This window comes from Sinocyclocheilus grahami, unplaced genomic scaffold (assembly GCF_001515645.1).
Source record: "Sinocyclocheilus grahami isolate Dianchi unplaced genomic scaffold, SAMN03320097.WGS_v1.1 scaffold537.1, whole genome shotgun sequence".
In the NCBI taxonomy this organism is placed as follows: domain Eukaryota; kingdom Metazoa; phylum Chordata; class Actinopteri; order Cypriniformes; family Cyprinidae; genus Sinocyclocheilus; species Sinocyclocheilus grahami.
The window spans coordinates 13,887-78,684 of NW_015505716.1; the positions used below are offsets into that span (position 1 = coordinate 13,887).

General features: G+C 36.0%; 1 protein-coding gene and 1 long non-coding RNA gene across 4 annotated transcripts; one reads left to right on the plus strand and one right to left on the minus strand.

Annotated features, from left to right (window-relative positions):
- Nucleotides 1-4,736: 4,736 nt before the first annotated feature.
- LOC107555547 (nuclear respiratory factor 1) lies at nucleotides 4,737-22,943 on the minus strand. Of its 3 annotated transcripts, none has more exons than XM_016238370.1 (11): nucleotides 22,805-22,943; nucleotides 20,775-21,024; nucleotides 20,437-20,551; nucleotides 18,876-19,002; nucleotides 18,643-18,786; nucleotides 16,282-16,440; nucleotides 15,767-15,967; nucleotides 13,616-13,717; nucleotides 13,316-13,473; nucleotides 11,862-11,986; nucleotides 4,737-6,232 (listed from the first exon to the last, which is right to left on the minus strand). In XM_016238370.1, the coding sequence occupies exons 2-11, from the start codon at nucleotides 20,995-20,997 to the stop codon at nucleotides 6,072-6,074; spliced, it is 1,515 nt and encodes a 504-aa protein (XP_016093856.1). In that variant the 5' UTR covers nucleotides 20,998-21,024; nucleotides 22,805-22,943; the 3' UTR covers nucleotides 4,737-6,071. The 3 variants fall into 3 exon arrangements, with proteins under 3 accessions (XP_016093856.1, XP_016093855.1, XP_016093857.1); XM_016238369.1 differs by having other exon boundaries at nucleotides 13,307-13,473; XM_016238371.1 differs by lacking the exon at nucleotides 4,737-6,232 and having other exon boundaries at nucleotides 11,330-11,986; nucleotides 13,307-13,473.
- A 2,267-nt stretch (nucleotides 22,944-25,210) lies between these two features.
- LOC107555546 (uncharacterized) lies at nucleotides 25,211-40,727 on the plus strand. Its single transcript, XR_001605174.1, has 4 exons — nucleotides 25,211-25,292; nucleotides 31,869-31,948; nucleotides 36,721-36,798; nucleotides 40,687-40,727. It is a non-coding gene; the product is annotated as an uncharacterized lncRNA (long non-coding RNA).
- Nucleotides 40,728-64,798: the final 24,071 nt, after the last annotated feature.

Here is a 64,798-nt window from a genome sequence, read left to right on the forward strand (position 1 = left end):
CCCTCTTCTTTGCCTGTTTTGGCACTAGCACATTTTTGCTTTTTTTATATATACGTTGAGCAATTATGTGTAGTGCCAATATGGGACAAGACAGAAATGCTGCTAAAAGTCATGTGATCACAAAGGACAGACAGCAGACCATTGGCGTGATTGATCCTCTCTTAGGCAGTCATGTTCTATTTTCAGTCCTTCTGCCCAGTGTAACATAAGAAGCGACCTTTGCTGCGGAAAGCCAAAAGTTCAATAATCTCGTATCTTCATGAAGACATTTTCCTTTCGGTCACTGCAGCTGAACCCCAAAAGAAGTAGTTGCAATGGCTTTTGCAGAGAGATGATTTGCACAGATGCATTATGACACTAAAATGGTTTGTCGACATCAGACGCCATGAACGGTCATTACTGGAGGACATACATTCAGATATTCATCTCCTCTTGGAAGCAACTGCGTCTTCATCGATGAATGCAACATTTTTCATAAACAGTTTGCTGTGTTTCTGCTGATTAAAAAGATGTGCAGTTGAGTTTTTTTTTTTACTATTTAGAGGCTATTTTATGCATACATGCTCTCTAAAATAAGTTTTTTTGGTATTTGATATAATTTGGCATTAATGGTTGCACAAAAAACATTTAACCTTTCCATTGCACAAAAGGGTATTTAAAGTGGAAAAACGTTTTTTAGATTATTAAAATATTCTTCACACTAAGAAAAAAATAAGGGTTCTTTGGAGAACCCAAAATGGTTCTTCTATTGCACTGCTATAAAAAAGTTCCTTTTGGAACTTTAAATTTTTTAAGAGTGTATAAGGTAAGAGACATTTTTCTGGCCCAATGAAGACCTTTAATAATTTTTCATTTCTTACCTTTCATTTTAAGTATCTTTAGTATGAAATAAAAGTTAATTTGTATTACTGTATATCTGTTGTGGCAAAGAACAGCCCTTTTCTCCTCTGCTACGGAGTTCAAGGACAAAACTCGAAGGTTCTCCGACGGTATTTGGCAATGGTAGAACTCACACTGGTGAGGAAGTCAGATCCGGTGGTTCTAGACTTGCCAACTACTACCTGAGAACATCTCCACTGTCAAGCATGGATATCAGTCTCCGAAGAATTGAGAGCACAGGTTGGAAACTGCGTTTCAGTGATGTCACAGGCTCCGCCCCCTGAGTGAGTGACTGTGAGTAGTGCTGGTTGGGGTGAAATTCAAATATTCCCCCACTGCACACCACAGTCTCAAAGCTCCTAATGCTTCGGTCATTGATCCAAGCTGTTCGCTGATACTAGACGGCCATGTTTGGTTTTCATTCTAGTGCCATTGTGAATCTCATTGTGTTGGATCGGTCTGGCTTATTTCTTTTTTTTGGGCTGTGTCTGCCAAAATAGAGCATTGTATTATACATATTATAGGTTGCTAATAAAAGTCTCATGTTCAAAATAAATAAAAAAATTACTGTATGAAACACAGCTCTTGGAGAACTCAGTGGTTTGGCATTTGTGTGAAACAGCTTGTGTTTTGTCGCTTGGTAAAGGGAAAGGCCGACCCTGTATCTGGGTCAGGGGCTCCTAATGTAGGTGAGGAGAGGATTGCTGGATTAAGTCCTCTTTATCTCCTTTTGCATAAATCTATTCATACAGAATGAATGAATGACAACATGAAAACATTAGCCAACATTGAAGTGTAACGTTATTTCTAGTGTCAGTCACTCTCTTCGGGTCTCTGGTTGATGGTGAACGGTTCTGTTGAGGAGGTACTGAATTTGAACATTCACTTTAGGACAAATATGGAGAATTTGTTAGACAATTTATGTTCATGCATTGTTTAGGAAATGATATAGCCAGATATTCAATACTGGTCACTGATGAACCCATTTGACCCACTATAGTGGTTGCAGCCCTCACTTTTGAGTACCCTTCCAAATGCATTGCAACATCCCAATAAATGCAGTTTTTTTTTTTTTCAGTATCTTCCCTCTGCTAGTGCTGTTCACCTGTTTACCTGCCTGTGTCAGAAATATGCTTATGCTAGAGAAGAAAGGAACATTGTGTCAGATTCCTGCCGAAACTTCGGCTGCAGTAATTGCTTTGTGGGAAATCTCTGTCCATGTGGGCCTTCTCCAGATGGGCCACTCGGGTCGGGTTACATGGCATGTTTCAGGCCCCCTCCTCTGTACCGACCTCTCCTCTCTCATTCAGTGAATAATCCCTGGTTAGGAGAGAAAGAAAGAGCATGGCTGAGACAGAGCTCGGTCTGTACTCTAATGTAAAGCGAGCATTAGTGGAATGAGATTAGGGTCCATCTCTCTTACGCACTGTCTGGTGCCGAGGTGCGTGTGATGGTGAGAACTTGATGTAAGAAAGTGACGATGATGATGATGATGATGATGATGGTGGTGGTGGTGGGAATAATACATCACCTACCTCAGGAAGCATCTGTGCATTTTTATTCAGTGTTTTGTTTCGAGGAAAGATTTATTTAAAGTGTAAAATGTGTGTGTGTGTGTGTGTGTGTGTGTGTATATATGCATGCGGTTTTAGAAATAGATACTATTACTTACTAATATTCTATCAATAATATTAAATGATACCGTTAATAGATGGATGGACAGATTCTGAATAATATTCAGAGTAACAATCTGAATCAGATTTTTGAATATTCTGAATTAATATAGATGGATTTCTGCACAATGTTCTGAATAACAATATGAATATTTTATGAATATATCAAATAGACAGACAGGTAGGTTAGGTTTTTGAGAGGGGATAATCCATTAGTTCAGAGCTAATGCTAGCATGCGTGCGTGTGTGTGTGTGTGTGTCTGTGTGTGCGCAAGAGAGATGGCCAGAGGGATGTAGTGTGTATTAAGATACGATTAGTAGAGATTAAAGCTCTGCCCCAGAGTTTGTGCAGCTCCAGGCTGGAGGAACAAGCCCCCCGCAGAGACTGGAGCTGTCAGCCCCGTCAGAGCCATATCCTCTCCTTAACACAATCAATACCTCTGCCCCATATTCCCCTGATGACACAATAACACCAGACGGCCATTTAGCATTTGTCTGAGCTAATGGCAACCCTCATAAAAAGATCAAACTAATGTGGATTCCTATACATTTACAGCTCTGAGAGAGTGTTACTGTAACTTTAGGCCTGTTTGTGTTAGCAAAGCTCTTGTAATTTCCAGTTTTCCTCTGTCTGTTTATCTATGGGGAACAAGTGATGCGAACCTATACTCTCAGAATAAATGTTAAAAAAGAGACAAAACCCCCTTCTTAACCTTACATATACATTAATCATTGGCTAACTGAAGTGTGTATACAAGGGTGTTGACTGGATCACAAATTTTCTAAATAAAGGTTAGCATGAGCAATTATGACACTTTTCCGAGTTCTAATCCTATCACCCTGTATATTCTAGTAACTAGTGATTATATGAGGTGCAGAAGTCTTGAGATTACACACAAAATAAAAAATTGGTGTAAAAGAGTTTTCACTCCGAAGTTGCAAATAAATCGCTAGTAAATTTCACAATTACAATGAAAAGCCAAGTAACACACTGACTTAAACATGAAATTTCGAAGTTGGAAAAATTAAATGGTGTTTTCTTGTAAAAGTACAGTAAACTTTGAAATACCCCTTTGGACTCCTTGTATTTAGGTTACATAAGTATCTGGTATGCAAAAATGTGCTCAGTGATTGAACTATACTTGTCAATGGTCTTATGTATGACATCACACTTAAATCAGGTACGTAACGCTCTGATGTTAAAATAGAATTGTGGTTATGTATTAGGATTAGAGCTGAACGCTGTTCTGTGAACACGGCCCCGACTGAGGAACAGATTGGCCCGAGCACTTGGACGGGATGAGGGTGGGGCCAGGGGCGATTCTCAGAAAGCGTGCTAATAAGAGTCCCTTAATCTGCAGCTCACGACTGACGCACGTGTGCACTGAGCAGCTCCTGCCAGCTGCCACCATGACCTGGAAACCACAAACACACAAGCCCTCGCTCTCCCTACACGCTTCCCTTAAGATCTATCTCCCTCTCGATTTGCTCTGTTCAGAACGGATATGGTCGGACAGGGATTAGACAGTCTCTCTCCGATCGTGTTGCTCCGCACTGATAATCTGGAAGTGGAGTGGGATGCTGGGATGTGTGCGGTGCTTGATGGATTAGTGCGCTTCCCTCCTCCTCCCTCGGCAGAAGGACACAGGCCTTAAATCCAGGTTTTAGACAGAAGGGAGGGATCAGGGCTTATGATGCAACAGGAGCCCCATCCATCACAACAAGCTGGAGGTGGTGTGCGGAAGTCACCATGTGATTTTTTTTTTGTAAAGAGGTCTTGGAGTTTTAGTGATGGGATTATTTAACTTAATAAAAACAAGCGGACGATGACTAGTAACCTTGACGTAACATGAGTGACGTCTAAATGCACACAGATTACACACTATTGGTTTAGTAAGGCCCAATACAGTTTTAGTTCTGGATGCTGATTGGTCAATGCAGCATTGCAGCTGAGCTAAAATAAGCAATTTAGCAACATGAACTCAATTATGATGTAAAACCCCTGTTGATCTCCCATTGAAGCCAAATTTGAACTTCTTTGGAATATAATGAACTATAATGGCACTGTGAATGTCCTTAATAAATTGTTCAAACATTGCATTATGTACTTACGTATCTGTATTCTAAAAGCAAAGTACTTTGTCACCCGTGATTATTTTTGTGTAATAATTTTCAAAGGCACAATTTTGAATAGTGGCCATTTTATTTCCACGACTGGATAAAAAGGGAAAGACAAACTTCGCCAATCTCACCGTCATTCATTCACCGGCAACATGGGAGAGTTCGGTTTCATCAAACCTTCTATTTTACAAAATTTACATAAAAAGGATCTTGTATGAGGTTTCAGACGTATATAAAAATTCAACCCGACCAGGAGCAGAAAACTTGATGGGTTATGGGTGGAAGTGGTGCTAAACCGTAACGAAACATCCATATTTGCCACACAAATTTGCATTGTAGAAACAATACGAGAGCTTGAGAAATAAAGAAAGAGATAATGAATTTATGGTTCTTTCACTTTGCAATAAAATCTGAATACGTCCTCTATCATACCTTTACCTCTTTCAATGTGTGATTTTGTGTGTTCTAAAGATATGAGCGCACATCTAAACATTTAGAAAAATAAATAAAAAATAAATAAAAACATTTTCCCCAGCAGTTTCATAACAGAATCAGTTATGCAAAGTTCTGTTCATGTTCAGAAGTATAAAAGTTGAACGATATGGAGTGCTACATCTTCAGCCTCATCACTGGTAAGTCGTCGACATTTATAGTTATCGATTAATAGTACAATTCAGTGAAAGTCTATAGATAGCACTGAGCGACTGTGCTCAAATTTCAGAATAATTCTGTACCGACAGGAAATGGTGGTCTCATTCAATATACCACATAATCATTCAAGGTCATACCATTTTTTTACATTGGGAGTTCACGTGAAATGCATACAAAGAATTCTACATTATACAGACTGACAAAAAGCAAAAAAAAAAATGCATGTCATCTCAGTAGTCAATGGGATCTAACACTAAAATCATAATGCAATTTACACAATATATTAATGAAATGACTCAAATATGGCACAAGATGTTTCGCAATTATATATATATATATATATATATATATAGACACACACACACACAGACGAAAACTGAGAAAATATCAAGAATGACCAACACAATGCTTGCATGGGAAGAAATGAAATTATACCAGTTTTTGAAGGCTGAAAATGTGGTTGATTTCATTTTCTTGCAATGTAATTTCTAAGTATCCTCTGCAATACATTTATCAAACATCAGCTAAAAAAAAACAAAACACAATGACAATAACAAATTTAACACTAGGGAAAAAAAAGAAAAGACAATGAACTGTGTACAATGTAAAAAAGAAAAACAAAAAAACTATCCAGCCCCCTGCAGACATATGTGAACAGCTTCAAATATTATTTTTGCACTATATTCCAGCAGCTATTCACATAGGTGCCGAACGTCCTGTCCCACACACCTGCAGGGGTAGAGTATGTCACTGTTCTAGGGTCACCACTTCCACCGCCTGTCCGTCAAGCGTCATTGTATTGTCGATGCGCGTGGTTATGGGAGCCATGGCCACCTGAACGGGTCGATTTCCCTGGGCCAAACTGGTGACGACAGTCTGATACATGCTGACTGGAATCTGGACAAGACCTGGGATGAGACACAGACCCGTTACAATTTATTCAACACCATTTCTGTTTTAGCTGGCACAACTGTGATGTCATCAGTGTAGGTGGAGGCCTAGTGGTTAGGGACGTTCGTCGTTGTTATTTGAGACAGCTGGAGGGAGGACACTTTAGAAGTGCGGTCGGATGAGGCCACAGAGCATGTGCGCAATCGAGCAGCCATGTTAAGAGTTTGCGTGCTACGTGGACTGGGCCGGGCAGGGCTACTGCATCACACTGCAATGCGGAACAATGGAATAATTGAGGCGACCGCTCCCAGCTTCCGTTTCACTCTCTCTCTCTCTCAGTCTATCTCTCTTTCCATGAACAGCTGTGAGCGGAGCAGCCTGGATTACTGCTGCAGTCACACGGGGCGAGCGGGCAGGAGGGTGGCCAATCTCTCCAGGCCGCAAACTTATATGGGCAAAGCGGAAGGTCAGAACTAAATGTGACTAGTTGACCCATCTAGTAAGTTTTACGGTACCTGTAGGCCACTGTACTTGTGCATTACGTGTTTCTGATATAAGTGTGCCTAAAATAGTCTCATGATGCGCAACCCTGTCCCAGCATCTCAAGGAAGGGCTCATATTTCAGTCAAATTCGCCATTTAGCCTGTCAGTTAGTTTATCTTTTCAAGCCGACACAGTTTCCCCAAGCTAAATGTTGCTTATAATCGCAGCTTAACACAAAAGCTGATCAGTTTTTACCTTAAATGCATCTTAAACAGGCATGAAGAAATTATGATTTTGCCCTTTCATGACCTCTTAAGCCCAATTTATACTTCTGCATCGAACCTACGCATAGACGCACACCATACGCCGTAGCCTGACGTGCACCTCTCCAAAAATCTTACAGCGCGTCAATTCTACGCGGACCGCAAGCGCAGTGATTGGTCTGCTAGAACCCCTCCCTCCGTATGTATTTGAGTTTTGTGTGTTTATGTGCACTTTAATATATTTTAATGTTACACCTTCTTATATAAAATAAAACAAAGCAAAGAACAAGTGTCTTATCATTTATTATACTACATAGCATTATACATCAGTAATTGTCTGCGACAAACAATGTTGATCTGCCATGGTACAAGTCCTTGTGGAATTTGAAAGTATGCCATCTTCTCCTGTTCCACTGTTGTCACCTTTTTGTAGTTTTAAATAATGATTTGATATTTATTTACATGTGTACTGCACGTTGACAACGACGCAGAAGTATAAATGAAAACTGACGCATAGCCTACGGCGTAGGTCCGACGCATAAGTATAAATCAGCCTTTAAGATTAAATTCTCACAAAACCTGTCAAGAAATATTCATCACAAAATACAAATAAATAAAACGATAAATAAATAAAAAAGGTAATAAAATTAGGCTAATTTTTAAGGACAACTTTGACACGACAATTAAGCAACCCACCTAATTTGAATTACTATGGATTCAAATAAATATTATACTAATTTAAATGGTAAAGTTCTTATAATAATGTATAAAAAAATGACAATTAAGTTTCCTAATCATTGTCATAATTAGAACTAATGAAACATAATTCATATTATATTAATAATGTAATAATAATGAATAATATAATAAACATTTATATTATAATAATAATATAATACATGTGTGTGGGTGTAAAAAAAAAGGTGTGCACATATATATATATATATATATAAAATAAAATATAGCACAACTGTACATACAATTTATTTTTAAATGTATTTAGCTATTTTTGTTTATGTTTACATGTGTATGTGTATATATATAATTTTTTTTTACAAAAAAAAAAAAAAGTGTCTCTCTCTCTCTCTCTATACTGATTTTGGAATTAAAAACTCACACATTTCTTTGTGAGATACACCCCTTAAAAAGAACATCAGAAAATCATTTTCCCCACATGGCATATGAGTGACTCAATCCAACTGCTCTGATTTCTCGTAATCACATCGTGTCTCAATAATTGACGGGGAGTTAGGAAGCATTGTTTTTTGAGTGAAGTGCTTACAAACCCTCAATCACTCTGACACTGAGGGTTTCTACGAGGCTTACGAAGCGAAAGAGGGGCACTGGAGCAGGAAACGTAAATCAGTCACGATTACCTTCAAAGCTGCACCCGCACTGCCATTTCACTGATTGAATAAGGTCAATAAACGCTGGCTGTCCGTCAAGTTTCTGTTGTTGACTACGCTCTCTCCCAAGCCTCCCAATGCTGAAGCGTAAATTAGGTTCAATTGCGTAGCTTAAATGTGAGGGCCTCATTTTGGCCAGAAGCGGCTCTCTGGGACTCAGTGCTGGTTCAGAAGAGCAGTCAACATGCTCGGTTACGTATGTGGGAAACGGGACGTACTAGCATTCTCTGTACACAAGGTCAGTACAGTTATATAAAGTGACATCCTCTTATCATGCAACTCTTTCCTTCATTCACAAAAAACTTAAAAGAAGATAAAGGGGAAAAAGAAATCAACAGATGGTCAATTAAGAGATAGAGTCTACAATCCCCCTTTGAAGCAGTGGGACCCAATATGTTAGATAATATATAATATTTCATTGTACAATTCCTAATAAACCTACATTTTTACATTTTGAGTGATCCAATAATATGAAATATTAAAGCAAATAAAATATCACAACCATGGTCAAATATTTATACCAAGAGTGGGGAAAGGCCTGACACCCATGTCTTTAAATGTAGTTTTAATGCCTGCTAATCAGCTTTTATGTTTAAATACACCCCCTGCTCCTGTCTATTCTCTTAATGTCATGTGAGCGTGTGTGTGTGCTTTATAGACTGGGCTTCCCGGTGCTGACAGCTGGCTCTGTGATTAGACTATGCACTGAAAATGGAGAGTATCAAAGCCCTTTAAGAGGGTTCCTGGGGGGTTAGGAGGGGGACGAGGAGGGGCTTCTCGTTGGTCACTGGGGGCAATGGGGTAAGCCAGGACACTAGGTAAGACAGGTCACTGGGAAATAGCCAGGTATGATTGGACCAATCATTTTACCCATTAAAATCAACATTAAATCAAAACGGACCCGGTTTACTTTAAGTCATGTTCCTGGTCATACTGTTAATGAATTCATCTTAATAAATAAACAAAAAATTAAGGATGCACCACATTGTTAATTATTTGTCATAATTATGATGTAAAGTGTAAATGGACAGTCGTAATAAATGATAAAAAGTCAATATGAAAACATCAAATTTTTATAACTGACTATCTAATAATTCACTTTTTTCCTCTTATGACTTAGTAACTGATAATTTCTACTAAATACATATTTATGACTTTTAAGGTCCGATTTTTGATAGTTTTGTAATATTTTGTAAAATTTGATAATTTATCTCATAATTTTGTCATAATTATGACTTTTTAAATCTCATCATGACAATTTCAACTCATGTCATACTCACGACTTTTAATGTCATCATTTTAATTTAACAAATGCATGGTCCTTGTCTTACTGTTAATGAATGAATTATTATAAAAAGAAAAAAATATGGATGCTTGATTGTAGTGCTGGGCGGTATGACCAAAAATTTATATCACGGTATTTTTCAAAATTATACCGGTTTCACGGTACATGACGGTATTTTTTTATTCATGCATGACCTGGTGTTAACCATATTTTCTACTGATTGAGAGAGGAAATACTGCAGTATACTGACTTAGAATGCCCTATTTTACTGTCATGATGAGTGAATATTGTCAAAAAATACCACACTAAATAGTGACTAAACACGACCCCTTTTAATGTTAACCAGGAGTCACTCTCATTTATAATCGCGGCATCATCTGATAAAATCAACATGCATCTACACTAAAGAGCGTCTATGCGATTGTTTTGGCTATATTACTTTTTTGTCTCATGCAGCGCACTGCCTGCGTCTGAGTAACAAACCAAAAAAAACAACAAACACAAAAGTGCATGTGATATTAACAGACGAACTACGCTCATATTTATAATTCCAAACAATCAGTAAGTGACAGGTGCTAGGAAACGCTGTTTTGTACTCATTTATTGAGTCGGGGGCTGCGGTGCGGCCAACTGAATGCGCTGCTTTCTCTGCCGCTCACTGCACAGAACAGACGCCGAGAGAGGTGACACTTCTCCGGGAAAGTCAGACCTCGCGTTCGCGGGACAGCACTGGCGAAATCTTCCAGCTGAACCATAGCTAAGGTTTATCCAAAAAAGTCGCTAGGTTTGTCAGTATGAATATTCTATGGAAAAAAGCAGCTAAAAGGGTCTGAAAGTTGCTAAATCTAGTGCTAAAGTCACGCTCGTGTGTGTGTCAGCAGGAACTGATGGCAGGGGGCGATGGATATTTGTGGCGGTCAATGTGGATATTGTGGATGAGTTCTTCTGTGTCATCACGTTCTATTAGTTCTACAGCTTCAGTTTCGGAACTTTCACGCTTAGTAACACATACAGCTGTTCCCTCACCACAATGCACCAGTGAAAAGTGACCCCTTTCAAACAGTGTCGCGTTCCTAACGTTGTTTAAGTGACATATACCGGTATTGCGGTATTTTCAAAATTCATATCATAACAAAAATAAACACCGGCATTCGGTATGAACCGGTATACCGCCCAGCACTACTTGATTGTTGTCAGTACATATTATATATATATTGGCTGATATTGGATGGTTTTAATTGTTACATTTGAATCCATAATAAGTGGTCATTGTTAGTTCAGGTCCATTAAATAACATTAACATATACAGTTTAAAAAATATATATATTAGTAATGTTGAAATTAATATTAACACACAATTATTACTTAGCATAATTTTTCAGTTAGATCATGCTAAAGGAATGTGTTCAAATGGAACCTTATTGTAAAGTGTTTTTAATTTTGATATTAACCATTCATTGATTATTAGCCATAACATCAAATGATTTATGTGCTTATTGCATTGGCCAGAATTGTAATATTGGTGTATCCCTAAAAAATGTTTGTCTGTGCCATCTTAAATGAAAATCAAACAACTTGCTCTTCCTCTCCAATAATTTTCCATTTCCGTTGACATCGGAAATGTCGCATTACAGAAGTACAATGGGTTGCAATACTTTGACTGGAAGAATGTTATAGCCAGAAGACAAAAATGCATATATTTTTTTATTGATATTGTAATTTCTTTCAACCAAACTTCCAATATATCATAGCTAAAAAAGGAAACATGTTATGTGCCACTTCATTACGCAGTAACGAATGCCTCCAGTAAACATTAGTGCTGCTATTCCATTGTAACATGGCTTCTAATGCATGTGTAAGCACTAGTACTAGAGGCTGCCGTGCATATGCAGAGCGCTTAGTGGTTGAAGCAAAGCGAGGATTAGCGAGAAGTGTAGAGGCTGGAGTCTGTGACACAGGTCACACACGCACCATCTGTCCCACAAACACCCAGATTACAGTAGACCTCCACGAACTTCCTCACGCTCTGACATGCCTTACATGAGACGCATACGTGCCCTCACATAGCTAGACAACTGATGACGAAAGGGATGTTTCTTCATATGTTTGCCCACCCTAAACTTTCCCGTTTAAGCTTCATCCAGTGAGTGTGTAAGGAGACTAAAGAGGGTAAATGTGGCTGCTTGTGATATGGAGAGGAGGTTCGTACCACTGCCATCCGAAACGCCAGTTAAAGCTCCTACTGCAGCCGCCGTTTCTCCTGCTAACACAATTTGTCCTCCTCCCTGAAGAGTCGCTTCTGCTAACGTCGCCACTGCGTGAGCTGCTGCTTCGCTGCAACACACACACACACACACATATATATATAAAATATAGAAATAATCGCACAATAACCCTGCTTCATAAAGGTTTTTTACAAAATGCTTTATACAGGATTTAAGCAGGATTTGAAGTGAACTGAAGGGGACTGGTGTTCACTGCCCCCTAGTGTAGGAAGTCAATCAAAAGGCACCATAAAATAATATAAACACTCTCCCATACAAGTCCATTTCTGTCACTTAAGGAAAACATCATGCTTTAGTACAGTCATCATCATTTAAACTTTCTAAATTATAATTAAGAGAGAAAAATCTGAAATTATGACAAAATGGAAATTGCCATGAATAGCCAAAATTGACAAGCATGTCATAATTTAGACTTTCTCATTTGTAATTATGAAATGTAAAGTTGAAATTGACATACCAAGTCAGAATTGACATAAAAAGCTAAAATTGACGTCATCATTTTGTCAAAGTTTGTCATTATTTTGAGTTGTAATTATGAGATAAGTTGAAATGAGAAAATGTCAAAACTGACATGAAAAGATGAAATTGACCAGTCATAATTATGACACTGTAAAAAAAACAAAAAAATGATATAAGTCAAGATTGTTACATGAAGTCTAAATCGACGCACCAAGTCAAAATTGAAAAAAAAAAAAAAATTCCTTGATAAAATGTCTAAATTATAATAAAAAAAATTTCAGTCATAATTTTGAATTATCTCAGTAAAACTTAGTACCTGATAATTTCGAATAAATTCACACTTTTGACTTTGAACATTAATTTTAATCGTTACTTTGGCTTCTCATAATTTTGTCAATGATCTCAATGATTTTTAAACACTCACTACGACTTAGCATCTTACAAATTTGAATTATGTTATACTTACGACTTTTAATGTCATAATTTTAATTTAACAAAGTACTTTTTTTTTGCATAATGTAAAAGAGTTTCTATACCAAACAGAGTTTAAAGACAGTCTATTATGACTTTCTTTGAGATAATGATAAAAATAAAGCTATTTACACTGCTATGGGGCTTTAGTAGAGGAAGAGACTATGCTCAGCAGACCGATGGTAGATTTACTGCTTTAATGAAGGCCGCTGAGCAGAAAACAATGCCTCCTCAGCCTAATTGCTGTGGGAATGGAGTATGAACCTATTGTTCCTGCTGTACTGTATTTCTGGGCTGTTGCTGCTGCTACCTGCTTGTGATAAACAGGAGAACAGGCTCAGGTAACAAGACCCTGGAGACATAAACCTGCACCTAGGTGCTGCTGCGGTTCAGAATTTCCTTTCTCTCTTTCTCCGACCCCAACTTCACCACTACTAACCATGAGTACCTGTTGAGTGCCATAGTAACAGTTGCCCCTGGCTGCATCTCTTGCGAGGCAGCTACCGCAGCTTCGGCTAAGGAGGCCACAGCCTGCGTGGCTTCCGATGGCTGCGTGGTCTGGATGGTCATCTCGCCTCCCTGCAGTGTGGCCCAATTCTGTTCCACCTTAGAGACAGACAGAAAATAATAGGTGTGAAGAAAGAGATATATCCTAAAAGCACAATATGTGTGTAAGGACAGGACAGAACAAGCAGGAGATGCAAACTCATGGAATATTCAGATATGAAGGTGTGTGTGTTGATGTTACCTCTCCATCTGTCACTGTGGAGTAATTCACCTGGGCCACCGTCATCGTGCCTGGCAATTCTGACGCATCGGCCAGTGTTGCTACCGTGGCTCCAGTTCCAACCTGTGGATTATATGTTAGAATACTGTTGTAATACTATTTAAATACTGTAGTGTGACCATTAGTGATTTTACATTTTTTTCCCCAATTATATATATATATATATATATATATATAGTTTTATTTATTTTTCTAAATTATATAATTATATTAGAAGCATAACAAAAATTACCATTTCAGGTTTGGGGTTGGTAAGAATTATTATTATAATTTTTTTAAAAGAAGTCTCTTATGCTCAAAGGATTGTTTGTACTGTATATCTCAAAAAGACAGTAAAATAGTAAAATAGTTTTACAATTATTTTATTATTACAATATATTTCAACTTTTCTATATTCATTTATTTTATTTATATGCAATTTATTTCTGTGATGGCAAAGCTGAATTTTCAGCATCCATTACTCTAGTCTTCAGTGTCACACGATGCTTCAGAAATCATTGTAATATGCTGATTTGCTGCTCAAAAAACATGTATTATTATTATTATTATTATCAATATTGAAAACAGTTGTGCAGCATAATACTTTTGTGGAAACCATGATATTTTTTTTTCAGGATTGTTTGAGGCATAAAAAGTTCAAAAGAACAACATTTATTTAAACAGATTTTTTGTAACATTGTAAAAGACTTCACTTTTGATCAATAAAAAAAAAAAATTCTTTCTTTCAAAAACAAAAAAAACAACAATCCCAACTGTAAATAGTGAATAAAAATGATACAAGTTACATGTATTAAAGTAAATATATTGTCATGTTAACCTTAATATGACTTATTAGCAGAGGCGGACAGTAACTAAGTACATTTATTTGAGTATTGTACTCAAGTACACTTTAAGTATCTGTACTTTACTTGAGTATTATTTTTTCTGGAAACTTATGACTTTAACTTCACTACATTTGAAAGACAAATATTGTACTTTTCACTCCACTACATTTCTATAAAGATCCTCGAAGTAGAAAGTAGTTAGCAGCTTTGAAAGTCAGTGGGTGATTTTTTTCTTCTCTAAAACGTGACTTTCTTTTTTCAGACAGTTTATCAGTAATCACTCTTGGGGCTACATGAAGTGATTTCCCAGCATTTTTTGAGAACTGACCAGTTCTAAATGTGGTATTTATTTACAACAATTCAATAATAAGTTACTATTGTGGTTTATATTAGACACAATATTGTCTGATTTTTCTAAATTGTGTAAGTGAAAATATCACCTATAAAGCCACAGAAGAACTGTTGTGCGTCTCCTAATAAAAAACAAAAGGTGTTTGACTGAAGCAGCACTGCAGACCATTCTGTGTGTGACATCAAAGTACTGCGAGAGCGATTAGACAGTATTTTTTTTATTATTTTGTTTTGATGTCAAATAAGTCTTGCTGTTTTGCATTTTTGTTAAAGCAGTGTTGATGTTGTAAAGTTATACAGTTACAGTTGTGTTGCTGGGTTTTAAAGAAGGTTTGCTTTTTTATTTTCTTCCTTATCAGTCTGTATTTACAGCAATTTCACTGTCCACTCTGTTCAAATGTGGATGAATGGTTACACATACAGTAGATGTGTCCAGAGCTGTGTGAGATCACTATCATCCTGCTTTTGTGGGGGTGGGTGGGGGGAATATTTTTTGTGTTTATTTTTCCCCCCATAGGTTTTAAAAGCTCTTTATTCCAAAGATACTACAAGCTAGTCAGTGTATTCAGTAGGTGTACTGTATTGTAAGTTGCTTCAGAGGTATTGCAAGTATTACATACAACAATAATAAAACATTGTGCATTGACAAAGGAAATTTACTTTTGGTACTTAAGTACTTTTAAAAGCAAGTACTTCTGTATTTTTAAGTAAAAATCTGTCTTTACAACTTTTACTTGTAATGGAGTAATATTTGTCCATCAGTATCTGTACTTTCACTTAAGTAATGGAGTTGTGTACTTTGTCTGCCTCTGCTTATTAGATATTTTTCTATATTTTGGTCTCCCCCTTATCTAAATGAAGTCCTCCAGTGGAGCTAGTTTATATCATAGTGAAAAACAACCGTGTAGTTGTTCCCACAGCTGGGACCTGAGCTCACCTGTATGAGCGAGACGGTTCCATCAGGATTACTGATCGTCTGCACTACGGTCTGTGATGGCACCAGGTGTGCAATGCTGTGAGTGGTTGTTGTGGCAACATGTGTGGTGATCTGGTCCTCAAAGGCATAGAGTAGGTCCTCTCTCCCATGCTGCTTATAGCAGTTTTTAACGATAGTCCTCAGGGCTTGCGTCCATGACACCTGTTTCCAACAGAAGTAAACCCTCGATAGGTCAAGATGATGCAAGCTTTAGCTCATTTGTTTCAATTCAGATGTAATTTTGAGGAAAGCTGACAAAACTATGGTGTGGCTGATTCAATAACTTGTTTGTGTCATCACTCCAGACATTTTTCGTACAATAAAATGTTTTAGTGTAATGTTTACTGTGTACTGTAATATCAGTGCATATAAAATAAAATGAGAATATTTTAAACCAAATTTATAAAAATAAAAGTAAATATATAAATATATATAATCTTTCAAAGCCCAGTCGCAATATGAGCACCCAACTCTACCCTCTGTTTCTGCTCCTCTGTTCGGACGTCACTGCGTACGTTGGCCCAGGGAATGTCCTCTGGCCACCAGATGGGCTTGCAGCTCTCTTTCCCCCAGCCAGGCTTCCCACGGCCTGTGGAATACTTTAGCATTTCTGGAATGAACGCTCGGAGTTGGGCCTGCAAAGCAACAAAAGGCGCACATAATCACTGTGGGAGTTTTAATACTGGGAGTGGCAGAGCGAAGCATGGCCTCTGGAAAAATAAAATCTGTGTGAAAGAGTTTGGAAACAGCAAGCCATTGATTTTCCTCTTCCTTCAGCAGCTGAGTGCAGACAGTCTGTCCACACATATTGCTTGTGAAAAGCTAAAAGTAGACTATTAGGTTTCTATTTAAAGACTAATCTATGGGTAAGGCTCCAGTGCACACTGACTGCAGGAGATTGAGCGGATGGAACATACACCACTGAACTACAGATTATGTAGAGAGAGGGAGAGGGTCGGTACACTACCATTCAAAAGTCTGAGATTAGCAAGATTTTTTTGTTGTTGAAAGAAATGAATACTTTATTTAGCAGAGATGCATTAAAGTTGAGCAAAAGCGACTGTAAAGACATTTATAAATGTTACAAAATATTTTCATTAAAATTAATGCAGTTCTTTTTCACTTTATATTTATCAAAGAATCCTAAAAAAATAAATGTTTTCAACACTGAAAATAAGAAATGTTTCTTGAGCACCAAATCAGAATAATTTCTGAAGGATCATGTGACACTGAAGATTCAGCTTTGACCTCACAGAAATAAACTAAATTTGAAAATATATTAGAACAGAAAACTGTTATTTCAAACCATAATAAAAGTTCACAGTATTGCTGTTTTTACTGTATTTTTGAATAAATAAATGTAGACATGCTTAACATTTCAAAAACATTACAAAACCAACCCCAAACTTTTGAACAGTACTTTAAAATTCTTCCTGGTTCTAGATTGTACTAATCTCAACGATGTCTGAAACTTGTATGGCAAGCACTTCCTGTGTCTATTTGCCTCCTTATGATGAATGGCTTATTGTATTCCTCAATTTAAGTCGCTTTGGATAAAAGCGTCTGCAAAATGAATAAATGTAAAAAAAAAAAAAAAAAAAAAGTACAATATTGATTGTGTCAATCACAAATCTGCTAATAAATACAAAAAAATAAAAAACAACTGAAATTCTTTACATGGATGCCAACTTGCTTATGTAAGTTAATGCCGTAAAAGTCATACCCTTAAAAAAACAGTGCTAGTGAGGAATTGTTAAGGTATTAACTTGACAATAAAGGAGCTTATTAAGTCTATTGACTTTTTTAAAAATCCACACTGTGCAGTATGGGGCAATCCATTAGCCCAGTGACAGCTCCATCCTGAGGGTGAAGTTGGAGTGTATCCCAGCGCCCTCAGTAATTCCATAGGCAGGCCAGGGATTGTACTGCACAGCGCTCTTGTAGCAACGTCTGTTCACCTCAACATCACAGGCTAAATTTGGCTTGAGAGGAATAAATCAGTTCCCACAAGAGCTTCTCCCTCCCTCCCGCTCTCTCACTGTCACAAACACACTTGCTGTAAGCCTGCCATTGGACGGTGACAGACGACAACATGGCGAAGAGCTAGTGAAGAAGGATTTCAGGCAAAGAGCTAAAAAAGTAGTTCTGATAGAACCAATTAATTCACAATTAATTCAACATAAAAAAAAATCACTACATATTTTTTGGACGAATTAACTTGATTCTTCCAGTCATGATTGTTGGATAATTTAAAAACAAAATCTTTTTCAACACTGTACTGATAAAGATCAAATTCAAGCATAACTAGAAATGATGCACAGAGAGATGATCTCACAGATGGTCTAATTACGTGGCGAAGGAATTAAGAGGAATCTCACGCCCCAAACACACTGATCAGTCGCCCATTCCCTCCCCCAGCTCTGCTTTTAATCCACTTGGGAGCCAATCAGAAACCTCTGTGCTCGGCCACGATGTGCTGGATAATTACTCGCGCGTACAAGCCTCACCTGATGATCCCCGCACAGACCTGCCTCCAACTGCCACAAACCAAGCAAGGTGTGTCTGTCCTGAGGGACATTAGCTATCAGCAGTCCGCCCCCAAACAGCATGCAGGGTAATGAGTAAGGGGCGAGCTGGTAAAAGTAGTGGTTATGTGGTCTTCTATCAGGCCAAAAGGCTTCAAGTAACCTGTGCTAAAGCCCTGTAGTGGATAAAGTGAGACTTATTCTCTCACTTTAACTGCTGCCCCCACAAGCCTAGAAAATGTCAAATTTGCATGTCAAAGCAGAAAACTCAATAACTTGCATTCCTGGCTCATAGTGCCACCTGCTGCCCACCTGTGTCATCTTGTCCACAGACACTGGTATGCCGTCAATAGTCAGTGGAGGCAGTTCAGAGCTGAGTTCTCCACCACCAAGGGGCGCGTGTTCAGCCAGAGCGTTTTCCAAATCCTCCAGAATCATGCTCTTGTATTTTCTCACCTGACCACAAGACATGCCAAAACAGGGATGAAATCTGAAACAAACAGTGCAAATGATATAAAGGCAAAAGGCACAATAAATATACTCACCACATTCTCTAATGGTGCCGCTCCAAATACTCTAAACACAGGGTTGGGTTTAGAGGGAGAGATGCACAACACAATAGCCTGCTGGCCAACTCGTGTTGTGTACTCATCCAGAGTTGCTCTCAGCTTCCTGCAGACATAGTAAGAGACAGGGTTGTCATTGTGAACTATTAAATACATTTAATTGGAATTGGAATTTAACTGGAAAAACAATTTAAATTTTTAAAAAAAACAAATTTTCTCTTTCTTTCTTTAGGTTTTGTTCCCTTGGCAACTAACTGAAAGAAGTACTACAATTACTAAAACAAATAGAAAATAGCTCAAACTTTTTTTTTTTTATATGAAAATAAACAAAAGCAGTTTACTACAATTAAAAATCTGAACTAAAACTGAAATAAACTGAACCAAAATTAAACTACAAATTGAAAATATAATGAAGGCTAATTCAAAATATGAATAAATACACTATACAGTATATAAAAAATAGAAGTACTGAAAGAACATATTATTTCTATTATATATATATATATATATATAGAGAGAGAGAGAGAGAGAGAGAGAGAGTATATAGAAATAACACACTATATATAGTTTTTAAATGAATAATGGTGTATATTGATATATGCGCTCACACACTATACTGTAGGAGGTTAAGGAATAGGGGTCTTAGCCTGAGAAGCGTGCTGTCCCATGAGAGAGCTGTCTGTTGTCTGCAGGGACTCTCAGACAGCCTTGTATCCACTTCACAGCAGAGAGAGCCTGAGGAAACCTCTCCATTACACAGCTAAAAGCTAAACGCTAAGCGCTGCTCCCACACAGTGGGAGGAGAAGATAATACTCTGAAAGTCAGGGGAGGGAAAAAAAACGCTGAAATTAATAAAGCTTTTTAGTCAGCATAATAAGTCATTTTGAACTCAACTGAAGAGAGCAACAAAACAAATAATATTTTGGGGAGAGAATACATGTATTTTAATGCCTTCAAGCAAAACTAATTAAAGACGACACCTCATTTACATAAATAAGCATTATAATTTGCATGGAGTCACCAGGGAATATGTGCAGAAAAGAAAGCAATATTTTGCAGTCTGCTAATTTCATTTTATTTAGGATTTAAGCTTAATAAAGATTCATTTTGGAGGGGAAGGGAATAATCAAAGAGGGGGAATGTGAACTATCTCCAAAGATGCAGCAGCCCCTATTCAAAGGGGCCTTTCAGAGTAAATATTTAACATTTTTAAAAATATTTAAATAATAATTTAAAGTTGAATTACTGAAATTACTTGACCTTAAATAAAAAAGATATATTTTAAAATAAGAAATAAAATGAGAAAAACACATAAAATTACTAAAAGAACAAACTAAAATTAAAAGCAAAACTTAAAATATAAAAATAAAAACCAATTCAAATATTAATACTATAATAGTGTGTTAATAACACTAAAATAAACAACACTTGTAACAGTACATTTTGAATCTATCTATCTCTAAAGTTATTTTACTTTATGTTGTAAAACCACTCATATTAAATTACAAAACAATGAACAATATTGAAAATACTGTTCACCTAAGTAAACGAGTCTGTTGTCTTTTACGGATTGAAGGGTTTGATTCAAAGATGTGCGGTCGTTTCCGTTTCTTCCCTGTTGCCACAGCTGCGGCTGCTGCCATGCCAACAGGCCCTGAAAAAGAATTAGAGGAATAAACTCAATTGTTTTTAGACATTCTATATCATTCAGGATATGCATTGTATCTGTTTGTGTATTCCAAGGGAACTGAACCCATGAGCTTTACAACTGCTCAATCTTGAGCAATAAAGCGGCTGACAATTTATGGCTTAAGTGCGCCATCTAGTGGTTTGCCTTATAACCACACGTCAGAATACAACAATGTGCAAACACCTACCTGCAGCAGCCAGATGTGCGGTGACCTCATCTGTTCCAGTTGAGTTTAGTATATCAGAGTCATCGTAAACGTCATCATCAGGCGAGGATGGCGAATCCTCATCGGCGCTCAGCATGCCATGCTCTGTGTACGTGGCCACGTGCACCTGCCCGACCTGCTGAGTGACGGCGTGGGCCTCGATAGTGGTCATGTGATCCGTCTGATGCATCGTGTGGTCTTCCATCACCCGATACAGTTTCTCTCAAACACACTGAGACACACACAAACAATACATTAGCACAGATTCCTCAAGCAAACTGCATCATTCAGATTCATAGATGAGGTGAGTGTCATGCACCTGTTATTTTGAGGGCGAAGAAGTGCTCAAATACATGTATTTTCATTTGCATATGCATTTAAAACGCATTAAAAAATATGAGGAAGCACATCATATGATATTGTCTTATAATCACCTTTTACTATTAGTACATATGATGCATCGGCGTAACAAGACACTATTAATAGTCTTGGCAGATGTGCTTTTATATAGAAACAGCACGACAAAACATTTAATTTGCCACTGGATGTGATCTCAATGTCAAAAAGTGGCATTAAATAAGCCAAAAATGTTTCAGCAGCTGCTATTTACACTGTGTGTAAATGTATATGCCATTTACTCTAAGTTTATATTTAGGGAGGAGGGAAAAAGGGCCTGTTCCTTTCTATTCACATCTAATAATCACTTTCATAAAGCATTGCATAATTTGCATCTATTATTGTTACTTTAAACATCACTCCACAAGGGGGCACTAATCATCACATATAATCAACATAATTTGTTTTTAAGATTAATATTTATTTTACATTATACATTTTTTGACTGGAAAGTCGAAGTCTAACTGCTTTCGGTATTTATCCAAAAAATATGGGTATAATCAAAATCGATAACAGCATATACATTTGCTATACATAATATTTTGGCAATATGTAATGGTATGAAAATACAGCACTATTCATTTTCAGCAAGAATTTAAAGCTGTATCAAAGGCAAACTAAATGACACAGATCGAAAATATTTTTAAATTATGTTTTATAGAATTACATGACACTGTAATTACATGTCTCTGACAGCAAGCAGTGTGGATTACATTTACTAAACCTTTTGGATATTTTAAAAATATGAAACAAATATAAAAACGTGTGTGTGTGAATAACGTAGGATGACGTGGGTGCCATGATTTATCCACACAGATATTAATAAACCAGCTCGCGCAGCTACAGTATCATTCTGCTCAATTCAACGGCCTGACAGTCTGAGGCTCTGGAAGGAAAACGCTAACGCTACATCAGATTTGACCAAGCCACCAAACACGTTCACAAACACGAAAAGACATTTCAACAACCACAGATAGTCATTAATAAAGGTAGGTTTGAAGCTCCGAAATAACTACATCGATATAGACTGGTTAAGTCCAGCATCAATAACAAACACACAAATGGCGGTTATTTTCAAACTGTGAATAATACGTGTGAAGAGAGCAGGCAGTTTGTTAGAGAAATATTGAACACGAACGCATTTCAAACACATTCAGTTAATCTACAAAACATCTGAAATAATCTTTTAGATCAAATTTAGCCGGGCACCGCTGTCGACTCTGTACAAAGCGATATAAAAAGTCGAGTGATCGATAACACCGCAGCGCTAATATGATATTAAACACGCATTCAAAATTGACCAAGAACCTAAACACAAGCCATCAAGTCTTGAAATCCAATTTATCATCTGGACAAAACAGTAGCGATTAAATTGCACATCTAAATTCGGTAACGTTAGGCCAAAGGCCTGCGACAGCGCCATGATTCTTTTTGCCCGGATTTGAGCGGGGTAAATAATAATTGCCATCCTGTCAAACGCGCTCGATATCACCCCGAGTTCAGTGTCGCATCGTCACGATCTGCGTCTGAGTGTGTGAAAGGCAAACGCTGCCGGGTTGTTTGGTGCGGCTGCGCCGCGGATGAAATGGCTGGAGATTGCGCGGTAGGGCACTAACCTCAGAGCGGCTGCGCTACTTCGGGCCTGCGCTGTGCGGCGGAGCTGCGATCACCAGCTGCAATGGAGGACAAAGAACGAGCGGCAGAGCGCGCGCGTCCTGGCTTCGGCGCGGCCCCGAGCGGTGCGCGGCGCGCGGAACAAACCCCGCCCCTCCTCTCAATCTGCACATCGAAGCTTGGCCGGTTGCGTAAACTGTTTAGACTAGTCTTAAAAAAGTAATCATAAAAAAAATAATAACAATTCTTCAAGACTGGTCATAACTTTTTTTATTCAGTTATGAAAAGGTAGATTGGTCTTATTTATATTGGAAATGTAAGACTGCTTACCCCTTGGCAACTGCTAGTTCTTTTTTTTTCTTCAGCTGCTTACACACATTTTCAAAACTTTGCCTTTTTTTTTCCTCAAAACTTTACACACACATCCAAGAATTGCACACACAAAATGCAGAATGCCTCACGAAGCACTGCATGAAGCACTGCATTCAAAATATCACAAGCACATCAAACATTAGCAAACACCTTTGCCATAATATTAATTCCTGTTAGATTTTTGTGTTACATAGAGAATTGTGTGTTGTGTTTTGTAAAAAGCGAGAGTTTTTAGGGTATGGTTTTGCAGATTTGGTGTGTGGTTCTGGTGTTTGAGATTCAGGTTTCAGAATTTGTGTGACAAGTGAAGATTTTGTGTGTAAGCAGTTGAAAAAAACCTGTAAGACACAGTCTTAACATGGCTAAGTTAATGCAACTGGCCCCTGAACTACACGATGCTCCAGAGAAAGATTGAGGGAAGGACTATGGGAAACAGGCATTTTGGGAGTCTGACATGTATTTTTTTGTTAATATGAATATCTTTTAAATGCACAGTTGTTTGAAACTCTGGTGCAAGAGGGAGTAGTAAAATGATGAAGAAATAAATAGTTTTTAATTGACTTCATAAATTATTCATTTTTAATAATTTGATATTTATATATTATTTTAAATATTTGTATTATTATTTGTTATTATAATAGAATGTCTGATTCCTATATTATTACTATTATTATTCAAGTTTGTGTGTGTGTGTGTGTGTGTGAGAGTGTATTTGTGACTGCATTGATTTCAGATGTGTTATCTGTCATTCACATTTAATGTAAATTAAATGAATGCAAAATAAGTTACACAGTTGTTTATTAAATATAGTGCAAAATGTGACACAGGACCACAAAACCAGTCATAATGGTCAATTTTTGTGAATAAATAAGCTTTCCATTGATGTATGATTTGTTAGGATAGGACAACATTTGGCTGAGATACAACTATTTGAAAAAATTCATGGAACATGATCTTTACTTAATATGCTAATGATTTTGGCATAAAAGAAAAATCGTTAATTTTGAACCATGTATTGTTGGCTATTGCTACAAATATACCCGTGCTACTTATGACTGGTTTTGTGGACCAGGTTCACATATGTTTATTATTTATTGCATTTTTATTATATGCTTTATGTATTATATTATTGTATTTATTTTATTTTGATCATTTCATTCTATTTTATTGTTAATACTCATCTTGCTATAGTAAAATGCTTTCTATTATGTTGTCAGAATAATTAATAAATGCTGGATGGCATGATGGTGCAACAGAGAATAATAAACTAATAAAGGAATAAATGTTTTTAAATTAATTTATTCAATTTTTTATTTTGAATAATTTAGTAATTATATATTATTTATATGGCAGGATGGTGCAACAGATAATAATGCAATAACAAAGATATAAACCCATTTAAATAAATTTTTACATTCATATTACATAAATATATTTATTTTGAATAATTTTGTATTTATATATTTATTTTAAATATATTTTATTGTTGTTATTTTAATAAAATGTCTGAAATAATATTGTCCAAAATATATACTTTTATGTTGGTATTTGTTATTATTGCTTTCAGATGTGTTATCTGTCCTTATATTCCTTGATTTGAATGAGAATGGATCATTCAAATTTAACTGCAAATTAAACTTGTGTGAAATAAGATACAATGTTAATTAAATATGGTGCAAAATATGTTTATTATTTATTGAATCTCGATTTATTGATTATACAGCATTGCATTTATTTTATTTTGGTTATTTAAATCTATTTTAGATTTTTATTTAATATATTTTTACCTTGTTTTGATAAAATGTGTTGTCATAATTATTTAAAGATGCCAGATGGCAGGAAGGCAAATAATTTTTTCCCCTGTACACTTACATGGCTTTTTATCTATTCTTATGCATATCCTTATCCTTCCTGGTTTTGGACGAGACGTTCATATTTAACTGTAATTCAAAATAAAAACGAATGCAAAATAAAAGTCCCTGAAAAAAAAAACCATGCAGACACCTGTTTCGCATTAAACCTTGATGATTCTTGATCATTGCGGGATGTGTATGAATGAACGGAAAAGACGCGATTGGGTGTCCGTACTTCGTTGTATCTATAAAAATCTTGAATTTGGTGAGTTTTTTTTGGTTTTCGTTTCGTTAAAGAAAACATAGCCTATGTTTTTGCAGAAAATATATCTAAAACCATGACATAGGTCTCGTAAAGCCAGCGTGAACTGCTTATCCATTTAGGCCTGTTAGTAAAAATAGTTAATGTGCGTTGTTAAGTTTAAGAACACCCATAAGAGGGCAATATAGTATCACAAATGCGTCCTTTTGATTTATGTGCTTTGTCATTATGGCAGAAGTATCTTGGGGGCCTTCAAATATCGCCTTTGACAATGAGGGGCCTTGGAGTCAGAAAGGATGAGAACCACTGATGCAGGGCTTCCTGAATGTATTTTTCAACACAATGCTCATAAATTCCATGTTAATTTAATCATTCAAGCAGTTTTTCATAAGCATTTGACAAATTATAGATTTTCATCAGTGGAACTGTCAAAACAAAGAACTGTTTACATTAATAACTAAAAAAAACAACATAAACATACAACATTAAAAAATAGCAACACAAAATGTTGGTATTACCAAATCAGCCATCTAGAGTGATCTTTGCCAAGCACAGTCAGACAGGCCTTGTCTGTGGTGGGGAACGAAGGAATGAAGCCAGAAATAGCCCAAGCCCTTTAACCATGAATAGAGGCTTGTATAATTTATTCCAGCTGTAATCAGAGCACGGATTGCTGTCAGTGCAATCAGCTCATAATTAGGAGAATTCTCTGTTGTTCTGCTGTGTTTTCTGGGAGGCCCCGTGGTGCTGAGTGTCTGTCTGTGGGCTGATGTGTAGCAAACAGCCAATTTACTGAACCATTAAGATATCGGCACCTTTTGCTTTTCCCTCGTAACCTGTTGCCATGCCTGCTTCTCATCTCATATTATCTCTCCTTCTCTTCCTCTGTTCTGTTCCCTCTATTTTTTTCTCTCTCTCTCCTTCTGTGCTTCCCTCCCCGCTATTCCTGTGGCGAACAGGTGCAATTATTTGATTTAAAGCTGAAGCATGTAATTTCTGTGACTAATGAAAAAAGAAAACCGCCTTCCTGTGCATGACGTCAATCTGTAGGGCCATGGAGGATAATTCTTTGTTGGTTCCCTTTGGAATGTCTAATGATTTTTTAAAAAGCAATTTATGAAATCTAAGTTCTAACATAAGGACTACAATGGCTGCCTGATCAGGTGCTTATGTGCTCATCAGGCACATAATCTCATTCTTTAAATTATTAATACATTTTAAAGTTTTAAATTTCTATAAATGAAGAAGTCTGAAAAATACGTCAGCTTTGTCATTATGGCAGAAGTATCTTGGGGGCCTTCAAATATCGCCTTTGACAATGAGGGGCCTTGGAGTCAGAAAGGATGAGAACCACTGATGCAGGGCTTCCTGAATGTATTTTTCAACACAATGCTCATAAATTCCATGTTAATTTAATCATTCAAGCAGTTTTTCATAAGCATTTGACAAATTATAGATTTTCATCAGTGGAACTGTCAAAACAAAGAACTGTTTACATTAATAACTAAAAAAAACAACATAAACATACAACATTAAAAAATAGCAACACAAAATGTTGGTATTACCAAATCAGCCATCTAGAGTGATCTTTGCCAAGCACAGTCAGACAGGCCTTGTCTGTGGTGGGGAACGAAGGAATGAAGCCAGAAATAGCCCAAGCCCTTTAACCATGAATAGAGGCTTGTATAATTTATTCCAGCTGTAATCAGAGCACGGATTGCTGTCAGTGCAATCAGCTCATAATTAGGAGAATTCTCTGTTGTTCTGCTGTGTTTTCTGGGAGGCCCCGTGGTGCTGAGTGTCTGTCTGTGGGCTGATGTGTAGCAAACAGCCAATTTACTGAACCATTAAGATATCGGCACCTTTTGCTTTTCCCTCGTAACCTGTTGCCATGCCTGCTTCTCATCTCATATGATCTCTCCTTCTCTTCCTCTATGTTCCCTCTGTTCTCTCTCTCGCTCTCGCTCTCTCCGTCTGTGACTTCCTCCCCCGCAAGTCCTGTGGTGAACAGGTGCAAAAATAATCTCTCATTCACAAAGGGCAAAAATACTTTGCGTATGGTGTCTTTGTCACATGTCAGAAAGGAGCCAAAGCCGGGTCATTTCCATGCATTTGCAGTTGTCAATAGAAGAGAGAGGAGGAATTGATAGATTGGGCAACTTGTCACTTTTCTCCTTTCTCTGCCTCTGATTTTCTAATAAGAACACATATTTGGTATTATAGGGTTAGGGGGCTTGCAAAATGACTGAACTTATCCCGCAATATCTGTGCGAACATGAGCAATGCCAGATCATGTGACTTGAGGATGAGGGGTGTTTTATTACTTCTAAAAAATCAGATACGCGATTTTCGCTGACTGAATGGTAAAACTGAAAAGAAAAAAGAATGAATCCCATAGATTTGAATCAAATAAACAACTCAAGCCATTTCTAAGGACCAGAATATTATATAGACTTGGAAGATTGCCTCTTCTGACTTCAAGTTCTCTTGGGAAGTTCATATTTATGAGTTGAGAAATCAAAATGATTTAATCAAGTGCGTTCAGATCACTTTGGTCGGAGTAAAATGGTGATGTACTTTAAATAATGCCTTGTGAGTGTACAACAGCACTAATTAATAAGGCCAAACATGGTACCGTTGATTTATATTTATATTTATTCTTTATTTTTTTTTAAATTTAATTTCTTGTTTATTTTATTATTATTATTATTATTAGTTTTTTATTTCTTGTCAGATTGTTAAATTATTGGTAATATGTCTGATATTTGAAAAAGACAATAAAAAGTTGATCACAAAAATGAAATGCAGAAAAATTTCTATAAATTGAAGAATAAAGAATGCTTATGGTTTAATTATATTAATGATATGATTAAATATTCTACCATACTGTAAAAAGTATGATTAATTATAGCTATATTTTGTGCAACTTAGCTAGTTTTATTATAAATAAAAAAAATATTTTATTAATTTCAGTGAATTTACTATCAACATAGATGCTGCATCCATTGTGTCCACCATGTTTTCTCACCAACTCGGAGCTCAAAGAAAATCTTGAGGTTTGAGATTTTGTGGTGGCATTCATGTGCGTTCAACTCATATAAATGATATTTCTGACATGACTTGAATCCACCATAAGCAAACCACCTAATAACCATATACAAATACCACTCAGATAAATACCACTCAGAACACCTTAATAACCATACAGCAACACCATCGCAACCACCCAACAACAATTTTCTTCTAAAAATGTAAGATTCTAGTATGATATAAGTTGCATTCTGGAACACTGATATCATGGTCAAGATGTATCTTGGTAGACATTAGGAGAAAATGAATTTGAAAGGGACAAATAAAAAATTCAAGTTCAGAGCTGATCATCTCAGGTTTGAAGGTCATTTCAGAGGTAGACTTCTATTATAGAAGATTTAGGTTCAGAAGAAGGGACAAAAAAAAACATCTGCCGATGTGACTGGGTGGTCTAAACAGTCTTGTATCACATGTCTACAGTAGAACTAAAAGGGTCATTCTCTGTCTCTCTTCGGTGTGAATGCTTAATTTAACGCTCAGGAGGGGACTGTACCACTCTGACATCAGTGCCCCACTGTGACATTTCTTGCTCTGCAAGTAATGACAGGGCATGGAGGAAGAGCAAGGGGGCTAAAAGCGAGAGGGAGAGAAAGAAAGAACGACAGACAGAAAGACATTGCGGTCTGTACAAACAGTCCAAATCTATCCCCCTGGCCCCCGCACTAAAACTTTGTTCTCTTGATGGGAACAGACAGTGGGGTCCACATGTCTGAGACCACATTAAAAATCTGGATTTCTTTTCATTTTTATTTAAACCTCACTGAAGGAAAAAAGGGGTGTAGGATTTACTTTGAAACAGTTTTCACTCAGAAATTGCTCAAAAAGTTAATTTCACAAACACATTGAATTAAAGACTGAAATAGTATCTTCTTGGATAATGTACTGTACTCCAATTTTTTACAGTGCTGGAAATAAAGTATGTTCTATTTAAAAAAAAAAAAAAAAAAAAAAAAAAAAAAAAACAAAACTTGAAATTAAGTAATATTTCTGCATTTAATGTTCAACATCATGATGTAAAATGGACAAGAAATATTTAAGATATTAAAGATTTGAATAATAATAATGATAAAAACAAGTACATTTGGTAACAATTTAGAATAGGGAACACTTATTCACTATTAACTACGACTTTTCCCTCAATAAATTCCTAATTTTAAGCTTTTTAATAGTTAGTAAGGTAGTTGTTAAGTTTAGGTATTGGGTAGGATTAGGGATGTAGAATAAGGCATTAATATGTGCTTACTTAGTACTAATAGATGGCTAATATTCTAGTAATATGCATGCTAATAAGCAACTAGTTAAGAAACCCTAAAATAAAGTGTTACCATACATTTTAATAATAATAATGTTTAATAAAAAGTAAATAAAAAATTATAACATTTGTAAGGATAATTATATATTATTGTTTAAATTAAATGATTATTTATTTAAATAAATAAATATTTAATTACATTTTTAATTATTTATTAAATATCGCACAATATAAGCATTGTTGCTAGTGTCAGACCCCACTGTATAATATTGGGTCTGATCGGCTTTAGATGCCTCAATACCTATTTGGAAGGTGCCTACAATTCAGAGACTCCACTGCATTCATTTTCTTAAGAGATTGACCAGAACTCCTCATTGTGAATTGGCCATTCAACACACACACGGAGCATTTAACTCTGCAGTGCTGCTTACTGTGAAGCTCAAAACGATGGCTCCTAGGGCACCTCTCTCATAGGTTGAATTCACAGGAGACCTTATTACTTTGAGTCTCTATACACGCAGTTTGGCTGACATGGCATGGAATAGAGTGTGGATTGCTATAGTCACTGCGGTGTTCAGCTGCCCAATTATGTCAATAGCCGGGATTTGAAACGGAATATGATAATGCCCTGGAAAGTTGCTAACTCCCCTGTTTTGAACTTATTAGCTGTGGCGTGAAGTGCTGTTCAGTAATTTATCGCCTCTTGGAGTAATAAATGGGGAAACTGAGCTCTGTTTCTCTTATTGATTCACGGTGAGTGTTGAGTTGCTGGTCTGGAAGAGTGTTCTTGCTCTCAGCACTTATTTGTCAGCCGTTTCTTGCTTCTGAGAGTGTTGACCAAATCTGTTCTGCATGCACAATTATATTTATACAGCATAAGCTTTTAAAACAAAGTGCAAACTAGCTTGAATACAAAGCATGGAAGTGCAGACACCCTTATTAGTGTATAAAAGATGAGCACGGCCATTTTTCATTGTGTCAACAGCATTTGCTTTTGCACAGTCATTGTGCTGTTGTGCTTAGTGTTGTTTTTGGATAGAATGGGGTCTGAAGGCCAGGCTCTTGAGGGTGGGCACATGTCTTGTCCTTTCTATAATTGACTCTGGAGCTACGTGTTTAGGTTTACAAAACCCAGCCATTGATTCAGGGCTGCAGGCTGTTTCACGGTGTGCTTATTGCTTGAATTGCACCTCTGTGTAAGTGCTCACGTAAGGTGAAGGGAAGTGACATCACTGGTGATAAACAGTGTATTAGCAATCAGGCACCTGCGATATTGCTGATTTTGGTGAAAGAAGAAAGAAAGCGATTGGACAGGGAACACAATGGAACTATCAATCAAACTGTGTGCAAAAATGCAGAACTGACCATTAAATGGTCAATTCTGTGCAAATGTTATCTAGTGGCTCAATCCCATTTGGGGGCAGTAGAGATTTGCAGATAAACTGGAGTAATGAAATGGGATAGATTTCCAATACCACAGACATATGAACAGGATACCTCAGTTCAGACCTTTTGGTTTATCAATATTTTGATATTTCTATGCTCTGTTTGACACAAAACATGGTCTGTAATCCAATATCCTTCTCTTGTACATGAATTTTTGTGTGTATATTTATTAATTTATTAATTAAATAAATAATGTTGTCCTTAAAATGATCCAAACAGATCTTCAACTATAGTGTCAAAAATGTACTTTTTCATTAAGGATCAATATGCTCCTGGCTTTTTGGGGGCTTTTTTTTTGTTTCAAAAAAATTATTGAAATCTCAGTTTGAATCAGCTTCTAATACTGACGCAAAAAAGTAAAGTGAAAAAAAAAAAAATGCACAGAATATAATAAAACAAATACTCTGCTAAATACATTTTACATAATTATCTGGTCTATATATTTTATAGCACTGTTGAGTGTCATGGTAGATTTTTATGTTATCGCTGTTTCAAGTTTTGGCAATTTTGGGCCTGCTGAGATTTGTTCTCTACTCATTTAGTATTTGCATAGCTAGTTTTAGTTTCTGACCCATCTGTGACCCATCAGTTGAGACTCAGTGATAAAATTCCACGTAGAATAGATGAAAAGTCAAAGGTAGGATTCACAGAATTTCCCTGTGGTTTTAGAATGTGATCTCAAGAGCTTGGTGTATTTAATTTATGATTACAATTTAGCTAAGGAACGTCTCGGTTACGTATGTAACCCTCGCACTACTTCACCTCTTGATTTTTGACTTTTTGTCCTCCAGAATGTCCTCCTGGGTGAAGATCAGTGGATCAGGTGGATGTTTGGCACAACCCGACCAATGAAGCAGGAGATTTTGAGCAGGTTAGCAACCATTAACACATTTAAACCTGATCTGAGATGTCTGAAGTCAGCATGTTCTGTGTTTTTTAATAGTTTTGTGTTCTTGCTACATTTGACAATTCAATGTTAACTGTACTACTACTACTACTGTACAACTTAAGAGTATGACTGAAGCTAAAATGTAAGGACTTTGTTGCTTTGTACAACATAATTGTTTTAATGAAGATCTAAAAAGGCAAGAAGGTTAGGTTTTGGAGTAGGGGATGGAAAATATCACTAGCCAAGTATAAAAATGACAGAAATCCCGACCATGTTAGAAAAACAAACATACGTGTGTGTTTAAAGTGATTCTTCACACTCCAGTTGACACTGCCTTGTGTGGCTGTGTTGATATGTGGATTCAGCAGGTGTGTGAATCACAACCCCACATTAAATCTAAATTTACCTTTCATTTCCAAGATGATGAATGGAAGATTGAGTATTTATTTATTTATGCAGCTTTATGGCGATTCAGGTTGCCTAACATACAGCTTGTTAATGCATTTGTATTCATAGGAACATAACTTTCACCTTAGAACGTGTATATATCACTTCCAAACCATTTTTCCTCTGCTCACAGTATCACAAATCAGTAAATCCGCCTATATGGGCCAATATTTCAAAAGGCTTTTATTAAAACAACCCGGCTGTGCCGTTATAGTAATATATTAAGATCCAGGCCCCATCGATCCTGTCTTTGTATTCTAGTTTGTTCTACAGAATCCAACTCTGCAAATCATTAAATTTTTAGTGTCTACTTATATCCAGCTGAATAATTTATCAGGCGGTGGGGCGAGTGATTCAGAAAAGACTTGATTGTCTGCATGCTGGGGGTCTGGGGGTCTGGGGAGGTATTGAACCAGGAAAGATGATTTAGAAAATGTATTGGATGGTACGGTGGCAGTATGGAGATGATTGAGCAGAAAGATGACAATGTCAATGACTGGAGAACTCTTTCTGATTCAACCTTGCTGCTGTAATAAAGTAGACATTAATTTTATTTTTTTGAAGTTGAATATGTATATATATACTATGCATTTCTTTAATAAAAATATAGTAAAAACATTAATATTGAGAAATATTACTATAAATTAAAATTACTCTAGTCTTCAGTGTCAAATGATCTTTCAGAAATCATTCTAATATGTTGATTTGGTATTCAAGAAACATTTCTTATTATTATCAGTGTTGAAAACAATTGTGGTGCTTATTATTATAGTGGAAACCATGATAATTTTTTTTCAGGATTCTTTGATGAATAAAAGTTCAAAAGAACAGCATTAATTTGAAATAGAAATCTGTTGCATCAATGCAAATGTTTAAACTGTCACTTTAACTGTCAATTAATCAAAAAATGACACCAAACATTTGAACTTAAAAACCAAATAGACGCATGAATATTTTTCTTCTTTTGCAAAGTAGTTAGGAAGTTTTTCTGTACTTGTGGTAAAGAAATATTTATATATGTGACCCTGGACCACAAAACCAGTCATAAGGGTCAAGTTTTTAAAATTGAGATTTATACACCATCTGAAAGCTGAATAAAACAATTTCTATTGATGTATGGTTTGTTATGATAGGACAATATTTGGCTGAGATACAACTATTTGAAAATCTGGAATCTGAGGGTGCCAAAAATCTAAATATTGAGAAAATCGCCTTTAAAGTTGTCCAAATGAAGTTCTTAGCAATGCATATTACTAATCAAAAATAAGGTTTTGATATATTTACAGTAGGAAATTTACAAAATATCTTCATGGAACATGATCTTTATTTAATATCCTAATGATTTTTGGCATAAAAAAAAAAATCAATAATTTTGACCCATACAATGTTGGCTATTGCTACAAATATACCCGTGCTACTTAAGACTGGTTTTGTGCTCCAGGGTCACATATGTGCTTTTACCTCATTACTATAGCCAATCCAATTATTAATCTGTTTGAATGCTACAGTTGAATGTTAAAGTTGTGTAGGCTGAATCTTACCTGTAAACTTTTGAACTTCAAGTGCTACATTTTGACCATATTATTGGTCATATTATTATCTTATATGAAATTTCCATTTTTAACTTTAACAAAACAAGAACATTCAGTTCGGCTCATCAGAACCTCCCTCTAGATCCAATTAGCTTGGCCGTCCAGAGTGAACAGGCATCGTTTTCACTGACAACACAGTTTTGACCAAAAAAATTATTTGGAATAAATCGCTTTAAATATTCAGAGATTTAATGCAGAAGTTGAAAGAAGTGTGACGCCATCAGTGGTAATCAGCAGCATCCATTATAGCTGTAGTGAGAATGAGAGAGAAATTTAGCCTTACCTCCTCCTTCCTGCCGCCGCCTCCTCCCTCCTTCCTGCCTGCTCGTTTGATTGTTTTTACATTCCCGCATTATGTAAATATGTGCATTGTGATTCTTTGGGGAGCATCTGAGCATTAGTGAGGGCAATCTGGGCCTTTGCTAGAAATGCTAGATAACATATGTCCACTTGTCATGCAAACACAAACACACAAACAAATGGACATTAATAAACTCACGACCAGGCCCCATCTGCAATTGCGCATCATTTGTGAGGACCCCCAGGTGTCATTTACGAATGCCGAACTTACTGCTGTGAATAGACATTATTAATGGAGCCCAAAGTAGAGATACAAAGAGCTGCTTAGCCCTGAACCCTTAGTGAATATGAATAACAATGGGTGAGGGATCATTACCTCGGCCTGGAGGGAACACTTAATCAGGTTTTGCGTAATGAAGGCTGTTGGCGTAAATCGGGCACATGCCTAATGTTCTGCTGACGTGTGCTCAGCATTGCATTAGCATCACTGCCACTGCCATGTTAGCAGCGGTGTAATTGAGTCAACGGAATATGAAGTCCAAAAGAACAGCCTTTAACAGTATTTTTCCATTTTTCCCCCACTGTCATCATGCGTAATATTCACAAGTAGGTTAGATGAATTGAAATGCTTTTTAAATCCACAGGCATGAAATGACATTGATTTATCCACATTATGCTAATATCAGTCAAGATACCACCAATTCGTTTTTTCAGTATCTAGTAGCTTTTAGTTTGTCAAAACCATGCACCCTTGACAAGTACTGTGGATGAAAGCAATAAAGTCACTTTCGAAATGAATGAATTCTAGCCAATTCCTTTGCATCAAATTGATGAAGAAAATAAATTATGAGCATTAGTGCTTACTATTACATTAGTACTTACTATTGCAGAGGCAGGTGGTTATTATGGTTTAGGGGGAGGGACATTCTTGTTCTAGAGCAGTGGTTTTCAACCAGGGACCCAGGGCCCACATGTGGGCCTCGGCAAACAAGTGGGCCTCATGGTGACTAAAAACTATTTAATAAATGTGTTTAGTGTTATTTTAGTGACATTGAGATATTATTGTAATTTTTATTAATATTTGAATTTATTTTTTAAATATTTTCTGTCTTTATTTTAATTTTAAACACTTCTAAAAACTTTGGGTCAAATATAGACATTTTTTATTAACATTTTAAACCCAACAATTGGGTTAGTCCATATTTGACCTAAAATTGGGTTGAAACAACCCAGCATTTTTAGAGTGAAGTTTTAGTATTTCTGTTGTGTGTTTGTAATTTTTATTCATTTTTGTAAAATATGTATTGTTTTTATTATTTTTTTATTTTAGCTTTAATTATTTTAGTACATCAAGTTATACTAAATGAAAATGAGCAATGTTTCCTTGGCGGCTAGCTTTAAGTTTTGTATTAAAGGTTATTTATTATTAACTATAATGACCTTGTAAATCAATAGTCATTTAAAAAATTTTTTTTTAACTTTAATCTAAATTGAAATGCTAAAAACGTTTTACATATAAGCTTAAATTTAATTAAATTATTGAAATTTAATCATGATTTTATAGTATAGTGTTGTTTTTAATTTAAAACTGCAGTCCGTAACGTTTTTTGGTTAAAAATGATGAAGTACATAACCAGCCAGTGTTCTAAACTATCGCCTTACTTTAGCCCGATTCACAATGGTCAGCTTATAATAATGTCGAGAATTTCTTAATATGAAATCCGAGGGGTATGACAATTAGAGATTAGACTGTACAGAAATTGAAATCTACTCGCTTATACACACTATATTAACATAAGAAAATGCTTATTTGAGTCATATATTCCAAGACTTAGGCTAGAATCTGTGAGTGCAAAGTACAATATCCATACCGGTGCGGTGACTGACTGCCACACATACTCCTCAAAACATTAGATTCATCCGCGCTGGAGCCGTGCCGGAGCACAACCCACGCAAGAAAGATAATTCCGCACACAGCTGCAATTGCAGGTTTTCAAACAGAGATGGCGACAAAGAGGCAAAACTTACGGACTGCAGCTTTAAGAATGTCGAGTTTTTGAAACTTTTGAAATCACACAGTGAACTGTGGTTAATTAAATATATCAATAGTCCCAGTTTCTGTTAATTAAAAAAATTGCAATGCAAACAGCTTTGTCATAATTATGGTAGAAATATTGAATATATATTCTATAATATTGGGGTTTTCTATGATTGTTTTGGACAAAGTGGAGCCCTTTGTGTCAAAAAAGATTGAGAAACACTGCTCTGAATGTTTTATTGGATAAAACTGTATTCTGTTTTCTATTTAAACGTGTGTGTGTGTGTGTATATATATATATATATATATATACACACTACATTAATCAAAAAATCTCTTTGGTTTCTCTTTTGGTTCTTTGTTGTTTACGTCATAAGCAAGAGGAAAACTCTGAAGTTGTTTCAGCAGGACACTTTCAAGATGATGGTTGATACAAAATACTGAAGACATCAAAAGTAAGTTAAAATTTGTTTAGTCAAGTTCAGAAAATGCTGTTTTGCAAGGAAGATGCTGGACATGAATAATTATGATGCAGATCAACACAAATCCTTTTTTAATTCTCCGGCGTCAATGCGGAAGACGACTCAAAGCTGATGCGTTTACCCAGCTGTTCTGACTAATGAAGTGCAGCGGTGAACAGCGTGTCACTCTCATGTCCGTTTGATGTCGGCACGTCTTTCCTTTGTACAGAGGGAACAACAGCGGGGGCCTCGATCACAGCCAAACCCTGTTTAATCTAAATTAAAACTCACTAATCTTGTTATTATGCTGACCCCTTTGCGAGACACACTTCCACAAGGCCCCCTCATCCCCGTCACCCAAACATTTTCATCCGACCGAGACAAAAGGATACGGCGGGGAATTAGATGACAGTGTGGCATTCTGAAGTGGGAACATTGATTTCAACAGGCTTGTTTTGATCACGAAGGCTTTTGAGTGATTAGGGGTTTCACTTTTTGTCCCTTTTGATTGTTCGTAGTAAGTTGCATGATAAAACATCTTGGGTCTGTTCGAAAATGAGGGTGAGTTTTACTGTCAATGCCGATTTGGGATCAGTTTGGGTCACATTTCTCAAGGTTAGGATTTGGGAATGGAATAAGCTGTGTATGGAGCCATGAGGATGAATGTGTGACCTCCTCCTAATCCTGTGATGTGTCCTGCATAAGACTTTTCAGAGGATAGGCCAGACCCTGTACTGGAGATTGAGAAAGTTCCATTTCCATATGCATGAGATGAGCCGTTGTTATTTTAATGAAGGGCATCCTCCCTCGAGCAAATAAAAAAGACTGAACTGATGCTAGACATGCCTCTGTGATCAGCTTTAATGGTCTATCTTTGTAAAGAGATGTGGCAGAAAGAAACACATTAGGGTGATGCCTGTGTGTGTCTCAGGAAGTCTCATTTGAATCATTGCTGTGATGTTCCTAGACAAACGAAAAGTGAAAAACAAACCCACATTTATAATGTTTCTGCAAATGTCCTTTTAAATGCATTTTTTGTTTTATTTCTCCCGCTGTCTTTCTTGAGGAATGAACCTGGAGCATTTGTCACAAACATCCCCTGCTCAGAGAAAGGTTTGTCTATTGTCTGATGTGCACAGGCATCCAATTCTTTTGCTGTACATTTGTGTATTTATATAGTTACCTTCGATCATGTGACGCAATTGCTACATTTGTAATGAAATTTGTTAGAAGGTTGTTAGGTAGGTCCGAAAATATATATAATATAATATAATATAAAAATATGCTTTGGCAGATTTATGAGCATTTTAACTAGTGAGGACTGCTTAAAATGTCCTTTATTCTTGTTGTTGTTGTTATTATTATTATCATTATTATAACAATGTTTCAAATTTTTCATAATTTTAGCCACCACAAGTGTAGTGAAACCAGTATATGTACTCAAAAACAAACAAATCACAATAATCTTTATCATTAAAAGTTCTATTCATTAAAACAAGTATACTTTCAGAAAGAATATGCATCTCATTAATGATTAATGTGTTCTGAGGTTAATAGAAAGCTTGAGTTGAGTTATGATACGATGTGCATGTGATGTCCTTTACAATATGCTTTTGTGTCAGTTCCGAGTGACTAACTATAGCACTGGTCATGTTCATAACACTGGATTAATCCCTATGCTGTATAGAGGCCTGTAGTCATGAAGAGACATCCACTCAGTCACTTAACACAAATACTAGTGTAATTGATTCTACAAGTTCCTGCTGGGTTTCTGAGCTCTTAGAAGAGTTTCTCCTCAGTAATCATTTTTCTCAAAGTCAAGAGTGAAAAGATGGGATGTCATATCCTTTTGTATTTGTATTATAATAACCTACCTAATGATTATGCGGCAGCAAAAGTGATATGAATCATAAGTAATGAAAGAACAGGGACCTTGTAGAGATGAGAAATGCATAAAATGAAATTATTATTCAAACAAGACTGAAGAAGAAGTAGAAGAGGCATCCAAAAGCCTAAGAAAGATGGAGAAAAAAAGGGACCATGGACAAACCTCTTAGACGGCTTTTATTTATATTGGTTTTGAATTGCGTTTATGTTGACTTTGTTGTACATCTATCTATATTAGTAAAACTTTGTCGACAAAGGTCTATGTCTGAAAGTTGTTGGTTTTTACTGTAAGTTTTCTAAGTTTAAACTGTAAATTTGTCACCAAAACGTCATATTGAGTTGTCCTGTCCAAAGACGGAAAGATGGAAACTATTGATTATTTAATTTGGCTCTCAAAATAGCATTCTCTCTGTAGGTCTGGAAACATTTCAGTTAAAGGTCACTATTTTATAACAATCAAAAATAGACTTTCAAGGTTAGATTTTTTTTTTTTTACTTAAAAAGTATACAAGACTAATTTCGGAAGAAGAACATAATGTCATATGCCTACCTGTGTTGAGTATAGTATGAGAGTCTAATTTGTCATGTATGTGTGTGTCTGCGTGCATGTATGTTTTGATTCTTGAGTTACCAAATATTAATGAAAGGATAGTTAAACCTGAAATCAGCTACTGAACATTATGGAAAATGGCTTATCAAACAATATCTTAACAAAAATTGTAAAATGCAAAAAGATTTCTGTGAGTGTGAGATTTAGGGGTAAGTGATGTAAAATTTCATTAGCTCAGTATAAAAACAATAGAAGTCAACAGAAAGCCCCCACGATAGAAAACCAAACATCTCTCTCTCTCTCTCTCTCTCTCTCTCTGTGTGTGTGTGTGTTTATGAGAAGCAGTGAAAGAATGAGTGCCACCTTTGACTTGCTCCTCATCCAGCCTCAGATCACTCACTGTCAAGATTTTCAAACTCAATTTATCTATAGATATTTCAGAAACTCATTTGGAGGTGATTTTCTCCCTCTCCACACCCGCTGGCTCCGGCTCCAGTCATATACACCTCTCCCGTAGGTGGCCGTAAGCCCGATCTTGAGCTGTACTATTTTATTTAATTTGAAGGGCCATCTGTAATTCCCCGCGGTGCTCACTGAATCCCTGGGTCCGTCTGCTCTGCTGTGCTGCGAGTGTTTGCCCGTTATTGTGCTTGCTGCAGTGCAGGGCTTCTTTGTCATTTAGAGCTCAAAATGCAGAAAAATCAGCAGCACTCGGAGCAAGTTTGAAAGAGTTTTCAGCTGCTGTTTATCTGCAGGACTCATTAAAATATCATGTCACGTCATGAATAGCCTAATTCATTATATGATATCGCACAACAACATGTATTACACATGCACAGAAGTGTATGAATCAGCGATTTAATTTGGAAATAGAATCTTTTTACGTTTTCTTTTAATTATTATTATTGTAGCGAATTTAGCTCACAACAGGAAATATGAATAATTAACGTAATATATTGGCTATGTACCAACATATAATATACATTCTTGTTTAGATCATCAGAAGGCGAATTCATAGATACTAAACAAGCTATATGTAAGGTTATATGAATGAGTGGTTTATCGTAAGCATGAATAAAAATAGTCTATAATACAACAGATTAATACAAAACAGCAATAATATACACAATGGCCTGAAGAATATGTGTGTTCATTCAAAGAAAGGTTTTCCTATGAATTAATTAGTAGAAAAGTCAATTTCTACTGTGCATTTGTGCCCCTTGTTTCTGGAGAATGCAGCTGAGAGTCGGCTCGCATTCCACAAGGTTGTAAATGTATCGGGTTACCATGAAACCAGGGTCCTGTTCGGCGTCCTGGGGTGTTACAAAGTATTTGTGAAATCTAGCTAACAAAATATATATTGTGTGTCTGAGTGGTCCAGACGCTACATTATATTTGGATATTTTGACTTTTAGTCCAGTAATGATTCTCTGGTTTGGTTTTAGGACCAAGTTTTGATATTTGGCACCAAGTGGCAACCCAACATGGTATTGAAAATGTTTTAGCATACAAAAGTAACAAACGTCTAATATTGAAATGTATTTAAATGATCATGACTGCATATTCGCAACATGATTGTTAATGTATTGTTAATAGGCTTATCAACTTTATAAAAGGGTATTTCTGTATATTTTGCTGTTTTTTTTCTTCACCTTTCATTTAATTTACTATCATAAATGCACAATTACACTATCATTTAAAAGTTTGAAGACCGTAAGATTTTTAAAAAACTAATTAATACTTTAATTCAATGATGATACATTAAAATGGATCAAAAAGTGACAGTAAGACATTTATAATCTCGCAAAATCACTTTTTAATAACTATTATTCATTCAAAGAATCCTGAAAAAAAGTATCACAGCTTCTATAATAAGAAATGTTTCTAAAGCACCAAATCAGCATGTAAGAATGATTTCTGAAGGCTCATGTGACACTGGCTGAAGACTGAAGTAATCACTGCAAAAAATTCAGCTCTGCCACCACTAAAAATAAAATACATTTCAAAATCTATTAAAATAGAAATCGTGTATTTTAAATTGTAATAATATTACAGGTTTTACTGTATTTTTTATTAAATAAATATAGCCTTATTATGTCAAAAACATAAAATCTTACTGACTCCAAACTTTTAAACTGTGTATATCTTTGCATTTTATTATTTGCATTTACCATTGTTCTGTTTTCCTGCTACCCATGCCATGACTCTTAGAACAAGTTACAACTCACCATTTGAGAACCACTGTTTGAATTAAATATTAATTTGTTTTATGTTGTTTTATTACATCAGTGTGTCTGTTAGATCCCTCTAGTGGCTGATGCTAGTATTGCTTCCATTCTTCTATTGTGGTTTTCAATCTGAGGGTGCAGTGCGGGGTCGAGTAGAGAAGTCAGTGCTCTCTCAGGGTGAACAGCCGGATCAGTGAACACCGGGCAGAGATAAGCACCTGGAGAGCTTTTATATTTTCTTTTTAAAGTGTCCAGTCAAGAGGAGAGCAATTCGGCAGCACAGAGGCCCTAAATTCTCTCCTCTCTTCCTCTGCCGTCTTTTTTGCTCTGAACTAAATACGTTTAGAGTACTAGAGTGATACACCCACAGCCAATCAAAAGAGTTGTAAATACCATGCGACTAATGATGTTAATGGATTCAAACAAAAAGGAATACATTAGTAATTCCTATAATGCTAATTGAAGAGTTGATAAACTGAAGATGATGAAATCTTCATCCTAAGTCTCTGTCGGTGTGGATGGTAAGGGTAATAACCCTTTTCTGTGCAGAGGCAGTGAGTCAGCAGTAATTACGAGTGCTGCTTTGACTCCCCTGACCCTTAAGTTCGTGTCTTGCGTCTATAAATAACAACAGTGATGGGTCAGCAGCATCACCCACATGAGCACCATCACAGCATAGCAAATGAGATCCCATGAGCTGTGTGTAGTGTACATTTAATGATACAGAATCTGCAACCATAAGTTTGTCTGTGTGTGTGCGTTTGTGCATGCGTATGCATCACACATGTGACCCCAGAAAGGGCTGAATGTGTTATTAATACGTGTTTAAATGTGTAATTCATAGAGTGTAAATTGGCTATCGGTTGGGCCATAAGTGTCAGCGTCAGGGTTATAACAGAGAACTGCTGTCTGTATCGTAACTCTGATCGATCCACACACAGAGAGCCTGATAAAAGGATCGAGCCTGGCTTGGCTGGACCTCAGGATCTGCTGCAAAAGCAGTTGAGGTGTCAAGTGGGCTGGAATAAGGGGGCTTGATAACTTATGGGCGCCCTCACCGTTTCCCACCTACTTAGTTGTGTTCTGGGTTTTCTGTTGGATGAGTGATTAGAGTCAGGGTTCTCAACCTTGAATTGTAACCTTTTTTTATGTTTCAACATTTTTACAATCTCACACCCCAGCCTCACCCACATGAAGCTGGTTTGGATCTCACAGACATCAAATTATGTTGTATTAAGTTCTTAAGAGTAGCAACACATCTTTATTATATTTATATGTATATAAAATGTGATAAATATAAATGATTGTGTTTATTTTTTATTTTATTATATATGTATTACATAATAAAATTTTTTATTTAGTATAGAATATACTAAGGGGAAGTCGTGGCCTAATGGTTAGAGAATCGGACTCATAACCCAAAGGTTGTGGGTTCGAGTCTCGTACTGGCAGGGATTGTAGGTGGGGGGAGTGAATGTACAGCGCTCTCTCACCTTCAATACCACGACTGAGGTGCCCTTGAGCAAGGCACCGAACCCCCAACTTCTCCCCGGGCGCCGCAGCATAAATGGCTGCCCACTGCTCCGGGTGTGTGTTCACGGTGTGTGTGTTCACTGCTGTGTGTGTGCACTTTGGATGGGTAAATGCAGAGCACTAATTCCGAGTATGGGTCACCATACTTGGCCACATGTCACGTCACACAATGTTTTATTCACATCATAATGATGTATTTTGTCATTTATTTATATATCATTAAAAAAAAAGATGACTTTTGTTTTATTCCTTTTTATTTATTTCAGTTATTTTATTGTTTTTATTAATATTTATTATAATTAATTATAGTATATTATAATTAATATTTTATATACACAATATGATAAATAGAAATGAAACGATTTTATTTATTCATTTATTTATGTATGTATATATTTATATGATTTAAATATAAAATGTTATAAATGTTTCTTAATTGAATATTTATGTTTGTTATATAATAAATTAATAAAATAAATCATAATTAAATTTTTATCTTATAATATGTATTTATAATTGTATGTATTTCGTTATTTATTAATACAACATTTATTAATTTATTTTAGATATAAAATGTTACAAAATAATTCTTTTATTTAGTATAGAATATTTTATACACATCATAATAAAGAAATTATGTATTTTGTAATTTATTAATGTATAATTTTTTATAAAAAAAATTAAGATGACTTTTTATTCCGTTTTATTTATTTCAATTATTATTATTTTTTTTAATATTTATTATAATTAATTATAGTTTATTATAATTAATATTTTATACACACAATATGATAAATATAAATTAAATGATTTTATTTATTTATGTATGTATTTATTTGATTTAAATATAAAAAAGTTATATACGTTTTTTAAATGAATATTTATGTTTGTTATATAATAAATTAATAAAATAAATAATAATTTCATTTTTTATCGTATAATATAGATTTATAATTTTATGTATTTTGTTATTTATTAATGCAACATTTATTTATTTGTTTGTTTTAAATATAAAATTCTACATAATTGTTTCTTAATTTAATGTTTATGTTTGTTATATAATAAATTAATAAAATAAATAATAATTTCATTTTTATCGTATAATATAGATTTATAATTTTATGTATTTTGTTATTTATTAATGCAACATTTATTTATTTGTTTGTTTTAAATATAAAATTCTACATAATTGTTTCTTAATTTAATGTTTATGTTTGTTATATAATAAATTAATAATTTTTTAAAAAATTTTTATAATATAATTTTATGCATTTTATTATTTATTAATAAAACATGTATTTACCATTAATACAATATTTGTTATATATATTATATAATAAAAATAAATGATTTTAATAATAATACACAATAATATGATAAAATGTAATTGCGTGTTTGTGTGTGTATATCATTATAATAATTTTGAACAAATCATTTGGGGTGAATTGTGATCATGATGAATAGTAATTCAATGGTGATCTATTGTGACAACTTCCTTTATTTGGTATTTAAAGACTCTTAAAGTGCCACCCTCAGACTTCTTATGAATTCATGCTTGGTGTGATGGTGAATTTTAGATTACTCTCACTGTCTCACATGTATCATTGTGTTTCAGGTAATGATTGTTTTATTGACAAGGCCCTTGTGTTTACGGAGTGAAGCTGTTGGCTTTATTTGTCGCACTGAAGTCTCAAGGACATGGATGGATTTTAGTCCAAGTCATTAATATGTATTGGAAATTATTTTCTTCTTTGTAGAGAATTCTAACAGCTTTGAAGGCCACTGAAGTGCTGAGGAAGGTTAGAGCGCTTCGTCATGTTCATTCTCTGGCACAAAGGTGCTCAGTATTAGACTTTCTGCCTTGATTCACAGGGCCTGGATCATCTCATTCTGTCTGTAGGCTTTTTTTTCTGTCTGCTTTTTGGCTGGCGGGTGGTAGAGACCCTTATTGCACTGCCCTGACAAGAAGTAGAGAAGAAAAAATCATATCCAATTCGAACAACAAACAGTTTGTGCCCGAGAGATATTTTGGAGGAATTCGTTTTGGAAGAATATAAACCTTGTAATTAGTTTTAATGTCTGTGTATAACTTTAATCCACTTAAGTTTTAATCAAACCTCTTTTTGTAAATCTCATTAGTAACTTTAATATGAATTTCTGAGTAAGTGCCCTTTATGCCTTTTGTGAAGTCTTAAATCTTCTCTCTTTCTCTTGGTTTTCATTCATTGTTGTTGAAGAGAAGCTGTGAGTTTTTTTCCTGATGGAGTGAGATATAGAAATTGCTTGGGGCGTAGCTGATTTTAATAACCCTCCAGATCCTTTCTAAAGCTGTTTATTAAACAGTACAATCACAAACCGAGAAGACAACCTCTACGCTGTAAAAAAAAATCCGTCAGCTGTGGTTACCGGAATTTTACTGTAAAAAATACGGTAGCAACGTTTTAGGTTTTAACTTAAATTTACAGTCAAATACTGTAATTTCATTAACTGATAAAATGTTATTATATACCAACCTATTGAAGCACTGACATCTGTTTTGTACCTTTGTAATACACTGATAACCACCAAATGCAGGTGGTGATGAGAAAGTCACATGATGAACAAAAGCCCATCACAAGTAGCTTCTAAATAATAACATATATAGAAGGTGCGCCGTGTCATTCACACAAACACCAAACACCATCATGGTAACACACATGAAACTGAAATAATGCAATAAACATTAATTTAACAACATTAGGTGTAACACTCAACCCTAATATACAAAACTGATAAGAAAAAACTAAGAAGAAACATAGTTATTTCAACAAAAAAACATCAAATTTGAAATGTAATGCAGGGAATTCTGGGAATGTCAATTTACGGTTATTCACTGTGGGCCTATTTCACTTCCAAAAACTGTATACTACCGTAAAATGAATGTCCAATACATGTAATGTCCAATACAGTTTTATATAGTAGGGGAATTTACCGTTAACCATTTAACAGGTTTTTACTGTAGCATTATTACAGTCTTTTACCGTTAAATTCACGGTCATTTTTTACAGTGTATGCATTCATTATTTCCAGAATGAATGAAAAGTGAAAGCTATATATGGACACCAGTCAGGAAAATGCTGATGTTGTATTTCATTTATATTCTTCACATAGATAAATTATCACATATGTAATCCTACTTTTGTGTAAAGGACATTTTCATATTGCTATTAAAAGGTGAATCATGTTTACTGTGCACTCTCAGAGGAATGGGACCTTAAACATAGATTTCCAATGATGCTCTTGCTGATTTGTTGAAGGTTTTTTTAAAGAACACATTTAAGCGTTACATTACTGGCTAGCATAATGTAGAGTCGATTTGAAGCATTTTGTGGACCATTTAATCTAATAAAATCCATCAGTCAAAGTTATGGTACAAATAAAATTAGCTTTTAAATAACATTTTATGCCATCAGAACATTAGAGGTAATTTTATGAGAATAGTATCAGAAAATGGGCTTATTAGATGTTTAGAATTAATACATTTCAAAGAACACAAATTTCCCTAAAGTAACAAAAAATATTTTAAATAAATGTTTGTACAATTGGTAGCAATGTCATTATTTTAAAGGATGTTGGTTACTATTAAATGAGTCTTATTATTGGATTGAAAAGACATAGTGCATGCACATAAGCATAATTTACATTGAAAAGAGGCATATTTATGCTGAAAATAAGATGTTGCAATCCTATTTTAACAAATTTAACACCTGGTTAAGCTTAAGACACAGGTTTTGCACTGTAAATTTGGTGCAAATGTTTTAAATTCGCCTCATAATATTTTAAAGGGTGTTCTGGAATACAAATGTCACTGAATTTCAGAGGATGTTGGTTACTATTAATTGATAAATGTTAGGATCATTTTTTCTTACTCTTAAATTGAAGAGAGAAAACCATAGTTCATATAGATAAGCCGAATTTGTGCTGAAAAACATGGCAATGATGGTGCAACTCTATTTCAATGCATTTAACACCTGTATTGCGAGTGTTTAGTGAATGAGACGCATGGTTTTGCACTGTAAATTGGTGCAACTGTTGTAAATTCACCCCATAATATTTTAAAAGTAGAAAAAAGTAAAAGCATCTCAGAAAGTATGTGAAAGGGAGCAAGTGTACTTGGAAGAAAGAAAGAGAGCAATGATATTCGGCCTGCATCTCTTTAGAAATAAGAGGCAAACATTTAAATGGATATGTCAGTTTAAAGATGGATAGGACTCTCTTAATGCATTTTCTCTCACGCGGCGAGGAATTAACTCTTCGCCGACTCTCCCGCCCCAGATTGACGCTGTGTAATGAACCTTAAACAGAAAGTGCAGAATGTGTTTATCTTTCTTTTCGCCGTTCCACCGCCAAAAATAAGAAAAAAAAGGGAAGGAGAGATTGAGAAAAATGCCTTGACACAGCTGTGACTGATTGGAAATGCAGCACTCAAAGCCCATTTGAGCCACACAACAGAAACTCTTCCTTTAACTCAGTTCTGTGAGCTGGAAGAAAAAGTGAGGTGTGGAAATAAGAGTGTGTGTGTTCTGAAGATGCATGGAGGGAACTTGTGAAGGATATCCAACAATTGGAGAATGTGTGTGTGTGTGTTTGTTGGTTTGTGGGATATATGTATGTTCCAGTCTCCACAGGGGCTCGGGAAGCAAATCAAATCGGTGTGTGTGTGTGCGTCAGTGCATACAGATCTTGGTACTGAGGATGTGAGTAGTTTTGAAATGCATGGCTTCTCCACGCCGGCCACCGGTCATGTCTCATTTCCGGATGAAAGCGAAGAAACCCCCACCCCGCTGTTCTCGCCCTTTCCTTTAAAAGCTGGACGCTGAGGCTTCCCATCAGAGCAAGGAGGCCCGCTCCTCTTCATCTGCGTATGAGGGAGGGGGTCTCTCTTCTGTGTCGCCCCATCAAGCTGCCCCCAGCCGGGCCTTTGTCCCGTTCCAGCATCTTTTCTCCAGTGCTGTTGCTTCAAATGTCTCTCACGATGCTTTGGAGGACTGTGAACTGTTTCAGCGCAGTCTACTGGAATGTATGTGTGTAAACAAATTTGCATGTCTTTAGACTGTTACCTCAATTCAAACTAGGCTGGCCAAAGGACTTCATGTGGTGACATATGTGGAAAATTCATCATACTAAGCTACTAATGTGGTAAAATGAGAGATGTGGTGTCTTTTTTTAAAGTGAAAGTGACATGTGGCCAAGTATGGTGTCCCATACTCGGGATTTGTACTCTGCATTTAACCCATCCAAGTGCACACACACACCCGGAGCAGTGGGCAGCCAATGCTGCGGCGCCCGGGGAGCATTTGGGGGTTCAGTGCCTTGCTCAAGGGTCTCACCTCAGTCGTGGCATTGAAGGTGGAGAGAGTGCTGGTTATTCACTCTCCCCACCTACAATCCCTGCCGGACCTGAGACTTGAACCTGCGACCTTTGGGTTACAAGTCTATCTCTATCCATTAAGGCCACGACTGCCCCCTTGAAGGGTACTTGACTTGATTAATGCTTTGTTAAATCTTTATAACAAATTATGATTTAAAAGTAAAAATAATAAGGCAGTCACAAGGCTACAATTAATCAAATTGAAATTCATGATTCGTTATAGTATTTAGAGAAATTATATATTTTTAAAGTACATTTATATATCTATTTTATTTTTATCTTTTTCATTTTCACTTGTTAATATGCCATTCCCATGCAATATCCTGTTAAATTTATGGTAAAAAAAAAATGCCAGAAAAAGTGCCAGAAATCCACAGTAAAAAAAATTACATATTGGTGCCTGCATATTTGATAGCTTATAACTATAAATATGTACTATAATATATAATATGTACTATAATAAAAAAAGTACTATATAATAATAATCACTACATTTATGCAGGTGGTACAAAGACACGTGATGAATTAGATTTAATTGTAAGTGGTTTGTCCATAAAACATGGACAATACTTGTATATACAGTGTCATACACAAGACAAAACCATTAGGGTGTAACACACAACACTAAAATAATGCAACAAATGTGATCTGAGTAACATAAAATGTAAAACAAAATCTTAAGGTACATTACAAATTACAAAAATGAGAAGAAACAGATCTTTAAAAAAAATATAGAATGTGTTGTCACACAATGACTTCTGGGAAAGTCCTTTTACACTATAAATTACATGATAGTTCATAATTTTACTGTAAAATACTATTGAATTGATGGCAAGCATTGACTATTGAATTGATAGCAGATACTGGGAATTGATGGCAAGTAAAAACGAAGTATACTAAGGTGTTATACCAACCTTCACCATATATAGTAAAGTAACTTACAGCTAACTGATTACTAGGTTTTTCTTGTAGCATTTTTTGCAACTATAGATAGATAGATAGTATATATTGTTTTATTCATGTGCATGTATACAGCAGTCACAAAATACCGTTTTCATGGCTGGTAAGACATATTTATGGATGGTGATTTTTCTGAATGCACCTGCCATGACAAAAGTTAATTGCGGACCCTGCACATTCCCATACTTCTTTTCAGCACTCCAGGCACTTAAGCCTGCCCTTATAGACAGCTTTGATTGATGTTGGTGCTAATTATTGCTTCTCTTGCAAACCACAGCTTCTCTGCATGGTTCGTCCATCCATTAAAGTTCTGTAATGTGCATATTGAATATTTATTTTTGTGTAACAAGATGACTCTTTATCTGTCATTGACAACTATTGAGCTCTGCTTAATGAATGACTTTGGCTATAATCACAAATAATGCTTTTACCCTCTATTGCATTTAGCATGATCAACTTTATTGATGCTTTCAGCAATAGTGCATTTGATCGAACTGATTAAAGGGATAGTTCATGAAATGAAATTTCTGTCATTTACTCACTCTCATGTTATTCCCTTCCATCTATTGAAGAATTGTACAGGTCACGCTTTCATTGCACATTCCACGTTGGAATAATGTCCACCGGTATGTGTAAATGTGTATTAAGAAAGTTAATTAGGTTAATTTTGATTTCACTTTAAAATATACAGTGAATGATAGTGATGACCTCCATTAACACTATTAACTCTTTGAGGCTCTGATGATCTGACAGAAATGTTGTTTCGCATAACAGAATCTCTTTGCAAGAATGTGCGATTCATTCCTTTAAATATTACAGCCTCCAGTGAATAAATGTAAAATCTGCCCCCTTCCCTGTTATTTCCCCTGCTAGCTGTCCTGAAGTTAATCTCTGTGGGTAATGACCAGAATTTGATTTGCCCCTGAGGAAATTTATTAATTTAATCCTTATCTCTTGCTTGTAATAGATCTGTGCTCTGATTGCTTTGGGCAGCATTTGACGAGATTAGATATTATTCGCGTTGTGTTTCTGAGTATCTGCCTGGGAAAATTGTCCCGTATGCTGAGATGAAAAAAATTTGTCCTGGGTCCTGTAAATTTAAGTGACACTTCTCAATGAATTGTGATAATAAAATAGACAATTTTATAAGAAAGTTATTAAATAACTAGTATTCATCAACAATTTCTTTGCTGTAGTTGTTAAAAATGCAATGCCATTTATATGGTATAAAATTACATATTATATTATATTATATTATTTAAAACACTTGCATGTATATGATGAGCAAATAAATACAAATAAAAATGTGATTTTTGATCTTTCTGACAACTCTAATTCCTAATGTTTTTAATATTATATGATCTGCTCATCCTCTGACAACTTAAACATGACAACCTTTCTGGTAAGTGAATACAGTGAGCAGCTGATGCTCATTTCAGTGCACTGGGTTGATTTTGACAATGGGAAAGTGCCCTAATCTAGGGAGCTGATTGAGACGCACCTGTAAGGTTGTTTTCGCATCAAGTCCTGTAAACCACACTCACAAGGAAGGCAGTGAGACACGGGTCGCACATTTGATTTGGCATGCTGAGACCGCAGATTTACCTTTCATCCCTTGCAGAATAACAATAACAAGATAACTCTGTCTATTTTACTCCAGCTTCCTGAGCAGCCTGGTCTCTAGGTTTATGCTGGAAAGGCTGCTATGAGTAAATATCTCACAGATAAGAGTGTGCACACACGCAACCGCATTCATAGTCATAACCACTCATAAAATGAAAAACAAACAAAAAACATTAATTTTTAGCTTGGTATTCTGGGATTGGAATTTTAATAGCGGCAGCCTTGAAATATATCAGCTTGGTGATTTCCGTGGTATTACTTTTGAGTCACTATATAAGCTGATCTTTTCAATATTAAAGAAGGATTTTGAGAGGTGTTATGTGCTTGATCCTGCACTTCAGATTACTTTGAAAAAGAGCCACCTTAACTATACTTCCATATTGGTGACCTTCACCACTGCTATGTTTCTTTATTCTAATCTGCGTCAAACATCATATTGAGTTTTGGACCAAGGAAAGGACTTCCTGTTTGTATTATTGTGATGATTTCTCTGGTCCGCCGAGTGTGAGACCCAGAAAAAGAAAACCGATAACTCCCTTCACAGGCCTCACATTTCTCTATCAGCGATCTGTCGACATGCCATGCACTCTCCGACTCGGAATGTCATTTTTATTAGCAGCTTGCCACAATATTGGACTTTAAACAGCTCACTCTCACCTTCTCCCTCACGATAGACACCAGTGCATATAGCACATGAAGACCCCAGCCAATATCAAAGCTTAGATAAAAGACTGTTTGTGATTAAAGTAGGAAGGGGTACGGATGGAACGTGATGGATTCGATACAAATATAGGCTCCTCTGGCTGTAATGCATATCACAGCCTGGTGTGGCTTCAGCTCAGAAGATTGCTTTTCCCTTCTCCTGCTGTTACAACCCACCCCAAAGTGACCGGCACTCTGTCACTTTCTCAAAAGGATTGGTCAAGATTACCACATTACGCGCCGTAGAACCGAAAGGCCCCGGGGTGAATTTAATTGGCAAGAACAGGAGTCGGCAGCTATTTTCTCTGAGAAATGGCTGTCTGACGTACACTGTGATGTTGCATTTAATAATACATATTTATATAGATAGCCTAGAGGAAATCTATAACTTCCATTTAATTTTCTTGCATCTTATCTCTTCACCTCTGGCAGCATTTTCCATTTTTCCCTGCAAGTTTTATTTCATTTTGATATATTTTTTTAAATGCCATTAATTTTTCTTGCTATTATTATTACTATGTTTCTTTGTAGCAGAAAACTACAAGAGAGTTATGAATGGAGTTATGAGGAGTTATGGACAGTACACAATGTGAAAGGTACTTTTTACAGAGGGTTCCAAAAAAAAAGAACAAAAGCTGTTTTTTTCAGCTGTTTTCTCTGTTTTTAGACTTGCTTTTATTAATATTATGCGACCTGCCATCAAAATGTAGTCCTTTTGTTTTAAACAATTCATTTCAAAATGTATCACAAATGAAAAATTTTATCGTGACAATCTCTTTTCTCCATTCAATTGCACTTCTGGATATGCCTTAAGAGGCACTACAATAATCAGAGTGACGATTGGTTTATAAATCACAAGTCCAGAAGTAATTGGCTGAAGTGAGTATAATTTGATTGCTAATTGGTCCATGCGGCAGAATGTAATAATGAACAGCCTAATTATCTGACAGTTTAGATGTGGTGCCATAATCCAGTGTCTGGCAGAACCGGTATTTATAAACCGTTTAATACTTCCAGCCTCATGATTCTGAGTAACATTAACAAAGCGCAAGGAACTGATACAGGAGTGCAAGTGCAATTGTGTCAATTATGTTCTTGTTTACTTTTTACTTTAAAAATTGCTCTGCCATTAATGTTGTTTTCTCTATTTTTCTCTGACTGTATCTGTGTAAATTTATGAAGAAAATAAGTGAGGAGAAATTTAATTGTTTTGTAAATGGTGTTAAGAGTTCCAGTTGACCCAGACATTATTCCATGTACTGATCTGTGGTGAGTTTCCCAAAAGCTTCGTTAGCTACCTATGGTTGTTAGTTCCATTGAACTCTATTGGTAATGATGGAACTTGTGACCATAGTTGCTTTTGGGAAACACACCCCTGAAATGGACTGAGATCTCTGTAGTTTAAAAAAAAAAAAATTAAGAAATTTATTTTAAAGAAATTCAGCTAGGATTCATTAAAGTGATCAAAAATGATAGACAGTTGTTATTTCTATTTCAAAGAAACACTATTATTTTGCAATTTATGTTTTTTCAACATTGATAATATGAAATGTTTCTTCAACAGCAAATCAGCATATTAGAATATTTTCTGAAGGATCATGCGACACTGAAGAGTAAACTCAGCTTTGCTATAACAGGAATAAATTAAAATTTTAAATATTTAAAAAAATATTTTTATGTTTTAATTTTTATGATGTTTTTACTGTATATTTGATCAGATAAATGCCTTGGTGAGCATTATTTATTGAACATAAAAAAAACATTACCACCCACAGCTTTTAAACACTGTTTTATATATGTGATATACATCATTTTATGTGGATGTATTATATAAAATTTTCTATATTTAAGGGACAGAATTAAGGATGCTACTATAATGAACTGAGCAGTTTGTGATCTGACTCTCCTTATGGATTTAATTTTCTTTTGATATAAACAATTATTTTGAACAATAATTGACATTCAATGAAGATCAGAGTAAGTGAGAAACACTCAAAAAAAAAAATAAATTTAGCAAACAGAGGACTCAGAGTGAGCTGCAAAAACAACAGGGGATTCACTCTGTAAAAACACAAATGTGTGCTATTCAGACAGGATTAAAATCATAAAATGCATTTGTGAAATGTCCAATTTACCTAATCGCCCCAGTGAAAACTAGTCCAAATAGGGTTATTCTCTCTGAACCTTTTTTCTCTACCTCCCTCCCTTTCCCCCAGTTTCATCTCTCTCCCCCTCCCTAAAATAATCCTCCCTTATTCCACGGTGGTTCTTTGAGCAGTAACTGCAGGAAACTAATCAGAGGATCAATACTGTGGATGTAGTGGCCGGCTCATCCCTCTGATCGTCAGCAGAAACAAAGTGTTTATATAGCAGAAGCCCTGGCGATGCAGCAGTGGCACAAGCGTCAGAGTCAAAGGCTGTGCCGGCCCTCCTCCTGTCGATACCCCCTGAGTGTAAAGCATGCCTGTAGCATCTCGAGAGGAGTTTATCTGACAGCATTCTTAATTGCCCGATCATTTTTTCGCTTACACAAACACTTTCCCTGGTCACTGAAGCAAAATATTCTTTGTTTTGTGTCTGACGCTGCAGCAGGGTTGAACTCCTGAGGGCAAGTTTAGCTCTCAGCAGCAGAGATTGATATTTCTCATTCCAATCGCTCAGCTGATATTGGTGATTATATCAGACAGATCATAAATGGCAGGTCTTTGTGGTCGGTCATTGACGGCAACAACCACAGCCAGTCTTAACCTTTTCTGCACAGAATTATTTCATGGCAGATTAAATGTGAAAGGAGGAAAATTATTTTCTGTGATGGAACAATCACAAGATGGAACAATGGCAGGATCACATGCGTGGAATTAATGATCGATTCATTTATTAATGTGATTTACACTGTTCTAAGCGTAATTATAGCACCCCGTTTATCAAACTTATTATCAGATAATATTTGTGGTACATGCATGTTTAAATATCCATGAACAGCAATTATATATAATAGGGATGCACAAATATTACAATTCTAGCTGATGCTAATTTATTATTATTTTTTAATTTACTATTATCATGTTATAGCCAACTAATATATGGATGAAAATTCAAATATAACATTATAAAGTAAAATGAATTACTTTAAATGCAGCTGTTTTAAAATTGACAAAAATGTCTTATATTGGCATGTTATCCAATATAATATATCGTGTATCCATAATATACATGATTAGCATTTTGAGACTAGGGTACATGCTCTGTTTCTGTCAGAGCTAGGAAATATTTTGCATGGAGGTTTTTTTTTTTTTTTTTAAATGATGGCTCTAATCATGTTGGAATGAAACATGTACACACTAATTACCAGTGAAAAACTATTTTTCTTTGAACACTGACTTGTGAATTTCATAAAATTTGCATGTCATTTTATTGTACTATTAAATGCATTTTTAACTGAATTTGGTTCCTTTGCGGTTCACTATGGTTTCACTTGTAAGTAAAAATTTCCCAGGAGAACACAGACAGAGTAAGGCCTAGTTTAGCAATCCAGCCGTTGTGTATTCTTAACTCCCTGCTCTGGTATTTGCCAATAATGTGATTGTGCACTGCATAGCAAGTAATTCTGTCAAGAAAAGATCTGCTAAGAACATAAATGTACTGCTGTTTTCCCTGATTCTGCGTGATAGACAGAGGAAATAGATCTGTGCCACTCAGAGCTCCAGCTAGGCAGTGGAATAATCAATCTCCCATTAATGGACTAAGTGGCTGTGCAGGGATATTAAATGTTAATTGCTGTAAAGTATTGATCACGTCCATTGATCCCCATGATAATTGCAATCGGTGCAAACAAAGATACATTATACAGGGTTTGTGGGACTTAGCTTACAGTGGATCATGGACTGGAAGATGGGATGGAAGGGTAAAGAGCTTTAAATGGATGGGTTTGATTTATTGATCTCTTGATTAACATGTTAAAAAGTCATTTCCCATTACCTGCTTTTCCATTTATTCTTTAATATGTTTTTATTCTGTACTCTTGGGACTTCCTGTGAATAGTTGTAGATGCTACAACAGACTGGTTTAAAAACTTTTCCAAGTCGCCAATTTGCTCAGGTTTGTTTTCTTTCAGTTTTCATGAATTTAAGAAAGAACTGAATTTCAAGATTATAACTAAGGAAGGATGGCAAATTATATAGTTATCACATCAAGTGTGCGAATAGTTGTATAAATTGTCCACAGACATGATAGAAAACAAGAAAACCAGGGTGACAAGTGTCAGACTTGCCATACCAGGTCAGTCTTCAGAATTTCAGATGGTTGCTCTGGATGTTTGGATGGTTTTGTTCTTGTTGTTTTCCGCCCTCCACTGGGTCAGAGCAGGGGGGTTGTGATCTCAGATTGTCTGCTTCATTTTCAGCAGGTATAGACAACTAGTCTGTGCGCAGTTCATATATTAACCTCTGGCTGCTTTGGGTCGATGAATTCTCTACAACAATCTGGCACCAAAGCGGGCTAGCCAGGGGCCAGTGGGTATGTGAGTGAGCGAATGAGTGTGTGTGTGTGTGTGTGGCCGGGGAAGTTAGTCACAGCTGAGCTCCTGTTGCCCTGGGATTGCTGGCTGCCAGTAGAGCTTGTCAGCTGCCTGTTGAATAATGCATGGTGGAACGGTTTGGGTCCTAATACCGCACGACTGAGACATCCCCTACAGGTCCCAGATCAATAGCACTTAGCTGCAGCTTTATAATCAAGAAGACTTTAAAATACCATCATCACGCAATTAGATTGAGTCTCCAGCAATCTTTAATTTTCTCTCCGACATTCCCAGCCTACTTATCCCCACCACACAGTCCATTGCCAACCCATTCATGACCCACAGGCCATCCTTTCTTCAAAGACATCCTACTCATAGTAAGAAACACATTTTAATGGTGAATTCCGATGAATTTAATGAGGCAAATGTCAAGCAGTTTGGAGAGGAATGTTCAGGTTCAGGAATGTTTGGAGAGATCTGCCAGGGAAACATGCTGTGGCCTAAAGCCTGTTTCACACTGCATGGGAAAATTGTGTATTTATTCCAGCTCCCATGTTAACAGGTTGCAGTATTGACACACAGTGCATTCATATTTGCCATTAATATACATCTAATACATTCATCCCCAGCTCTGCAGCTTGCAGAGTGGAGGAGTGGGGCTTTCAGCTGAAATTGGCCAGCTCTGCGGATTCTCATCACTGGACAAGAGACTGGCGCCGTTCCTCAGTCAGCTCTGAAGAGCTCTCCTCATCGCTGAAGACCACAAGGTTACATCCGTGGCAGAGGCCTATCAGTCAATCTGCAATAATAGAATAATTGCGTAATTAACAGGGAGGAAAATTGCCCCGGGCGTGAACGCTCAGTCTCCGCCATTAAAGGAGATCATAGGGCCATAATTAGGTCCTCGCCGGCCACTAATTGTCCTGCTGTTATGGCATTGGGGTGTTTCTGTTATTTATAATGAGGGCGCACACTCACCCACAGAGCGGTGTCATACTCCATCACACTCGGGGGTCCGTTTTGGAGAAGGCCTACTGTGTGGGTTTGTGATGGATAGTGAGAGAATGAAAGGGGAAGAGACAATGAAAACCAAAATATTAAAGCAATAAGCTATGAACGAACTGGCCACATTTTGTCTGAAATGTAAGTTACTCTATATTATTGCTTTTTTTATTGATATTACTAGTTTTATACAACAGTTTTGCAAGCAAGATCTTATTCAAAATCAACTCACCATTTCAACCCAGGCTTATTGGAAAAACGTGCCTTTGGCGACATTGCTGCAAAATGATATTCCTTTGCTTCTTGCATGTTTCGCAACACTTTTCAAGTGAAATGTCCAAATGCTAAAAGCGTTTTCTGTTTTATCCAAAACAGATGAAGGCAAATCTGGCAACGTTTTATTATGCTGGTAGTTGTATGCATCGCAGCAGTTCAGAATAATGGCAGTTAAATGTTCTATCGCATAAAAATTACGTACCACATACACTAAATCTGCCCTAAACCTAGCTGATAATGTTATCCAAAGCAAATGTGAGATGAAAAACCTGAGTTGCTAAAGCAACCATGCCATTTTAGCTTGTTTCTAATCGTCACGCTTTCATTCGAAGGTTTCGTACCCAAATGTAAGTACAATGCTATACCAGGTGAGCTACCGAGCAAGTTTACCAAGTCAGAAAATCCATACATATGTTTTTGAGATGCAAATATTAAAATGTATTTGTTTGCAAATTTTGCACTATGATAATAGGGTTTTGAGCTCATTACACATTGTTCAAGGAACTATGCAAATATAAGTCTTTATTAATTGATAATCTGTAAATTGTATGTATTGTATTGGAGTCTATGTTGACTGTTTTATATGTTCATTTTCACAATGAACACTAAAGCCAAATAGTTTTCTTTTCTACTTAAATATTTAAATAAAATATTCAGTTAATGTGCAATCTAATCATAAAACTGTTCTGCTGTTTGTTTTCTTAAGAGGGAAGCAAATCATTTGCATTCTTGTTCATTTGTAGCAGCTAAGAACGTGCTCTAAATCAAGCTGCAAAAATTGCAGCACAATGCCAATGTATGGTATGTATTTGTAGTAGAGATCAAGATGCATTAGGCAAACTCTCTCTGTGTGACTGATTACCTTTTTTGTGAGGAGACAAAATCCAGCTGAAGTGACAATTGGCAGTAGATGTTTGAAAAATGCTTTCAGCAACTATTGTTACATGTCGAGTTAAAATGGTTCTGTCACATAGGACAAAAGCGAAAGGAGATGGAGGGAGAGAGGAAGAATGAGAGCATGATAATGAAAGGCGAAGATTAGGAGAGGTGTGTAAGAGAGGGAGACAGCATTGTGATGAACCGCAGGTTTGTGCTGTTCTGTTGTCATAAGTGCTGCTCTGCGAGGACTGTGCACGCAGATACTGGCGCATTGCAGTAGAGAAAGAGAGGGAAAAAAGTGAGAAGAGAGTTTGTGATTGAGGAAAATTTGACAAGCTTTTCATTTACTGTCTCTGTAAATCAACTCATTTCAGTTCTCTTTCTCACACACACGCACACAGGCTCGCTCTCCCACGTCTGGGCTCAAAGTTGTGCCTATTGACCTTTTATGCAAGTTTTTTTTCTTTCTCTGCTGTAAAGAATGAAAATCACTTTGAAATGTAAATGTCACATTCAGCTCTTTTTTTATTTAATGAAGTGTGGAAAGAGGAGAGAGTCAGAGTTTGAGGTAAATAACACTCCTCAACTTTAAAGAGTTTTTTCTTCATGGAATGTTGGCATGTGTTGTAACCCTGTCTACTGATGTGACCGTTCTTTAATGCATTTGAGGGGTGAAATGAGATCGAAATGAAACAAATCCATCAGAAACAAAGGACATTTGTGAAATGAATTGAAGCAGACTTAGTTAAGGCAGACTCTTGATCCTTTTCCAGGTCAAAGACCCCTTGATGGATAAAGAGACGGATCAGGGATTCCCTGCTACATATTGTGTGAAACTGAGTGTTGCATTTTCAGTCTGGCCTATAATGTCATGCATATAATATTTCCTGTAACGCTGAACACACTTTATGATGCTTACATTGCAAAAGGCATTAACAAGCTATAATCATTGATATAAGCCATGTACATTACATTTTAATTTTGCTTAATACATTTTAATATGCACAATAAAACGCTTTTCATTTACTGTCTCTGTAAATCAACTCATTTCAGTTCTCTTTCTCACACACACGCACACAGGCTCACTCTCCCACGTCTGGGCTCAAAGTTGTGCCTATTGACCTTTTATGCAAGTTTTTTTTCTTTCTCTGCTGTAAAGATTGAAAATCACTTTGAAATGTAAATGTCACATTCAGCTCTTTTTTTATTTAATGAAGTGTGGAAAGAGGAGAGAGTCAGAGTTTGAGGTAAATAACACTCCTCAACTTTAAAGAGTTTTTTCTTCATGGAATGTTGGAATGTGTTGTAACCCTGTCTACTGATGTGACCGTTCTTTAATGCATTTGAGGGGTGAAATGAGATCGAAATGAAACAAATCCATCAGAAACAAAGGACATTTGTGAAATGAATTGAAGCAGACTTAGTTAAGGCAGACTCTTGATCCTTTTCCAGGTCAAAGACCCCTTGATGGATAAAGAGACGGATCAGGGATTCCCTGCTACATATTGTGTGAAACTGAGTGTTGCATTTTCAGTCTGGCCTATAATGTCATGCATATAATATTTCCTGTAACGCTGAACACACTTTATGATGCTTACATTGCAAAAGGCATTAACAAGCTATAATCATTGATATAAGCCATGTACATTACATTTTAATTTTGCTTAATACATTTTAATATGCACAATAAAACATTAATATGGAACAATGAAACATTATGGACATAGCAAATTTCTGTTAATATTTATTTTACTTTATTCCTCTCTCCTTTCGCGTTTGTCCTTTGCTTTATTTTATATTATATGATTTTGAAATCAAACCAGATTGTAAGCTGTGCCACATTTTTATTGAAGATGTACTATGTGAAAGAGTTATGAATAATATAAATAATATGAATAGAAATGATCTACAACAAAAGGACTTATAACTTATGATTTATAATAAATAAATAAATAAAGAAACAATAAAAAAGAAAGAAACTGAGCCCATGTTGGAGGTCTTCCATTGTGGCAGATATTGCAGCGGTTCAGGGATGGTGCTGGTCTTCATGTTTGCTGTAGAAACAGTAAAAGCCTAATTTCATGACTGGCTGGGCTTTATGTGTGAGACATTATTTAAAATGTGCAAAAGTCCACACAATATATCAACCAGTTTTCTCTCTCCCCCATCATCTGTCCTTTTTATAGCGCCCTCAGCATCAGCTCTTTCTTTTTCCATTACTTTTTCCCCCTCTTCTTTTCTCTTTTTTCCCCTCACCACCCTCCTCATTTTCACAGCACAGCTGATGACATAATTTGACTAGCTTGCAGCGACCACAAATAGATGTGCTAAACAGCAGAGAAAAGTGTTTTATACTATAAAAAACTGAAACATCCTTAGAATAATGTAAGCCTAAAAACCAAGGTCAAAAAATATACTGTATATGCCTTGTCAGTTTGCTGACTTTCCTTGCTGACATTTATTTGTTGTTCATGTCTGAATAATGACCAACTTGACTACATGTTAGGATGCGTTTATTAGTTCAGGTATTAATTAACACTCCGGGGTAAGTTTTCACATGAATTCATATGGCTCATGTCATAGTTAAGGTTAGTTCTTATGCCTTAGCTCATCATTAGCTCAAATTAAAGTAATATTTAATTTAGGCATTAGTACATGATTATTCATGTACTGTTATTGTAAGGTGTTACCGCTTTTTTGTAAAGACTAATATTTTTGAATAAGTCTCTTATGCTCACCAAGGCTGCATTTATTTGATTAAAAATACTGTAAAAACAGTAATATTGTAAAATATTATTACAATTTAAAATAACTGTTTTTTTTTATTTAAATATAGTGTAAAATGTAATTTATTCCTGTGGTAGCAAAGCTGAATTTTCAGCAGCCATTACTCCAGTCTTCAGTGTCACATAATCTTTCAGAAATCATTCTAATATGCTGATTTGGTGCTCAATGAACATTTCTTATTATCATCAATGTGGAAAACAGTTGTGCTGCTTTACATTTTTAGCAAACCAATTCGCTGAACATTTTCCTAAATTTTTACATGCTAACTTTTAATTTAAAAAGCATTCTTTTTTTTATTTTTATTTCATAAGATCTAATAATGCTATTTAGTAAATCCCCAGCGAGCCTCTTCCGTGTTGGGAAAAATTGGTATATTATGCTGCCTGTTTGCTCTGAGCCAGTGTAGAGACTGAGCTAACATGTTTACGGTGGACTGCATAATCCTGTATAGCACTTTGTCACATGCCCGCAAGGTCCAGAGACTGATAACCTGAACCAAAGGTCTGCAGAGGAGCTGAAGTGTGCTTACAGCCCTTAGCATTTGTTCGTCTTTGCTGTCAGAACTCAGTCTTGTCAAAATTTGCTGCTGTCCTCCCTTTGTCAAATTTTGCTGGTGCTTTACATTTTAAATGTGGAGATAATCCTTGAGGCACTTTAAATAAAAAAATTAAAAAGTGAAATAAAAGTAATAAAAATCCAAGCAAGACCTTCTAAAACAAAAATATAAAGGCACCAAGTATCCTTGGTTGTTATTGAACAAGCATTACAAAAACACAAAAACAAGCTTCAAGTGGACGCTTCAAGTCAAACAGATTTTTAAAAACTGTCACGACTAATTCATATCGCACAAATCTGACTTCAGGATAGAGAAAAGAAAAGTCGAGTTGAAATGCAATGTAAACTTGCAGTTGCAATGAAAAAAAGTCAGAACTGTGAGATAATGTATATCTTTTTTATAAGTGATAAAAAAAAAAATAATAATTGTGACAAACTCACAATTGTGAGAAAATAAAAATTTATAAAAATCGCAATCCACCATTTCATGATGGGAACAAAAAATAGAATTGTGAGATGTAAACTCAATTAAACAATAAACACGTAAACAATTACCCTGACATATCTTGCAATTACGAGATATAAACTCACAAATTGTGAGAAAGAAAAAAAACGCAGTTAACCTTTTTATTTCATGGTGGAAACAAAAAACAGAATTGTGAAATGTGAGATAGAAACTCAGAATTGTGAGTAAAAAAGTCAGAATTGTGAGATATTAACTCAAAATTCAATGAAAAAAAGGGAAATATGTGAGATATTCCTAATGTTTATATCAAATACAAACTTAAAACAGCAGCTCACCCTTTTAGAGAGAATAATTTGACACTAGAATATAACTCATATACATTTTTTGCTAATGTATTTATTTTTTCTTCATTTGTTTTGCTATTTAAATTTTCCAGCTGCTGTCAATCTGCTAAATTTGCTGCTGGCAGAGGTCATATTGAGGCCACCAGGTGGCGCTTATCCAGCGCTCTGGGTCAGTCCATATTCCCCGTAGCGCCAGCCAGACTACTGTAAAAAAGATTTATTGTTTTATTATCATCCACATAAAAGCACTATCAGTATGGTGAATGATGACACTGCAAGCATCTGTTAAAGCAGCAGAAATACTTGTCAATTATCGCTTGGCCCTTTGTGTAGAGTGCGCATGATGTTTACATCTTAATGCCCCAGTCTGCTTTTCATTAAAGCTGAACGCAACAGTTCAAGATGTCAAAGAGAACCTCAGGCCTTCACACGTCTCAACACACAAAACTGAGATGCAGCTGTGACCGAGCACCATCCATCCAACCTAACTCGCCCTGCAAACTGTGGCATCCGTGACTGAGATGGAGGGTTTCATTAAGAATAATTAGATATAGCTGTTTTTGAGGAGCGCGTGGGAGGCAGGAGCGCTTATGTGTGCCGCAGGTTTGAACGCTGGCATTCGCTGGCTCCTATCCTTCTGTGCCATGAGTTTTCCCTTCACACTGATGCACAAGATTCAGATGCCATCTGTGGTCGTTCTTCTGCAGTGTGTGTGTGTGTGTGTGTGTATCTTGTGGATGACAGCGCTCTGTGTAGCTCAGATGTATAGTGACGATGGATGAGCCAGGTCAGTGCAGAAATAGAATTTGGAACACGCTGCGGCTGTGACTGTATCTTCTGGCTATATTATCATAACAGTATGCAAAGAGACTCTTAGAAATCAGCGGTTAGAAATGAATGTATTTTCAGATTCTTAGCTTTGAATCACAGATTTGCTTTTATAGGCATAGATTTAAAGCTTTGGATGAAGAAATGCATTCAAATTAGTCCACATCTGCTGCAATCAGGCTGTTTTTTAGCTTGTTGTTCGACCTATTCGTTTTGTAATAGCACAGTATTGATGCTTCAGTCAAACCCTGAAAATATACAACGGTTCTTGCATAGTAACCATAGTTTAATTGTGGTGTTTTAGTAAGAGCTTAGTGTTACAGGTGAAACTTTGGATTGTTCATAATTTTCATTGTTATATCAACAGGTATTTTATAACCAACTCTGTTTCTCCTTTGTTACATGAATGTCACATTAAGAGTGTTTATTTATTTATTAATTAATTAATTACAATTTTTTTTTTCATGCCCTTATTTATTTTTGCTACTTTTTTATAGACACCTTTATTTCAGACCCAGCCTTTTACTTTTAAAATAAGAAAATGCACAATATACATACATACACACACACACACACACACATATATATATATATATATATATATATATATATATATATATATATATATATAATATACAGTGGGGCAAAAAAGTATTTAGTCAGCCACCAATTGTGCAAGTTCTCCCACTTAAAAAGATGAGAGAGGCCTGTAATTTTCATCATAGGTATACCTCAACTATGAGAGACAAAATGAGAAAAAAAAATCCAGAAAATCACATTGTAGGATTTTTAAAGAATTAATTGGTAAATTCCTCGGTAAAATAAGTATTTGGTCACCTACAAACAAGCAAGATTTCTGGCTCTCACAGACCTGTAACAACTTCTTTAAGAGGCTCCTCTGTCCTCCACTCGTTACCTGTATTAATGGCATCTGTTTGAACTCATTATCAGTATAAAAGACACCTGTCCAAAACCTCAAACAGTCACACTCCAAACCCCACCATGGCCAAGACCAAAGAGCTCTCAAAGGACACCAGAAACAAAATTGTAGACCTGCACCAGGCTGGGAAGACTGAATCTGCAATAGGTAAGCAGCTTGGTGTGAAGAAATCAACTGTGGGAGCAATTATTAGAAAATAGAAGACATACAAGACCACTGATAATCTCCCTCGATCTGGGGCTCCACGCAAGATCTCACCCCGTGGGGTCAAAATGATCACAAGAACTGTGAGCAAAAATCCCAGAACCACACGGAGGGACCTAGTGAATGACCTGCAGAGAGCTGGGACCAAAGTAACAAAGGCTACCATCAGTAACACACTGCGCCGCCAGGGACTCAAATCCTGCAGTGCCAGACGTGTCCCCCTGCTTAAGCCAGTACATGTCCAGGCCCGTCTGAAGTTTGCTAGAGAGCATTTGGATGATCCAGAAGAGAATTGGGAGAATGT

Coding starts and splice junctions, on each gene's coding strand:
- LOC107555547 (XM_016238369.1), bottom strand. CDS start 20,997: ATGGAAGACCACACGATGCATCAGACGGATCACATGACCACTATCGAG. Junction 20,552..20,774: donor CGCACATCTGGCTGCTGCAG/GTAGGTGTTTGC, acceptor ATTCTTTTTCAG/GGCCTGTTGGCATGGCAGCA. Junction 15,968..16,281: donor CAGAGGAGCAGAAACAGAGG/GTAGAGTTGGGT, acceptor TGTTGGAAACAG/GTGTCATGGACGCAAGCCCT.